The sequence below is a fragment of the Lathyrus oleraceus genome, chromosome 3 (assembly GCF_024323335.1).
Source record: "Lathyrus oleraceus cultivar Zhongwan6 chromosome 3, CAAS_Psat_ZW6_1.0, whole genome shotgun sequence".
Lineage (NCBI taxonomy): Eukaryota > Viridiplantae > Streptophyta > Magnoliopsida > Fabales > Fabaceae > Lathyrus > Lathyrus oleraceus.
The window spans coordinates 81,926,336-81,998,424 of NC_066581.1; the positions used below are offsets into that span (position 1 = coordinate 81,926,336).

General features: G+C 39.1%; 1 long non-coding RNA gene and 1 other non-coding gene across 3 annotated transcripts; one reads left to right on the top strand and one right to left on the bottom strand.

Annotated features, from left to right (window-relative positions):
* Positions 1–37,939: 37,939 nt before the first annotated feature.
* Positions 37,940–38,046, bottom strand: LOC127133540 (small nucleolar RNA R71). Its single transcript, XR_007807501.1, has one exon. It is a non-coding gene; the product is annotated as a small nucleolar RNA R71 (small nucleolar RNA).
* Positions 38,047–56,607: 18,561 nt separating this feature from the next.
* On the top strand, positions 56,608–58,204 carry LOC127125466 (uncharacterized). Of its 2 annotated transcripts, none has more exons than XR_007804656.1 (3): positions 56,608–57,035; positions 57,523–57,710; positions 57,789–58,204. It is a non-coding gene; the product is annotated as an uncharacterized LOC127125466 (long non-coding RNA). The 2 variants fall into 2 exon arrangements; XR_007804657.1 differs by having other exon boundaries at positions 56,608–56,986.
* The last annotated feature ends 13,885 nt before the right edge of the window (positions 58,205–72,089 follow it).

A 72,089-nucleotide genomic window follows, 5' to 3' on the forward strand; every position in this document is an offset into this window, starting at 1 on the left:
CATTTGACTGCTACCTGCAAACCCATCTTCAAATTACTGAGGAAAAATCAAGAGATGATATGGAATGATGAATGTCAAGAAGCTTTTGACAAAATCAAGAAGTATCTCCAAGAACCACCAATTCTGATGCCACCAGTTGAAGGAAGACCTTTAATCATGTATTTGACCGTGTTAGAAAATTCAATGGGGTGTGTGTTGGGGCAACATGACGAGTCTGGTCGAAAAGAGCATGCCATATACTACCTTAGTAAAAAGTTTACCGACTGTGAAACAAGATACTCATTGCTCGAGAAAACTTGTTGTGCTTTGGCTTGGGCTGCTCGCCAACTAAGACAGTATATGTTGAATCATACCACTTTATTGATTTCTAAGATGGATCCTATCAAATATATATTTGAGAAACCTGCCCTCTCCGGAAGAATAGCAAGATGGCAGATGATTTTAACAGAGTACGATATCCAATATACTACTCAGAAAGCAATCAAAGGAAGCGTGTTAGCTGATCATTTGGCTCATCAAGCAGTTGATGATTACCAATCTATGAATTTTGAGTTCCCAGATAAGGATGTCATGCTTGTTACTGATTATGAAGAACCTGGACCAGATGAAGGACCCGAACTGGGATCCCGATGGACTATGGTTTTTGACGGATCTTCTAATGCATTGGGCAATGGTGTTGGTATTGTAATTATTTCTCCCAGGGGTTGCCATACGCCTTTCACTGCTAGACTATGTTTTAATTGTACCAACAATATGGCTGAGTATGAAGCATGTATTTTGGGACTCAAGGCTGCTATAGACCTGAGAATCAAGTTTTTGAATGTGTACGGAGACTCAGCCTTAGTAATCAGTCAGATCAAAGGAGAATGGGACACTAAACATCCGAATCTCATCCCTTATCGAGAGCGGGTGTTGACATTAATCCCATACTTTGAAGAGATTACATTCGAACATATTCCACGAGAAGAGAATCAGTTGGCAGACGCATTGGCCACCATGTCATCTATGTTCAGAGTCAGATGGGATGATGAAGCTCCCATGATCACCGTTGAACGATTAGATGAACCAGCATATTGTTATGAACTTAATACTGATGAAGTAGAAGAGAAACCTTGGTTCCACGAAGTAAAAAGATATTTAGAAACTCAGGAGTACCCTGAAGGGGCATCCATCAATGACAGAAAATTTCTGAGGAAGTTCTCCGCTAAATTCTTTTTTAGTAATGGAGTATTATACAAACGTAATCATGATTCGACTTTGCTTCGCTGTGTGGATAAAAAGGAAGCAGAAAAGATTATGGAAGACATGCATGACGGTATTTTTGGGACTCATTCTAGTGGACATACGATGGCCAAGAAGATTCTGAGATCAGGGTATTATTGGTCTACCATGGAAGCTGATTGCCACCATCACTCCAGAACTTGTCGCAAGTGCCAGATCTATGCGGACAAAGTACATGTACCTCCTGCTCCATTGAACGTATTGACAGCACCTTGGCCCTTTGCAATGTGGGGCATTGATATGATTGGAGAGATTAAATCTACTGCTTCTAATGGACATCGTTTCATTCTTGTTGCTATTGATTACTTTACAAAGTGGGTAGAGGCAGCCTCATTTGCTTCTGTCACCAAGAATATGGTGGCACGGTTCATCAAGAATAGTCTTATTTGTCGGTATGGCATCCCTGAAAGAGTTATCACTGATAATGGTACTAATTTGAACAACAAGATGATGACTGAACTCTGCGCGCAGTTCAAAATAAAACACCATAACTCTTCTCCGTACCGGCCAAAGATGAATGGCGCCGTAGAAGCTGCTAATAAGAATATTAAGAAGATCATACAAAAAATGACAGTAACATACAAAGACTGGCATGAGATGTTACCCTTTGCTCTTCATGGTTATCGCACTTCAGTGCGCACTTCGACAGGGGCAACTCCTTTCTCTTTGGTCTACGGAATGGAAGCTATTTTACCAGTGGAGGTTCAGATTCCCTCTCTAAGAATTATGATAGATGCAGGCTTAGATGAAGATGAATGGATTCAGACTCGACTCGATCAGATAAATTTGATTGATGAGAAGAGACTTGCGGCTGTTTGTCATGGGCAGGTATATCATAAGCGCATGATCCAGGCGTTTAATAAAAAAGTCAAGAGACAGGTATATCAAATTGGCGACTTGGTAATAAAGCGTATTATTCTACCACAAGGTGATTCTAGAGGAAAATGGAGTCCCACATACGAAGGGTCATTTGTAGTTAAGAAGGTATTCTCTAGTGGAGCCATGATGCTTGCTACAATGGATGGCGAAGACTTCCCACATCCCGTGAACGCAGACGTAGTTAAAAAATACTACGCATAAAAAAGACCCGCTAGGTCGACGTATCTAGGCAAAAGTAAGGGCATCCCGGCGAACCAAAAGGGTTCGGGCAAAAATTAGGGATTAACATATAAAAATGTACACCCGGCAAGTCGGAAACCTGAAAAGGCGGCTTGGGCAAAAAAGGGTATCCTGGTGGACTGAAAACCTGAAAAGGCGGTCCAGGCAAAAATTAGGGATTAAAGCGTATGACTATGTCCCGTTCTCAGTCAGCTTCATCCAAGTCAAAGGGACTGAACAAGCCAATCACTTCTATCCGACAGCAGGAGATGAGAGGCTTGAAGACATAATGACAGTAGTAGAATTAAAATCAATAGGGCTTTTTCTTCATAGCTGTTTCTTTGTTTTTTTTGACAATTTCCTCTTACTAGGATTTCTGTCTCCTTGTACTCAAATTGCCTATTTATAGGCCCCCTTTCAAAATCAATACAATTTTATTACCAAAAAGATACTTTCTCCATTTTGTTTGCATAAACGCCCATTGATTTAACTCGAATTGATATATGCATTTGAATATGATTGATGTTTACCGAAAATACATGCATAAAATAGAAATAGCAGTTACTAAAAAACTTTAGGGTCGAGGGTAAAGTCTAACCATGCTTTCCAATGAGTCCGGTTGCTAATCCTATTCCCCAGCAAAACCAGTTATTTCCCAGAAGAAATTGGCATTACTAGACAGACTGGTCATCTCTTTTATCCCTAGCCAGGTCCTAGTGAATATTTCTACCATCAGACAAGAAATCAAAAATCCCCAGCTAAGAAAGGGTCATCAATACCAATATCTCCAACCAGAATATGGGGATTCATTTTCCCCTAGCAAAAAATTTCAGACGCATAATTCATTCATGCATCATTTCGCATCATATACATGCATGCAATGTTCGCATTTATTTTCAAAAGCATAAAACATCTCATGCATCATGACATGGCATGGGGCTAGCTTTTTCAGGTTAATTATCCTCCCGATATAGTCAAAATAAAGGTTCATTCAGACGGACGCCCTCATCGGTTACATTTTAGATTCAGATACATCTTTCAGATATAATCCATATGAATGTTCATTCTAATAAGCATTCTGACATCCTCCTAATGATGGCATCTTTAAGCCCATCCCAGACATTTATTGCAAATACAACATATACAAATAAGTATCACATATAGCCTAACGTACGGTTCATTCTGATTCGGCCTAACGTATGGTTCCTTCAACCGTTCCAATACGGTCTAGCGTACGACCCATTTGGATGTTCATCCCCTCAGATACTACCTAACGTACGGTACATTCTGAAGTGTAGTCTAGCGTATGACTACCCCTTTTATCATCAGATACAGCCTAACGGATGGCTCATTCTGCTCAGATACGATCTAGCGTACGATCCATTCTGATCTTTATTCCTCAGATACTACCTAGCGTACGGTATATTCTGAAATGTAGTATGGCGTACGACTACCTTTTATCATCAGATACAGCCAAACGGACGACTCATTCTGCTACTCAGATACGATCTAGCGTACGATCCATTCTGATCTTTACCTCTCCAGATGCAGCCTAACGGACGGTTCGTCCTGCAATTCAGATACGATCTAGTGTATGATCCATTCTGATCCTTTATCCCCAGCAGCGTATGGCCCATTCTGATCCTTATCTCATCAGGTTCAGCTCACCATAACAACACCTAATGGATGACTCATTATACGGCCTAGCGTGCGACCCAATATGACACCCATGTCTTCAGATATGGTCTAATGTACGACGCACTCTGAAGCCCCCATCATCATACTTTCTGGATGGCATCTCTAAGCCCATCTCCATTAAGACTAACTTTTAATTAACAAGCGCAAATTTTTGGGCATTCTAAGTGTTCAATAATCTTCTACCTCCAGATCACGAACGGCATACATGCCATTCTAACTCTCTCGGTTTATGAATATTGAACAGGGGCAGCTGTCATACCCCAAAATTTGCCCGTTAAGTTTTCAGGACATTTTTCAAGACATTCTAACCCATTTTTAAGACATTAATGTTAAAGGAACAAAGGTCCAGCGCACAGGTTACCAGATCCAGAGGATGACCTAAACTGGCATGCTCGCTAGGCGAGCAAACCCTTCGCTAAGCGAGGCCCACGCATCATTCCTTCGCTAGCCGCTCGCCTAGCGAATCCTTCGCTAGCTCACTCGCCTAGCGAGCTCACGAAATACCAGAAAATTTTGGGCTTAATTCTGAGCCCACCAAGACACAATTATTATAAATACCAGAACTTCACACAGAGAAAGAGGATAGAGAGACAGGCGGTGGACTGAGAGGGAACAAGCAAACCCTAACAGAGGCAATCGGAAAAACCCTGGAGGCTAACCAAGAGAATTCAGAACAACCCTAAAGGAAACCCTAAAGGAAACTCATCTGCACAAAGGTTACCTCCGCCCAACTCAATCCGACACCAACTCTAAGAGTGATCTGCATGTGGATTTAAGTATGCATGGATGTCTTGAATGTTTAACCATGTAATTTCTGTAATGGATGCCATAGGGTTTGGAGCTTGCTGAAATCGTATTGTTATTAAACTCAAAACCCGCAGCCGTTCGCTAGCACATCGCTAAGCGAACATGTAGTGAGTGTTCGCCAAGCCTTCGCTAGGCGAGGCAGTAGCGAACATGACAGTCGCTGATTTTTTTTCCGTTCTGTTCTGTGCTTATCTGACATGTTCTATCATAGCTATGTATTATTTGCCTGACATTATTACTGCTGCGATTCCTTTGTTCGGTGTAACTATTGATCGCACCCCATTTGGTATTCTGACCTGTTTGCTGAATTTTGTGAGGGCTCACATACTCCCGAAGAAGGTAGCTTGCTAGGTATTCCACTTTATTTGTGGGATACCCTTGTGGAGATTCATCCTAATTACCTAACTGATTACAAATGTTGCCTTTGAATATATGATCTTGGCCCTCTCTTTGTTGCCTTACGGTATTACGGTCATGTCCCGTGAATGTGGGGATACACTTAGCAAAGACCCTTCGATTAAATCATCATGTCTCTATAAGATAAATCATAGTCCCTCGGATGTTGCCTGCGAATATATGATTTTGTCCCTCGATGGCCTGTCGTTGTAGCCTACGGTTAAATGATGATCGTCCCTTCGAATGCTAAGGTATCCTTACAAATGTTGCCTTCAATGACCAATCGATGACCCTACGATGTCCCTTACATCCAAAGGACAAGACTACTTACTTCTCAATAGTAAGGACAGTTTTACCTTCATAAGGATAGGAAATACCCATAAAGACCTTGGGTAGGTATAACTCTTAAATGCTGACTCACAACTTAAAATACTTTTCACACCTCACACTTTGCAAAACATCTATTAGAAAATCACCACTTGGTATACATTCGTACTAGAATCATTGCCAAGTTATATTTTTCTAAACAACTTTCAAAATTAAACGAGATAAATACTTTGTATACATTCGTACAAGAATCATTACAAAGTTAAACTCTCTTTTTAAAACATTTTCTAAACAGTTCTCAAACACTTTTTAGGACAAGAAAAACATAAGTGATTAAGCAATTAAGAGCCCATGGATAACCATGGATACAAAGGGTGCTAACACCTTCCCTTTGTATAATGTACCTCCCGAACCCAAAATCTAATCAAGGTCTTTCCTGTTCTTTTCCGCCTTTCCTTATTGGATAAAAGAAAAGTCGGTGGCGACTCTTGCTATCCGCGACATTGCTTTTCAAAGCAAAACACAAAAGTCAGTTCACCGTATAACAGTATTCTCATAGCGGGTCAATCCAGTATAAATATTACTCTTAATATTCATACCTATGTTTAAGACTTGATAACTCCTTATCCACGATCCATGAGATGTGATCATCAGTCTATATACATAATAGTCTTAATGCTTTAATGTTATTCCACTTTACAACAAAGCTCAACTACGGATAGTTTAAGAATGTTGTCCTTATGTTTAATGGGATCTCATGATTAAGTCACACTTGATACATTAAACGGACTAGCTATTCTAGGGACTTTATTAAACAAACATAATAAATAAAAAGCCTTTTATTATTAATAAATAATTCGATACAAGTACCAAAAGTATTGGCCTCTAGGGCTTACACCAACACTTTATAACTTCACATAGATGATTGAAAATGTAAACTGATAGATTTATCTTGTCCTTATTTTCAGGAAGAAAGGAAGTGTTTATGATCCCAATAAATCTGATAAGTGCTTCCTTCCCTTGGAATCAGGAAATTAATTAGAATTTTAAATAAAATTTTGAATTCAACCTTCATGTTCCCTACCTTTCGAAATCCATAGGAATAGAAATTACTACACTCTTAAAATAAATATTGTTTGATTATATTGGCTTCGGGACTGTTGTCTTTGGTTCCCGCAACAAGTCTACCAGAGTTTGGAGCTCTCAAAAGTTTGGAAATAGTATTTTGAGTGATGACCACATCAACACCCATCACATCAGACATGATCTAAACTTCTTCAAATTTCCTTAATCCAACTTCTTCTATACTATTCCCTTTCAAAGAACTGTTCTTCACCACCAGCAGACTAAGTTCCTCAAAAGCAGCAGCTTCATCAAACACTTCTTCCCTGACCCATAAATCCTTCACCAGATGAGGATAGGTTGGTACATTCAGTATTTTAAAGATAGGAGCCCACTCTTGAATTTTGAAGAAACTCCATAGATCATGCCTATTCTGACTGAATGAATCAAAATCAATAATTTGTTATACTAAGAGCTTCAGATCATCTTGATTCAAGTTCATGGCTTTAGGCTTGATGGTCATACTTCTATCAGAGGCGACATTCATGTATGCATGTTGAGCATTAGATGAAGACGCCATTGCTGAAGGGAGTTTTTAGGGTTTCCAGGGTTTTTCTGAGAAGGTTATAAAAAAAATTAAAGTGTGGGTAGTGAAAAGTGAAGTATGTGTTTCTGATATAAAGGTGTTTTTGAGTGAAACCTAATTTTAATCAACAAACATCATAAATGCAAAAGATACAGACAACAAATAAGTAAATGAAGATTACCAAGAACAAATGAGTTTTTACTCAATGGTTCCATTCTGTGTGCCAGAGGATGTTTCAATTTCATGACACGTAAGAGGAAAAATGCCAGAGGCAATTACTAGAGGATGTCCACTCGAGTTCATATCATAGGAATTTAAATTTATTCATAGTATCAGAAGATGGGATTCTTCAGAAGCTATATATAAACTAGAAGTTGACTCAAAGCATTCTGATTAAGGTAGCTTATGATCATCATCAGACTCTGATATAAAGTAAGATTTTATGCCCAACTGATAAAAGTAAAATTATCACCTAAAGTGTAAATCTTTTTTCATAAATATGAAGATCATCAGACAAACTTTTAGAAACTATCTAGTAAAAATAGAGACAAACTTACTCACAATAGAGACAAACTTACTCACAATTAGCAGTATCATCTTTTAGGATTGTCCGGGAGGAACTTCCTTGTTCCAACAATGCTCTTTTGACACTACCAGAAGTCATTTTGGACTTCTACAGATAACTGCATAAACTTCATAGAAAGAGCCACAAGTATGAAACCTCATTTCACCATAGAAGGACATCGGTCTTCCCAATACCAGTGAACTTGTCTTTATGGTTTCTTCAGGATTCCACATCTCCTTCCTCTTTTAGAATTAGGATTAGGAATATATGCCTTCTTCTTTTTAAAGGTTGTGAGGAACCATTGTCTTGGAGAGGTTGTTGCCTTATCCTTTCCTTTAAGCTTATTTGCATCAAAAACCTTTTCACTATTTGGTACCCATACTCTTATAGGTCCATTGAGGTTAGTTTTGTAAGGTTTCTTATTGCTTCGTGCCTTAGTCTTATATTAAGATTTAGACTCATTCCTGAACCTTGTCTAAGATAAGTTTTAACCTTAACTTTCGAATCTCTTAAAACCTTATATGCAACAGTCTTCGGTTCTAAGTTCGTCAAGACCTTAAACTTGGGAGTCTTAAATTCCAATTTACTTAGATCCTTTGACTCTTTAGTTTGAGATCTTGGTTCCTTTAGAGCTAAAGAATCGCCTGTCATAGATTCTGATCAATTCAAAATTTTACCTTTTTCAACAGCAGGTATAAAGTGAGCATATAGTACCTTTTGAGAAATGCTTAAAGAAGAAGGATTTGATGGTTTTACTAACACGTTATTCCTTGGATTATAAGGTTTTTGATAATACCCAAGGCATTCTCCTTTGTTTTTACTTACTCCATAGATCATGGAAGCAAGTTTGTGAAGCTAGCGGAAATATACCTGAATTCATCGCACGTTCGAACATACAACAAAGTCGTCATCGAACTTTATTTATTCCCTAAGAAAAGGGAAAACATCGATAAAACCCGAGGAAAAGAGAAACTAGTTATGAGAGGTGAAAAGAAATACAGAGCTTCGTAGTTCATAGAACTAATAACGGGAGGTTAAAAGAAGAGTGATAACAAATATGGTATGAACCAAGGGATTATATCGTTTGACTCCAAAAATGGATGAAATCTGAACTCAAGAGTAAAACTGACATTAACCGATATGTGGAGGGCCATAGGCATCATACCATTATACGGTACGGCTGAAAAAAAAGAGAATTAAGTGTAACCAAAGTCAAAGAAATGAATGGTTTGGTAAAAGTGATTGAAGGATATAATTTGGATTCAAAGGTAAGGGTGTATTGGAATCCATAAAGGGGATGAAATTTGTACCATAGAGGGAAACAAACATATTGGCCAAAAAAGAAGGAATAAAATGTTTGTTGACATGAAAAATAACTCTTGGTACAAATGTGGACTTCCGATTAAATCATCCTAAAGGGTGTGTATGGACTTCCAAAGAAAACTGTATTTGATTCAAAAGAAAGAAAGAGTGTCACTGAGGTGAATGGTCATGATTGAAGGTAGATGATGGATCATGAAAGATGTGTGTAGTTCCCTAAGGAAGAGGAAGGAATAATTATGATCGTGCTTGCTAAGGTTTCGAAGCCTAGTGCCTACGTATTCTCACAGTGCAATGAGAAAGTCAGAGTTTCGTAGTTTGTGGAACTACGAAAACCAAGGAAAAATAGATTGGAAGTGATGAACTTTGAACCAAAGAGTAAATAGGCAAACCAACAAGTGAGGGGCCTAAGGCATGATATCAATGTATTGGAATGACCATAAACAAAGATAATTAAATAAATAGCAATAAGCCAAACATATATGTTGGTTCTAAGTGTTGGCAGCAATTTTGGTAAAACAAAGAGTGTTCACAAGATGTTGCATGTGATGTCTTAACTTAAGATATCTATGTACCTGTTGGAGTTTAAAAATATACTTATGCAGGATTGTTTCAGGATGTCATACACGATGTCATGGCATCTGATATTATGTACCTGCTGGATATTTAAAATGGAATGATACAGGATTGTTCTAGGATGTCAGACTCGATGTCATGACATCCTGTACACAGAACATTCAGGGTGAATATTATGTGTTTTGTGATTGCGCATTTAATGGCAATCTATGTATGATTGAAGATCTGATTTGCAAACGCATTCAATCATTAATTACAACCTGATTTACTTATTTTCCAAGGAGATCTAACCAGCTGTCATGAGAAGATTTAATTGGAAAATAGTTTTAGGGTTTTCAAGATGTCCAAGCCCAGCTGAATGCTTCTATAAATAGGACATGGAAAAACCTGATTTGATACACAAACAATACTGGGCGAAATACTGAGAGAGAATAAGGGTTTGTGTCTTGTTTGGTCGTGTGACTTGTAAGCCATTCAATTCATCCATAGATGATTGAATTGGTCTGATTTGTGAGTTGTAATTTGTCACTCTAAGCTTTTAAGCATGAGTGTGTGTCTACTTGATTGAAGCTGTTAAGTAAGATCAAGTGTGTGTCTACTTGATTGAAGATCAAGAGTGTGTCTACTTGATTGAAGATCAAATGTGTGTCTTTGAAGAGTGTCTTCTTTTCATAAGTAATTGTTGTTTAAAATCATAGGTGTGATTGAGGGGGAGTGAGTGGGTTCTCATATCTAAGAGTGCTTAGGTAGAAATCACACGGGTAGAGATTAGGTGAGAAAGACTGTAACTTGTTGAAGTGTGTTGAGAGTCCTTGAACTGATTTTATTTAGTGGATTTCCTTCCGGCTTGGTAGCCCCCAGACGTAGGTGAGTTGCACCGAACTGGGTTAATAATTGCTTGTGTCTCTTGCATTACTATTCTTTATCTTTATCATGTTTGTGTTACTCAGATATTAGTGTCGTGACATTACCTTCGACATCTCATATCTGATACCAGAATTTCAATTGGTATCAGAGCAGGCATCCTGCTCTGGTTCTGGGTGAGATCTAGAGACAATACTTTCTGGTACCATGGAGAGAGATGGAGGATCCGTGCACAGGCCACCAATTTTGGATGGATCTAATTATGACTATTGGAAACCTCAAATGGTAGCCTTCCTAAAATCTCTTGATAATAAGGCTTGAAAGGTTGTGTTAATAGGCTGGGAACATCCAGTAGTTACTAAAGAAGGAGAAGCCACTACTGATAAGAAGCCTGAAGAACAATGGTCCAAGGAGGAGGATGATCTAGCCCTTGGAAATTCTAAAGCTTTGAATGCCATATTCAATGGAGTAGACAAGAATATCTTCAGATTGGTTAACAACTGTGAGGTAGCTAAAGATGCTTGGGACATTCTCAAAACCACTCATGAAGGCACCTTTAGAGTGAAGATGTCTAGACTACAACTGCTCACTACCAAGTTTGAAAATTTAAGGATGAAAGAAGATGAAAATATTCATGAATTTCACATGAATATCCTTGAAATTGCCAATGCCTCTGGAGCTCTGGGAGAGAAGATGTCATATGAAAAGCTAGTAAGGAAAATACTCAGGTCACTCCCTAAGAGATTTGCTATGAAGGTGACAGCCATAGAAGAGTATCAAGACATCTCCAACATGAGAGTTGATGAGCTAATTGGTTCCCTCCAAACATTTGAGATGGGAATGAATGATGGTTCTGAAAAGAAAACCAAAAGCATAGCCTTCATGTCAAACACAGAGGAGGAAAATAGTCAGGATGTTGATGAAGATCTGGCAAATGATGTAGCAATGCTGGGAAGACAATTCAACAGACTTCTAAAAAGATGAATGTTAGATCTAAGGCTAATATCAAGAACATCTCATCTGACATCAGTAAATCCAACAATGCTGGAAGAAGAACAAGGTCAGATGACAAGCCCAAAGAAGGAAAAGAAGTACAGTTCTATGAATGTGATAGGTATGGACATATTAGAACTGAACGTGGAACCTACCTCAAGAAATAGAAGATGAGTCTTGCTGCCACTTGGTCTGATGAGAGTGAAATAGAAGAGTCTGCAAATCTGGTGACTGCCTTAATTGGAAGATGGGGTTCTGAGGAAGACTCAAGTGATGATGAAGTAACCTTTGAAGATTTGGCCACTACCTACAGAAAGTTGTGTCACAAAAGTGCAGAGGTGTGTAAACAGGTTGAAAGCCAGAATAAGGTAATAACTCAACTTGAGAATGAGAAGGTAAAACACTTGGAAACCATCTTCAAATTAACAACAGAAGCAGTGGTTCTGAATGCCAAGCTAGATGAAAGTCAATAAGTTGAAAGCCAGAAGAAAGTGATAGTACATCTTGTCGCATCCGCGAAAAACAACCGGCGGGCTGAAACAAAAACAACACAGAGCCGCCACCGTGCGTTATTTATCCCAAAAGAGGGAAAGGAAACGCTCAGAGTAAACCTGGAAAAAGCATGGTCTCGCGACCAAAGAGAAAGGGTACGGGAGTCGGTTACGCAAGGGGAAGGTATTAGCACCCCTCACGTCCGTCGTACTCGACGGGATCCACGCTCTAAAGAAAGAAAAGGTTGCTAAACAAACATCACACACACACACCGAAGACAACACAGGTGGGGTTAAAGAGGAGAGGGCTCGCTAGGACATCGTGTCCTATGCCTACGTATCTCGTCTGGAACGAGAATCAGAGCTGCCGTAGTTCGGCTCACGCACGCCAAACAAGCAAACACAAACACAGGCAAACTGGGAGCCTGAATGCCAATCATTGGACTTACATCAGCATCCGAACCAAAACGCACACAAGAAGGCAAACGTGGAGCCCGAAAGCCAATCACTGGACTTACATCGGCATCCGAACCAAACACACGCACACTGGAACCTGAGTGCCACTCGATGGACTTACATCAGCTTCCAAGCACACAACAACCAACAAGTTAATAGGGAGTCGGGAACTCGAGCCTATAACTGTCAAGCACACACACAAAAAGAAAGAAAAGTGCCCGGAGAGACCTCGCACGGTCTCCTGCCTACGTACCTTATCTGGTATGAGGATCAGGGCGACGTAGTTCCCCTGAAAGGGAAAGAAATTCTAGCCAGAAACAAAGGGGAGACACACTACTAGGGAGTTGTACTCGAGCCTAGTGTTATCATGCATCATTGCCCTATGTTATGGTTTCTATCTACTTGCCCAACAGCAAGCTAATCCTAACCAGGAAAAACAAGCATGCAAGCACAAACAAAGTAAAGCAAACATTTCACGTAGCACACACTATATCCAGTCAAGTGAGGCTCAAACAAGGGTGGACTGCCGAGGCAAGTCATCTGTACAAGGGTAGAGTTAGCTCTTAACCTTGCCATTGAGAGGCTAAGGTGAAGCTGATGAAAGGCGAGTGAAGATTAGACTTCACAGCTCTTATCCCTGGCCAGGGAGAGCTTCAGACAAAGGAACGTGGGTCCAGAAAGGAGGAACCCTTCTACGCTCAAGACTCTGACTCGATTGTGCAACAGCACAAGATCTTGGGTTAATGTCCCAATGCATCAACACAGTGGTGTGAGCAGAGGGACGACTCAACAGAATAGTGGGGGATAGATTGCATATCCCTTTGATCCGCCAATTTCCTCATAGAGGTCTTTACCTGCTTGGGGACAAAAATAAACAATCACAATCATCGCCTCTTAAGGAGAACTTCAGACAGTTGCCTGGCCAAGTAACAGGCCAGGTCTTCCAGACTACATGGAGACAAGAGAGTCTACCTCAACTGGTTTATACAACCAAGCAGCAGCACAACAAGTTCTTAAAGAACTAAAGCGACTATGGTACCTGAAATCACTCAAGTATCATCAGTACTCAGACAAACCAACAGTAAACAGCAAATGTTAATCTGTACAGTCAAACACAAGTTAATGCACACAAGTGCAAGCCATGAGCTCAAACTCAAGCATCAAACCCTACAACACAAAGTCAATGTTAGTTTACAACAAGCAACCAAACTCAATTTACAACTTGCATTGTTCTCCTTAAGGCATTTGCAGCTCAAACCTGAAAATCCAAACCAAATGTGAGAAACAAGACCACTAGGCCAAGCCTAGGGTCCAAAGGAGGTGAAAAATTCAAAACAGCAAGTGAAAATTATCCAAAATCACAATCAAACAATTTAGAAACAAATGCAATTGGTCCCATGCTCATATCAATCACCATTATCATTTTATGCACAAAATAGCATCCAACATGCAATTTGCAACATCAAAAGACCAAACAGAAAGATCTCAATCAAATCCATATCAAAACAATTCAATTAATTCCACAAAAATTCCAGTCTAAACAGAACATATCCAATGAATAGCATATCAATTTTCAGCTCATTTGGATCAATGGAAGTAGGGCAATGAAAATCATAAAGTTCAGACAAGTTCAAGCAAACCAACACATGGTATCCAAACAAACATCAACTTCCAAAAATCATAAATCAGTGACAATACATGATAAATGAATGGGATCAAAAGCATGATGTGACTCAATGTGTTTACAATCACTACACCAAATTTCACACTCATACAATTAGTAACCAGAATTTCACAAAGCAAATGGTAACATGTGTCACATGGAATCAACAAAATGACCAAACAGAGGGAAAAATTCCAATCAAATAGGAAATGCCATCGATAAATCCAGAAAAATTTACATGTCATCTCAACATACATATGCTCAATTATGCAAAAAATTGGCTCAATTCAACATCCATAGGCAAGGCAAATAAAATCATGAAATTCATCAAGCTTGGTGTGACACAAATTGTCACACCTCAATTCAAAAATTCATATCTCAGCAACCAAGTATCCAAAAAGTGCAAACTCTACATCAAAATCACCATCAAATTGTCCAGAATATGCAGAAAAAGTTTCATCCATTTCTTTGAAAGCATCAGCATTTTATGAATGATATGGCAAAGCATATACAAATGTGACACTACCAAGAAAACCCTAGGCATTTTAATTTTTTACACGTGCACAAAAATCACAAAAATCATGATTAAATTCTACACATTATAAGGAGCATGGTGAAAAAAACCTCACTCAATTAGGATAAAAAATGAATCAGATATGATTTTTACAAGATCATGTAATCAAATGAAAATGGATTGCAAAAAGAAAAATGAAATAATATTAAGAATTAATGAACCAGTGGCATTGTTGTAATATTAAAGCACAAGCGCAAAACGACGTAGTATCAGTTAGATGTCATGGCGCGCTATGAATGGCTCATACTGGCGGTAAACACGAATTTGAACAAGGCAAGGGAAATTGAAGATCAAACACACATTCAAACGTGTTCTTCACTATGAACAACCAGAAAATTCCAGAAAATTGGCAAGAACTTTTTCTCACCAAACGCAACAATCCATATACCGTTAGAACCGTATCAACATGTACATCATGAATATATAATTTACTTGACCTAATTCTCAACACACAAAGCAAATCGAACGAGAAAAGTTTGCATATCAAAAGTTCAAAGCCAGATTTCTCTCACGATTCTCAACCAAATCAAAAACTATGAGCATCATGTTAATCTATGTTGAAAGCTCTACAAAACGCATATCATGATTCACACAATAGAGGAATTCGAAAAAATCACCTTATGATGAAGCAGTGATGAATCTTTGAGTTTCCTCGTGCAAAAGCCAAAAACAGATGATGATTATGGATAAGGAAGTTGAATGAAGCAAGTAGCTTAGCTTAAAACAGTTCCATGTGCAAGAACCATCAATTTGCCATTGTTGTGCTTGCTTGTGACAGTCCCAATTCTGGAAGCTTTGGCCACGAATTCCTCAAAACAGTTCCTCAATGAGTCTTGTGGAGCATGGATCCAAGAAGAATCAACACAATTGATGAAGAATTGATGAAGAAATGTGAAAAAAAGTGATGAAGTTTTGAGAGAATTTGAGAGGTTTTGATGAAAAAGTTTGTTGCAATCTTGGAGAATGTGATTATGGTTAGCATTTTCTGTTACACTTAAGGCTTTATACCAATGTTAATCCATCCCTTAATCCAAATTAGCAAAATTGGCTTGATTAGTGAAAATGCACTAATGAGCTTTTGAGTGAAAGTCCAAAAATGACCTTTCCAAATTATGCACTATGACAGCAAATGACAGCTCAAACAAGTTCTATTTGGCATATGGAGTGTGTTAGAATTGGTCTTGCTCAAAAACCATGTATTTTGAGATTTCACCTATTTTCCCACCAATTTCCAATTTGAACACTTGAAAAATGACTTTTTGCCTTGACCATTTTTGATGAATTGTGATCATACATCATGAAAGTACATGTGAAATGGGGTTTGCTCAAAGAAAGATCACCCAAATTGGACATTCCATGTGAAAGTTATGCCACTTTGATTATAGGCATTTTTGGAAAATGAATGGACCATAACTTGTCAACCCTACATGGGAATTCCAAGTTCTTGGACTTTTTGGAAAGGTGAGAGCAAGATCTACAACTTTCATGTTGAACAAAATTTCATTTGAAGCCGTTTTGGACATGTAATTTTGTGGTGAAAAACTTTCCATTTTTGGAAACTTCCATTACAAGTCACTTTCTATTTTTGGCAACTTTTTGTCTGACTTTATTTTCTTCATTCTGGATGTTTGAAATGTCAAATGAAACTTGTTTAGACATGAATGAAGTGTATCCAACTCTCTCCCACCTCCAAATCCATCATTTCTGGCACAATTGACCACAGTTGACTTTTCTGATTGATAGATGAATTTGGCCATGCATTTATCAAGCTGAGCCTCAAACTCCTGATGAAATGGCTCAAGAATGAAACCCTAGCTTCCATAAGCTCAAAATAATCATGAAATGATCCCCATATCCCTTATAGACCCCATTTCCTTGCCAAGCCCTGATTGGCCCAATGCAACTGATTAGGGTTGACCAGTGGTCAAAACCCTAATCTCAAGGTGTATGATCAATCTCTTGAATCTTCTTGGATGATATCAAGACCATGATGATGATGATGTATCATTTCCACCAAGATAAAGACCAATCTCTTTGAGAATCATAAAACCCTAATTTGTAGCCCAATCCTCAGATGGCTAATGATCAGTCCAATGAAACCCTAGGCTTGCATCTCCACCTCTTATCTTCTGACCAAGACCTAGGAGAATGATTTGCACAATGTAACCACATGATATGCAATTATGCAATGCCTAATGACCTGAAATGCAATGCAATATGTTAAGCTAGTCCCAAGAGAGGAGGGCAAATTTTGAGGTGTTACAGCTGCCCCTATTCAATCCACTGTGAATTTGTCAATATGAATAGCCTCGGCTTTCAGATGATCAGGATGAAGAGTGATTGAATACCAAGAACAGACGAACAATTTGCACTCTGATGGGAAAATAATTAACAACGCCTGTCAGAATCGGCAAAGAAGCAATCTTCTGAAACAAAAAATCCGTCTGGAACGGAAAACAGTCGGCCTGATCACCGAAACAGAATGTCGACCTGGATACCAAAATAAATGGTAACACAGGGATAACCATGGCCTGATCACCACACATCCGCTGGGGATTATTATCTCTTTTTAATGCTTTTCTTGAACCCCGAAATTTTCTGATTGTTCTTCCTTTTTCATTTTCTTGGACCCCGAAATTTTCTTTCGCGCCAATGATCCCCGATCACTGCATTTGAACCCCGACACCTTGTTTGCCAAAATAATGAACCCCAATCTCCAGAAAACACCTCGTGTCTCCTTTTCTCCATTTGAACCCCAGTCGCCTGACGATAACTTGTGATCGCCATTACGAACCCCGTTCTCCAGAAAACACCTCGTGTCTCCTTTTCTCCATTTAAACCCCAATCTCCAGAAAATGCCTCAACACTTCCCTTTCTCCCATCTCTCGTGATAATTCCGCTGGCAACATCGGAAATAACACCAAACCACTCTGAGGGCGACATATCAGAGGGTACACCTTCACAAAAGGAAGGTAACATGTGCATCTCTTCTTCAGAAGACACCCCTAACGACCTCTGTTGGACTCAGCCAAAGTCTTAGGTGACACATGAACAGAAGATAATCCTAAGGACCTCATCCCGGATATAATCCTCAACTTCAATCTCCATTTGGACCCCGATCTCCAGAAAATATCACAACATTTCCCTTTCTCCGATTGAACCCCGATAATCGCGCTGATCGCGTAACATCCTTTGATTTTATTTCCATCTCCGTCCGACGAAAAAAACTCCTCCAGTATCACACTACTGGGGAACATTGTTGATCTAACATTATGATGCTAAACTCATCCAAGTAACACCTCCACCATCCGGTGACACCAAATCTCAAGCGGTAACCACGGCTCGAATTGCGCTGATCGCATAATATTTCCATCTCTGTCCGACAGAAACAAATTCCTCCAGTATCGCACTACTGGGAAATACCTTTGATTAAATCATGAGGCTAAACTCCTCGGAATAACACCTACCAACTGCTGTCTCGCACGACAGAAACCTCCTCCAGTATCGCACTACTAGGGAATATTGATGATCTAACATCATGATGCTAAACTCCTCGGAATAACATCTTCACCTTCGGGCAAAACCACTTCTCAAATGATGACCACGGCTTGAGACTAGCTTATGCTTGCAATATGATGCATGATTTATTTTTCTGCGTAATGCTCCACAATTGTGGAAATGCTACGCGATTTATTATGCAACATGCTATGCTTATTCTACATGATGAATGCATAAAAAGCGTCCCCCTCAAGGGATTCTGCTGGGGAGTACGAGACACTCCGTTGAGGAACTCGTCAATTCTCCAATCTCCACCCCGCTGGGGAATAGCACTGCTGCTGCTGGGAAAAGGTATCCCTTGCTGGGAAAGAACCTCCTTTGCACCCAATCCGCTCGGGAAACTGCAGGGGATAAGAACCACCAACACTCTGTGGGGATACAACAGTCTTCGACTTGCTGAGGATATCAATCCCGACTCTGCTTGGAGAACCCTCACAAATACCTGGCGACTTCACTAGGGGAAATGCTCACAGATAGCTCTGCTGGGGAAACAGCAACCTCCAGGCCCGGCGACTGGGGAAGCATCGATCTGACACCTGCTGGGGATAATGATCCCGACCCTGCTAGGGTAACCACAGACCTTGGATCTGCTGGGGATTTGGTCCTCCTGACTCTGCTTGGGGATATACATCCCGACTCGTCTGGACCTTTTCTGCTCCATCATCTTGTACTCCCAACTGCTCCGCGCTCGACGGAAAGCGAACTTCTGGGGACTATACAGACTTTTCAATTTTCCGACTTTGAAGAGTCTTCTTGATTAATTCCAGGGATCGTCGTACGTCCTTCTGTCGTCCTTTCGTCATTTCTCCATTCATTCGTCCCTGATTGGACCCTGCGGGGAATTTCTACAGACTTTCCAATCTTCCGATTTTGAAGAGTCTTCTTGATTAATTCCAAGGATCGTCGTACGTCTCAACGTCTCTTCGCCGTTCTTCTATCTCGCTTATCCCTGATTGGACTCCATGGGGATTTGTTTTGTCAACAGCTTCCACATCACAACCTGCAAGTGAGTGAAAATATCTAACAGTACCTGCAAAACAGATCGTTAGATAAAACCGTGCCCCAGGCGTGTCAAGATTTCAACACTTGGGTCACTCAACCTTCCGAATAAGATTTCAAGATTTCAATCTTATAAACATGCATTGGAAGGGACCTGTATGTCTTAAAATGCAAGATTCTTTATCAAAATAATTGGATGTTTTTGCACTCAAAGCGGTAATGAAAAACGAAAACAAAATTATTTGACTGAATATGCATTTTATTAATTGGAAAAGTGTGTGGCTCATGAATGAGCAATACAAAGGAAGCAATTCCTGAAAAGAGGTAATTGCGTACAAAAGGAAAAATCTATCCTAATGGCAATGTGAAACCCGTGATCTCATCGAGTTCCAACTCGGTTACACCCCATATGTCCTCAGACTCTCCGTGCTTTCTGCCTTCTGAACAAGACGTTTCTGATTGATCCCTACCGGGTATTATCCATGATGCCTTAACCAAAGCGCAAACGATCATGCCAGACGCAGTTGTTCGTTTCAATCCCTCTTTTGCCTGGACCGCCCTTTTGGGTTTTCAGTCCACCGGGATACCCTTTTTTGCCCAAGTCGCCTTTTCAGGTTTTCGACTTGCCGGGTGTACATTTTTCCTTTTTATCCCTAATTTTTGCCCGAACCTTTCTTTCTGTTTTTTGGTTCGCCGGGATGCCCATTTTTGCCTGGACTATTTTATTCTTTTCGTCCAGCGGGTCTATTCACAGGGGATGGAAAATCCTCGCCATCCATGGTCGTTAACAACAAGGCTCCTCCAGAAAAAACCTTCTTGACCACGAATGGACCTTCATAATTGGGTGTCCATTTGCCCCTACGATCGTTTTGAGGAGGAAGGATCCTTTTCAGCACCATATCACCCACGTGATACACCCGAGGTCGTACCTTTCTGTCAAAAGCACGCTTCATCCGTTGCTGGTATAACTGTCCATGACAGATGGCTGCCAGCCTCTTTTCCTCAATTAGGCTCAACTCTTCATACCGGGTCCTTACCCATTCAGCCTCTTGCAATTTTACGTCCATCAGGACTCTCAAAGAGGGAATTTGAACCTCAACCGGTAGCACGACTTCCATTCCATATACCAATGAGAAAGGAGTTGCCCCAGTAGATGTACGCACTGATGTTCGATACCCATGCAATGCAAACGGCAACATCTCATGCCAGTCCTTATAGGTTACCACCATTTTCTGCACAATCTTCTTTATATTCTTATTGGCTGCCTCAACCGCCCCATTCATCTTCGGACGATAGGGAGAAGAATTATGATGCTCAATCTTGAATTCCCGGCACAGTTCTGCCATCATCTTGTTGTTCAAATTAGAACCATTATCAGTAATGATTCTCTCGGGAATCCCATATCTGCAAATGATGTCTCTCTTGAGAAACCTGGCAACGACCTGCTTCGTCACGTTCGTATAAGAGGCTGCTTCAACCCACTTGGTGAAGTAATCAATAGCCACTAATATGAACCGATGCCCATTCGAAGCCGTAGGCTCAATCTTTCCAATCATATCAATGCCCCACATAGCAAACGGCCATGGAGACGACATTAAGCTCAGCGGATTTGGAGGTACGTGCACCTTATCAGCATAAATTTGGCATTTATGACACTTCCGCACGAAATTGAAACATTGGGCCTCCATTGTCATCCAATAATAGCCTGCCCTCAGCAGCTTCTTTACCATTGCATTCCCACTGGCATGGGTACCAAACGATCCTTCGTGAACCTCTTTCATCAATTGGCTTGCTTCTTTATCATCAACACATCGGAGCAAGAACCAATCAAAATTCCTCTTGTACAGAACCCCATCCTTATTCAAGTAGAACACCATGGCCAACCTCCGCAGAGTCTTTCGGTCCTTCTTAGATGCTCCCTCAGGATACTCTTGAGTCTCTAAATAGCGCTTGATATCGTAATACCACGGCTTCTCATCATCAGGCGCTGTATCAACAGCAAACACATAAGCCGGTCTATCCAGACGACCTACTTCCACACTGGGGAACTGATTCCACCTCTGCACCTTAATCAAGGCGGCCAGCGTAGCCAAAGCATCTGCCAAAGGATTCTCTTCCCTGGGCACATGATGCATCTTCACCTTGGTGAAAAACGTCAACAATCTCCTCGTATAATCCCGGTATGGAACTAAATGAGATTGATGCGTATACCATTTTCCGTTAACCTAATTTATCACCAGAGCTGAATCTCCATATATGACAAGGTTCTTGATTCTCAAATCAATCGCCTCTTCAATCCCCAATATACAAGCTTCGTATTCAGCCACGTTGTTGGTGCACTCAAATGTTAGCCGGGCAACAAAAGGAATGTGGGATCCTTTCGGCGTAACCAAAACAGCACCAACACCGCTTCCATTCACATTAACGGCCCCATCAAACATCAGAATCCATTCGGATTCAGGGGCAGGCCCCTCCTCCGGGATTGGTTCCTCGCAATCTTTCGATTTGAGAAACATGATGTCCTCATCAGGGAATTCAAACTTCATCGGTTGATAATCATCAATAGGTTGCTGGGCAAGGTAATCAGACAATACACTCCCCTTGATCGCCCTCTGAGAGGTATACTGTATATCATATTCAGTCAAAATCATTTGCCACCTCGCAACCCGTCCGGTCAATGCTGGCTTTTCAAAAATGTACTTGATTGGATCCATCTTGGAAATCAACAAAGTGGTATGAACCAGCATATACTGCCTCAGTCGGCGAGCAGCCCAGACCAAAGCACAACAAGTTTTCTCGAGCAGTGAATATCTTGTTTCACAGTCGGTAAACTTTTTGCTAAGGTAATATATGGCATGCTCTTTTCGACCAGACTCGTCATGCTGCCCCAATACACACCCCATAGACCCCTCGAGGACTGTCAGGTACAGAATTAATGGTCTTCCCTCCACAGGAGGCATCAGAATCGGAGGCTCCTGCAAATACTCTTTTATTTTTTCAAACGCCCCTTTGCAATCACTATTCCACCTAACCATTTGATCTTTTCTCAACAATTTGAATATTGGTTCACACGTGGCTGTTAGATGAGATATGAACCGTGAAATGTAGTTCAATCTACCTAAGAAACCACGAACCTCCTTCTCCGTTCTCGGTTCAGGCATTTCTCTTATTGCTTTTACTTTTGCAGGATCAACCTCGATTCCTTTCTCGCTTACAATGAACCCCAGCAATTTACCGGACCGCACTCCGAACGTGCACTTATTCGGATTCAACCTCAGTCTGAACTGTCTCAGCCGGTCGAACAACTTGGCCAGATCTACCAAATCCCCCTCTTCTGTCTGGGACTTTGCTATCATGTCATCAACATAGCATTCAATTTCATGATGAATCATATCATGAAACAAAGTCACCATGGCCCTCTGATAAGTAGCACCGGCGTTCTTGAAACCGAATGGCATCACCTTGTAACAAAAGGTGCCCCACGGTGTAATGAACGTTGTTTTCTCCATATCATCTGGCGACATTTTGATTTGATTATAGCCAGAAAAGCCATCCATGAAGGAAAACACCGAGAATTGAGCTGTATTATCTACCAACACGTCAATGTGAGGTAATGGAAAATCATCCTTCGGACTAGCTCTGTTCAAATCTCGGTAGTCCACACACATTCTCACCTTCCCATCTTTCTTCGGGACTGGCACAATGTTTGCAACCCATGGCAGATAATTAGTGACAGCAAGGAAACCAGCATCCCACTGCTTCTGCACCTCTTCTTTGATTTTCATCGCCATGTCAGGTCGAGTTCTGCGCAACTTCTGCTTCACTGGAGGATAATCTGTTCTCAACGGTAGCTTGTGCACAACGATATCGGTATCCAACCCTGGCATATCTTGATAAGACCAGGCAAAGATGTCGACATACTCTTTCAACAATACTACCAATCTGCTCTTAACACTTTCTTCCAAAGCAGCCCCGATTTTCACCTCTTTCTTGACCTCGTCGGTACCCAGATTCACCACCTCAATCTGCTCTTCATGCGACTGAATCACCTTCTCCTCTTGTTTCAACAACCTGGCTAATTCCCCTGGCAGTTCACAATCTTCTTCGTCTTCTTCTTCGGCTTGATAGATCGGATTGTCGAAGTCATACGAGGGTGTAACAGGATTGTTGTCAATGAGATCCGGAGAATGATCGCATCTGCATGAATGTGGATTCATGCATTGCTTTAGAACCGGTGTGAGACAAATCGAAAAAGAAAAATGAAAACATTGCCATTTTTATTTTGTTTTTATTTTTAAACTGCAAAAATAAATGAAAAACAGGGAACACTGCTTTTAACTGCAAAACATCCTTTTATTGATGATGCAAATTTTACAAATTTAAACATGAGGTGGCCCTTACAATGAACCATTACGTGTCGGGCAACACGTAAGGCTTTCATGCATATAAAATCAAAACAGAAAAATATTACTCTTCCAGCAGAGTGACCCGGATGATCTTTTCAGCCTTCCAGTTCTGGATTCCTATCCCTGGCGCGCACGGCTTTATCCACCGGTCTATGTCACAGTCACTATCAGCGTCGTCACTCATCACGCAGATGTGATCCGGATCCAGCATTCCGGCACTAGTGAAGGTGACTGACGGACGACGTCCTTTGCCTTGTCCTGATGAGCCTCTGCCAGGCTGATACCCCACTCCGAAGCGGTCTTTCTTCGCAGAATGTCCATCATTCTGCCCCAACCAGGAGCCTCTCCATTCTTCACCACCTTAGCGGCCTGTTTGTACGAAGCAATGGACGGTTTCTCTTCCTCCTTTGCAAACAAAGCATTCTCCACCTTAATGGTTTCGAAAGCTTGACTCGGCGTCTCCCATATTTCGCCGTCCATCTCAACGTATTTGAATGAGGACAGGTGGCTGACAAAGATGTCCTCTTCTCCGCACACAGTGACGACTTGGCCCTCCCAGATATATTTCAGCTTTTGGTGTAAAGTCGAGGTTACTGTCCCAGCAGCATGAATCCACGGCCTACCCAACAAGCAACTATATGCCGGCTGGATATCCATGACATAGAAAGTCGACTTAAACACCTCCGGGCCAATCTTCACTGGCAGCTCAACTTCTCCAAATACGGCCCGCTTTGACCCATCAAATGCCCGCACTATCAAATCAGTCGGGGTCAGAATCAGCCCGTCACAATTCAACTTAGCCAGAGCCTTCTTCGGCAACACATTTAATGAGGAGCCGGTATCAACCAGCACATGCGAAAGCACGGCTCCTTTACATTCTATTGCTATGTGTAACGCCCGGTTATGATTCCTCCCATCTACAGTCAGGTTCATGTCTGTAAAACCCAGCCCATGGCTGGCATGCACATTAGACACGACCGTCTCCAACTGGTTAATTGTAATCTCTTGAGGAACATAGGCTTTCTTCAGGATCTTCATCAAAGCCTCTCTATGCCCCTCAGAGCTTAACAGCAATGATAGAATCGAGACTTTAGAGGGAGTTTGCTGCAGATGGTCCACCAACTTGTACTCAGACTTCTTGATGATTCTTAAAAATTCCTCTGCATCATCATCAAGTTTTTCTCCCGACCCCACAGGCGCCGGTGTCACCACTGGAGTACTATCATTAACCACCGCTTTCCCTTTTGCCCTGGCTAAAGCCTCGGCCTTTTCTTTTTTCTCTTTTTCTCCTTCTCCTCCCCTCAGGGCATCCGGAGCAAATAATCTTCCACTGCGAGTGAAACCGCTGGTACCGGCATTATCCACCTTTGAAACGGTGGTTTCACCTGCAGCCTGGTCTTCCACCTTCTCTCCGTTACAATACACTTCTCCACCATAATGCCATGGCACGGCATCATCTTTGTCATACGGAATTGGTCCAGGTACCGTGATGGTAACTGGAGCCGCCTCAGCAAGAGTTGACAAATCCACCGGATCAAAGTAAATTGTTATGGTGGAGACCTCATCTTTCCCCTTACCAGCCTTCTCAATCAAGATATTCCCCTCGTCCATCAGACCCTGGACAGTCTTCCTCAATAATGAACACCCATTGACAAAAGCAGTGCACTCAGCACAATCCATGTCACAGCCCGGGTAGACCCCATTCAGCATCAACTGCCTCTTAACCTCAGCCAGAGGAGTCTTCAACTGATCAACAGTAGCCAGCCCAACCCTATTCTCTTCAGAAATAGCATTCACCCCCCTTTGACCATGCACAGGCATGGGATTAGCATTGACGTTGGGAGATGGTGCAAAGTTGATTGCTTTCGAATCCACCAGGTCTTGAACCACGTGCTTAAAAGCTTTGCAGTTCTCTACATTATGTCCGGGAGCACCTAAATGGAATTCGCACTTTGCATTTTCATCATAATTGGCTGGCCTTTGATCAGGTCTCAAAGGTGCCAAAGTCCTCAGTTGTACCAGCCCCAAATCTTGCAATTTCTTCAACAAGAAAGAGTAAGTCACAGGCGGCCTATCAAACTGCCTGTCATTCATTCTTCCCCTTACTTGGTAACCAGCCCTCTGAGGCCTCTGCTGAAACGGTTGTCTTTGTTGTTGAGGTTGCTGCTGTTGCTGTTGCGGTGCAGGCTGATGCTCAGCAGGAATAGTTATCGCAGCAGTGTGCTGGAAGTAACGAACTCTACTGGGTCCCCTTTGTGCATATACTGCACTGGTATCTCCATCCTTCTTCCTCTGACCATTACTGAAGGGCTTCTTAGACCCTGAAGAAGAAGCATTACCCCCCTGAATCTTCCCGAGCTTCAACCAGCTCTCTATCCTCTCACCGGCCACAACTATGTCCGAAAAGTTGGTCACCGGACAACCAACCATCCTCTCAGCATAAGCCCCTTGCAGAGTCCCCATGAAGAGATCAGACATCTCTCTGTCAACCAGTGGAGGTTGCACTCTGGCAGCCAACTCCCTCCATCTCTGAGCGTATTCTTTAAACCCTTCATTGTTTTTCTGAGACATACCCTGCAGCTGGGTACGACTCAGAGCCATATCAGCATTGAACTGATACTGTCTAAAGAATGCGTCCCCAAGATCTTGCCAGTTCTTGACATCTGAGGACTTGAGCTTGGCGTACCACTCCAGTGAGCCTCCGGACAGGCTGTCCTGGAAGAAATACATCCACAGCTTTTGGTCCATGGTGTAAGCTGAGATCTTACGAACAAACGCCTGAAGATGAGTTTCGAGGCAGGAACTCCCATTGTATCTGTCAAAAGCGGGCGCTTTAAATTTCTGCGGGATCACAATCCCCTCTACCAACCCCATGTTTGACATATTAACCACCCCAGGAGTGGCATAGCTCTCCAAAGCTCTGATCTTCTCAGCCAGCAGCTGAATCTCTTTATTCTGCGGTGGGGCACCATACTGACCAAACGGTTCATTGTGCATGGAAAACTGATCAGCCTCTTTGTCGTCCTCTCTGTCGTCATCAACACCGAAGAAAGGAGGGAAAAGACTATCCTTCAGATTCTGACCCGGCTGACCACCCGCAGCACCGAAACCAGCGGCATTGTTCACTATTCCCACAGTTGTCCTCTTGCCACCATCCCGAGAACCACCCAACCCCTGGTTGGAGACACCATCCAGGTTAACACCGCTGTTTGCTGCTGAAGCCCGCTCGAGCTTCTCAACTTTATCAGCTAGAGCCTTCTGACCAACTGCAAAACCTTGCATAATGTTGATCAGCTCAGTCATCTTGTCCTTCAGCTCAAGGATATCTGTATTTGGGAGATCCATCAGTCTGGGGGTATTGCGTCTTGTGAAATATCTGTGCGGACGTGTTGAGTGCAAAGGTACAGCTCTGTGAGCACGAGCAATGATTCCTGAAACAATCAAGCACATTAGCAACAGATACCTGCAAAATAAAGCACAAGTTATTATGATCATGCATGAATGCAGTGTTTATCCATATGAGGAACACTTTGTCTCTTGATCCTGGCTTCATCGAGACAAAACGATAATCCGGCAGCAATATTCTGGCATTCAGCATTTGATTTCATCATACAGATCAGAGATATATGATTTAGCCAAATTCCCCCAACCATGTGTGTGCTGTGTGAGTGCATATGGGAAAGCAAATAAAGCTTGAAGATCAATCACTGAATGAAAATAACCATCACATAACAAAATGCACAATAAGTGCCATAGTCATACATCAAATCGGATACAAATCTCCAGAATCGGGAAAGAAATACAAGCAAAATGAATTCCGTCAACAAGCCTGACGGTAATCCAACACAAATAAGAAAAGCTAGCCTGATGAGGGTCCCATAGATGGCCATATCTCAGCTTCCATCTTCGCGAACTCTACGGCGAACCTGAGCTCGGTGTTCTCCTGCAGTAATCTCCCCACTTCCTTCTGGTGAATCTTCATCTGCCTGAAGTAATGATCTCTCTCAGTAATGTAATAATCTCTCTCAGCTATACAATGATCTCTCTCGGCGATGATCTTCACATTCTCCGTTTCCTTAACCTTCAGCTTGGCCTCCCACTCGGTAATGAGAACTCGGACTCTGTCGTCTCTCTGATCCTTCACGAGAATCTGCCTCCTCTTCTGATCTTCGATGACTTTTGAAGCTCTAGCCAATCTCTCTTTGGTAATGTCGTGCTCCTTTGTTGAAGATGCCAAAGCCTGACTGACCTTCCCATAGTAGGAAGTATCCATCTCAAAGCGCTTCGCTTCTAGGGCATGTCGCTTGTCCTGATCCTCCATCTTCACTCTGATCTCCTGGTTAGCCATCTGAATCCGAGCAACACTCATCTCCAATTCCGCTTTCTCTGTAAGCAACTGATCTCTGGCTCTCTTCATCTCAAGGAACTCTTCCATACTAACAGTGGAAGTCGGACCCTCAATCATAGGACACCAAGGATCACCTCCCGGAAATGGTAGATGTGTAATCTCAATTCTCTTCCGCAACCAATCATCAAATAGAGGAAAATACCGACTGTTGACCTTGCCATAAGGGACTTTACCCTTTCTCTGGATATCACGCCACTCATCCAATACTTGCCTTAGCTTGGCCTGATTGCCATCAATCGGGAAGTAAAAAGACTCATGGATCTCCCGCCCGAGAGGAGGACCCTCTACAGCAAACCCCATCTGTCTCCTGAGAAGCACCGGGTTGCAATTGATGCAACCCTGAACTCCCACAAGAGGCACATTGGGAAGACTCCCACAACTGTATATAAAATCCCGTCCAGCCATACCATTATGAGTCCAAGCGATGTCAACAGCCCGCAAACCCATCAACCTGAATGACCACCTGACAGTAGGATCAAGATGAGCAAAAGCACCTCGGGAAGGCAAATACCCCATAAACCACTTGAATAGCAACTGAGCACAACATCTGATCAAACCACCACGTCTCTTCTCGTTCCTGTTATGAACCGAGTAGTAAACATCTCCGATCAGAGTAGGAATAGGGTTTCTCTGCATGAACAATCTGATAGCATTATGGTCCACAAAGCTCTTCTGATTAGGAAACAAAATAATCCCATAAATGCTCACAGCAACCAAAGCACAAACCGTCTTCCAATTACCCACTGCAGCATGTTCCTTGGCATTAGCTTCCAAGAAACTCAAATGAAATCCAGGTAATTTCCCCTTTTCCTTCAAACCCTCCTTGATCATTTCCGGACTCAAATAAAGAGCACGGGAAATCCCAAGGACATCGGGCTCCACCCTAGTAACATGGAAAGGAATCTGATCACGGATCTGCATACCCAGAATGTTGGCATAATCCTCCATCAAAGGCCCCAACAAATAATCTGGCAACACAAAACATCTCAGCCCAGGGTCATAGAACTGGAGAAGTGTATGAATGGCGCTCCTGTCACTATCAGTGAGTCTGAAAACCATCTTCAGAATACTACCGTATGCCTCCCTGAACATCCCCACATGATCGGGCGTAATTAATGCTATCATCTCCTTCAGCACACCAATCTCTGGGTCGAAGAAACTGTAGGCAACATCATGCTTCAAACCGGTCCTCATATCTGAACAGAAAGTCTCTCAACCAGGATCTCAATATAAATGTCCCTGCATATGGATAAACATGTGTTAGATGCAGGTAAATGCAAATGTTAATGATGTTGATGAATGAATGCAATGCATTGCCATCCTCCAAGCCATCTGATCAACTGTTGCTCTGAGTCACAGCCCTGACTTCTGAACTGATCACAACCATCTGAAGGAAAATGTAACCACAAATCCAACTCAAGGGTTCCGAAATAAACGGAACTGACTGATACACCATCATCATCACCAAACAATCTCTGAGCAGATACCCAATAATCTTTGAATCGGCCCGGGGAATCCTGAAATAAACGGATCCCCACTGATAAATAACACGGACAGCACTCCGGCGTCTCGGCAATAAATGACCATAAATCCGACTTATAAATAGGACCCTGATCAACGGAACCAAAAGTCACCATCAAAGTCACCAACAGAACAATGCATCTGTAAGAATCACCCTCCCCTCACAGGTAAATTCTAATCAGGTCATCCTAAGGCGGATAATAGTCTCGACAATCGGGCAAAGATACTCAATGGGTTTGCCCTTTTGGGTGTGCCATTGTAGCTCTCTTAAGATCGTCTAAACCAAAGATCCGGTAAATGATCGGTCACCAGAGTCAACAGCTCAAATGAAGTAACTCAACCAAAGTGGAGTACCCCACAGAGGAAAGCACTATCAAATGATCCTCGTCCGGCTTGTGGTACATCACGTTGCCAGGCACATGTTGACCTAACATGAAGGAGGCAACATGAGACCACACTAATCCTAGGTGTATACTCGGGCCTGGGTTTTAGCCCCACTCAGAACACCCACCCCAAACAGAGGAACCACCTGTACAGAGGACAGCAACATGATAGTATGATGCATGCAAATATTTATGCAAATATATACACAATCAGAATAATAAATGCAATAAATAAAGCGGCACAAACAACCTAAACTATCCTAGAGCGCTAGGAGAGACTCGCTTAAGGAAGATGGACCAGCACAGGTCAACATCTATGCTAGTCCCCAGCAGAGTCGCCAGTTGTCGCATCCGCGAAAAACAACCGGCGCGCTGAAACAAAAACAACACAGAGCCGCCACCGTGCGTTATTTATCCCAAAAGAGGGAAAGGAAACGCTCAGAGTAAACCTGGAAAAAGCATGGTCTCGCGACCAAAGAGAAAGGGTACGGGAGTCGGTTACGCAAGGGGAAGGTATTAGCACCCCTCACGTCCGTCGTACTCGACGGGATCCACGCTCTAAAGAAAGAAAAGGTTGCTAAACAAACATCACACACACACACCGAAGACAACACAGGTGGGGTTAAAGAGGAGAGAGCTCGCTAGGACATCGCGTCCTATGCCTACGTATCTCGTCTGGAACGAGAATCAGAGCTGCCGTAGTTCGGCTCACGCACGCCAAACAAGCAAACACAAACACAGGCAAACTGGGAGCCTGAATGCCAATCACTGGACTTACATCAGCATCCGAACCAAAACGCACACAAGAAGGCAAACGTGGAGCCCGAAAGCCAATCACTGGACTTACATCGGCATCCGAACCAAACACACGCACACTGGAACCTGAGTGCCACTCGATGGACTTACATCAGCTTCCAAGCACACAACAACCAACAAGTTAATAGGGAGTCGAGAACTCGAGCCTATAACTGTCAAGCACACACACAAAAAGAAAGAAAAGTGCCCAGAGAGACCTCGCACGGTCTCCTGCCTACGTACCTCATCTGGTATGAGGATCAGGGCGACGTAGTTCCCCTGAAAGGGAAAGAAATTCTAGCCAGAAACAAAGGGGAGACACACTACTAGGGAGTTGTACTCGAGCCTAGTGTTATCATGCATCATTGCCCTATGTTATGGTTTCTATCTACTTGCCCAACAGCAAGCTAATCCTAACCAGGAAAAACAAGCATGCAAGCACAAACAAAGTAAAGCAAACATTTCACGTAGCACACACTATATCCAGTCAAGTGAGGCTCAAACAAGGGTGGACTGCCGAGGCAAGTCATCTGTACAAGGGTAGAGTTAGCTCTTAACCTTACCATTGAGAGGCTAAGGTGAAGCTGATGAAAGGCGAGTGAAGATTAGACTTCACAGCTCTTATCCCTGGCCAGGGAGAGCTTCAGACAAAGGAACGTGGGTCCAGAAAGGAGGAACCCTTCTACGCTAAAGACTCTGACTCGATTGTGCAACAGCACAAGATCTTGGGTTAATGTCCCAATGCATCAACACAGTGGTGTGAGCAGAGGGACAACTCAACAGAATAGCGGGGGATAGATTGCATATCCCTTTGATCCGCCAATTTCCTCATAGAGGTCTTTACCTGCTTGGGGACAAAAATAAACAATCACAATCATCGCCTCTTAAGGAGAACTTCAGACAGTTGCCTGGCCAAGTAACAGGCCTGATCTTCCAGACTACATGGAGACAAGAGAGTCTACCTCAACTGGTTTATACAACCAAGCAGCAGCACAACAAGTTCTTAAAGAACTAAAGCGACTATGGTACCTGAAATCACTCAAGTATCATCAGTACTCAGACAAACCAACAGTAAACAGCAAATGTTAATCTGTACAGTCAAACACAAGTTAATGCACACAAGTGCAAGCCATGAGCTCAAACTCAAGCATCAAACCCTACAACACAAAGTCAATGTTAGTTTACAACAAGCAACCAAACTCAATTTACAACTTGCATTGTTCTCCTTAAGGCATTTGCAGCTCAAACCTGAAAATCCAAACCAAATGTGAGAAACAAGACCACTAGGCCAAGCCTAGGGTCCAAAGGAGGTGAAAAATTCAAAACAGCAAGTGAAAATTATCCAAAATCACAATCAAACAATTTAGAAACAAATGCAATTGGTCCCATGCTCATATCAATCACCATTATCATTTTATGCACAAAATAGCATCCAACATGCAATTTGCAACATCAAAAGACCAAACAGAAAGATCTCAATCAAATCCATATCAAAACAATTCAATTAATTCCACAAAAATTCCAGTCTAAACAGAACATATCCAATGAATAGCATATCAATTTTCAGCTCATTTGGATCAATGGAAGTAGGGCAATGAAAATCATAAAGTTCAGACAAGTTCAAGCAAACCAACACATGGTATCCAAACAAACATCAACTTCCAAAAATCATAAATCAGTGACAATACATGATAAATGAATGGGATCAAAAGCATGATGTGACTCAATGTGTTTACAATCACTACACCAAATTTCACACTCATACAATTAGTAACCAGAATTTCACAAAGCAAATGGTAACATGTGTCACATGGAATCAACAAAATGACCAAACAGAGGGAAAAATTCCAATCAAATAGGAAATGCCATCGATAAATCCAGAAAAATTTACATGTCATCTCAACATACATATGCTCAATTATGCAAAAAATTGGCTCAATTCAACATCCATAGGCAAGGCAAATAAAATCATGAAATTCATCAAGCTTGGTGTGACACAAATTGTCACACCTCAATTCAAAAATTCATATCTCAGCAACCAAGTATCCAAAAAGTGCAAACTCTACATCAAAATCACCATCAAAGTGTCCAGAATATGCACAAAAAATTTCATCCATTTCTTTGAAAGCATCAGCATTTTATGAATGATATGGCAAAGCATGTACAAATGTGACACTACCAAGAAAACCCTAGGCATTTTAATTTTTTACACGTGCACAAAAGTCACAAAAATCATGATTAAATTCTACACATTATAAGGAGCATGGTGAAAAAAACCTCACTCAATTAGGATAAAAAATGAATCAGATATGATTTTTACAAGATCATGTAATCAAATGAAAATGGATTGCAAAAAGAAAATGAAATAATATTAAGAATTAATGAACCAGTGGCATTGTTGTAATATTAAAGCACAAGCGCAAAACGACGTAGTATCAGTTAGATGTCATGGCGCGCTATGAATGGCTCATACTGGCGGTAAACACGAATTTGAACAAGGCAAGGGAAATTGAAGATCAAACACACATTCAAACGTGTTCTTCACTATGAACAACCAGAAAATTCCAGAAAATTGGCAAGAACTTTTTCTCACCAAACGCAACAATCCATATACCGTTAGAACCGTATCAACATGTACATCATGAATATATAATTTACTTGACCTAATTCTCAACACACAAAGCAAATCGAACGAGAAAAGTTTGCATATCAAAAGTTCAAAGCCAGATTTCTCTCACGATTCTCAACCAAATCAAAAACTATGAGCATCATGTTAATCTATGTTGAAAGCTCTACAAAACGCATATCATGATTCACACAATAGAGGAATTCGAAAAAATCACCTTATGATGAAGCAGTGATGAATCTTTGAGTTTCCTCGTGCAAAAGCCAAAAACAGATGATGATTATGGATAAGGAAGTTGAATGAAGCAAGTAGCTTAGCTTAAAACAGTTCCATGTGCAAGAACCATCAATTTGCCATTGTTGTGCTTGCTTGTGACACTCCCAATTCTGGAAGCTTTGGCCACGAATTCCTCAAAACAGTTCCTCAATGAGTCTTGTGGAGCATGGATCCAAGAAGAATCAACACAATTGATGAAGAATTGATGAAGAAAGGTGAAAAAAAGTGATGAAGTTTTGAGAGAATTTGAGAGGTTTTGATGAAAAAGTTTGTTGCAATCTTGGAGAATGTGATTATGATTAGCATTTTCTGTTACACTTAAGGCTTTATACCAATGTTAATCCATCCCTTAATCCAAATTAGCAAAATTGGCTTGATTAGTGAAAATGCACTAATGAGCTTTTGAGTGAAAGTCCAAAAATGACCTTTCCAAATTATGCACTATGACAGCAAATGACAGCTCAAACAAGTTCTATTTGGCATATGGAGTGTGTTAGAATTGGTCTTGCATTCAAAAACCATGTATTTTGAGATTTCACCTATTTTCCCACCAATTTCCAATTTGAACACTTGAAAAATGACTTTTTGCCTTGACCATTTTTGATGAATTGTGATCATACATCATGAAAGTACATGTGAAATGGGGTTTGCTCAAAGAAAGATCACCCAAATTGGACATTCCATGTGAAAGTTATGCCACTTTGATTATAGGCATTTTTGGAAAATGAATGGACCATAACTTGTCAACCCTACATGGGAATTCCAAGTTCTTGGACTTTTTGGAAAGGTGAGAGCAAGATCTACAACTTTCATGTTGAACAAAATTTCATTTGAAGCCTTTTTGGACATGTAATTTTGTGGTGAAAAACTTTCCATTTTTGGAAACTTCCATTACAAGTCACTTTCTATTTTTGGCAACTTTTTGTCTGACTTTATTTTCTTCATTCTGGATGTTTGAAATGTCAAATGAAACTTGTTTAGACATGAATGAAGTGTATCCAACTCTCTCCCACCTCCAAATCCATCATTTATGGCACAATTGACCACAGTTGACTTTTCTGATTGATAGATGAATTTGGCCATGCATTTATCAAGCTGAGCCTCAAACTCCTGATGAAATGGCTCAAGAATGAAACCCTAGCTTCCATAAGCTCAAAATAATCATGAAATGATCCCCATATCCCTTATAGACCCCATCTCCTTGCCAAGCCCTGATTGGCCCAATGCAACTGATTAGGGTTGACCAGTGGTCAAAACCCTAATCTCAAGGTGTATGATCAATCTCTTGAATCTTCTTGGATGATATCAAGACCATGATGATGATGATGTATCATTTCCACCAAGATAAAGACCAATCTCTTTGAGAATCATAAAACCCTAATTTGTAGCCCAATCCTCAGATGGCTAATGATCAGTCCAATGAAACCCTAGGCTTGCATCTCCACCTCTTATCTTCTGACCAAGACCTAGGAGAATGATTTGCACAATGTAACCACATGATATGCAATTATGCAATGCCTAATGACCTGAAATGCAATGCAATATGTTAAGCTAGTCCCAAGAGAGGAGGGCAAATTTTGAGGTGTTACACATCTGGAGAATGAGAAGGCAGAACATGTGGAAACCATCTCCAAGTTAAAAACTGAAGCTATGTTCTTGAATTCTAAACTAGAAGATATGACCAAGTTTGTAAGGATGTTAAACAATGGATCTGACTCCTTAGACAAGATTCTCCAAACTGGACAAATAATAGGAGAAAAATCTGGCATTGGGTATAATGAAACTAAGCCTGAGTGCAGTTACACTGGTTGCAAACCTAAATCCAAACCGGAGATTGATAACATGAAATAATATCACATTTTTGGACTCGATTTAATTAAATTATATTATTATTTGTTTCGATTTATTTCATTTTATTCGATATTACTTGGTATTTTTCCTTTTATTTGTCTCAGGTAACTTATTTTAAGCATAAGTGAAAAAGGAAGAAAAGAAGGTGCAAAAAGAAATGAAGAGAAGCAATTTCACCAAAGCCCAGCCCAAAAATACAAGCCATGAGCGCTGAGCCTGTGACGAGCGCCACACAAGGTGTGACGAGCGTCACGCCCTGCTACCTTGTGTTACGAGCGTAACACATGGTGTGACGGACGTCACACCATTCTCCTATATTTTTGGCTTCAGAAACGCAACAGAGGCACGTTGATGCCTATTCTCCCGCTTGACTCCGGAAACGTGAAGACCAATTACGCAAGGCACTTTTGGAAACGGTTAAAAAAGTGGATTAGTATAAATAGGACCAATTATGGAACCCTAAAGGGTTCAGAATTTTTTCCAGTTTTTGGCATAGCTTTATTTTTACTACTTTCTATTTTTTTCCAGCATTCTACCTCCATTTGCAATTTCTATTTCTCTTCTTTTTCCAGTCAATCTTTTAAGCACTAAATTAATTTTTCACACAATATTTTCTACACCGGAGACTATTGTGTACCTTTTTACCAGATCTAACCTTACGTTAGATCCTAGATTTTTATTCCTTCACTTTTTATTTTCCTGTCCGATTGAAGAATTCAAGAATAAATCCAACCGGTCTGTGGTGGAGTGTTCAAGATTGCTATTAATTATTCAGGTTCTTTAATTATTGTTTGAATTTATATATGCCCTGCATTATTGTTTATTTATATTGTTTGCCTGAGATGGATTTATTTAAGCATGATGATTGTTTAGATCTGTTTAGCATGTCCGGCTAATTTATTTAGGTATCGGTATGTAAAGTAAGCGGAATGAAGGAATCAAAACTAAGTTGGTTTAATTACGTTTAAAAATAAAATCACTCTTTTTATGGTCTCAATTTACAGGTTTAATACCAAGGTTTTTGTACGAGAGTAAAAGACTAAAGAAGTTAAAATCAATAGAACGAAAGTTTGAGTTTTTAACTGGACAATGTAAATTGGACATTAATTCTAGGTCAGGGCGAAAACAATTTTTAGAGTTAATTAAATTCTAATCTTTTTCAAAAAGTATTTTTAAAAGTTAAATGTGAGGACGAGAGTTAAGCATTTGAATTTAATTATATAATCTAAGTCAACAGAGCGAGAGTTTGAGACAAGGGTGTTTAAACGGTTATTATTTTTATAAAAAGAGTTTCTATAGATTCTATTGTTTTCAAAAAGTGATTTTGGACTTAACTAATAAGTGACAGCTACGTTAATTTAAAGTCATGGTCTATTCAACAGAGCGAGAGTTTGAGAAAAGGCTTTTAATCAATAGTGTCTACTGAAAAGATTTATTTTAAAACCAAGAAACCAACGAAGACTTGATTCCCTAATTACGACGAACTACATACCGATATCCGCTTAATTGATATTTAACCTAGATCTTATTTTAGTTTTAACTTTTCCCCCAAACAATCAAAGTATCATCCGCCTTAGCTTTACGAAGTAACCTTAGAAAACGGTATATCGATTCATAAGTCCCTGTGGGATCGATATCTTTTAAAACTACGCGATAGAACTGTGCACTTGCAGTTAGTACCCCAATCGACTCATAAAGTCGCGATCAAGTTTTTGGCGCTGTTGTCGGGGACTTTTATTTAGTCGATATCGTAACTCTTCTGCTACACTGTAGAGACTAAGGCAATTTTTATTTTTTCTTTCTTTCGTTGATTTGTATGCCACACACTCGCTCACAAGGCGAGTCGTTTTACTTACGAATCAACGACATCGAACTATATCTCCGAGTCTTACGACGAATTCGGGAATATCGTGCTGCAAACAATCTCCCTCCTATCGAAGTGCCCAATCTCAAAAATCTTCTTCCTTCACCGATACCCGAGATGGCAGAACCAGCTCGTGCTCTTCGAGATTACGCCGCTCCATCGCAAGATGAGCCGCATTCGAGTATTGCTCCACCCACAATCGAAGCAAACAACTTCGAACTTAAACCTTCACTGCTACAGGCAGTGCAACAGAATCAATTCTCTGGAAATCCTACCGAGGATCCAAACCTTCATTTATCCGTATTTGTTCAATACGCTGATACTGTTAAAGCTAATGGTGTCACTTCAGAGGCAATTCGACTTCGTCTGTTTCCTTTCTTATTAAGAGATAAAGCTAGAAGATGGCTTCAGTCTCTCCCTTCAAACTCAGTTACCACATGGAACGAGTTGAAGAAAGTCTTCCTTGCCCGATATTTTCCTCCGAGCAAAACAGCTATGTTGAGAGCCCTGATAAATGGATTTAAACAGAAAGATAACGAGTCTCTTTTCGAAGCATGGGAAAGATACAAAGACATGATGAGACTTTGTCCACACCATGGTTTAGAGGACTGGTTAGTAATTCATACCTTCTATAATGGTCTCTTGTACAACACAAGATTAACAATAGACGCCGCTGCAGGTGGTGTGCTTATGGATAAACCTTATGCCGATGCTTATCAACTTATCGAAAGTATGGCCCAAAACCATTATCAGTGGGGAAGCGACCGAGCAATGGTAGAGAAACCTCAAACGAAAAGTGGCATGTACGAGATAAGTAGCCTTGATCATGTTAATGCAAAAGTGGATGCTCTGGCCCAGAAAATTGAAAGTTTAAATGTATCACCTCCAACCACCGTGGTTGCCGCAACTCATAATTGCGAAGTCTGTGGAATCCAAGGTCACACTCCTGCAGATTGTCAACTCCTAATAGGAATCCAAGCAGAGCAAGTGAATTATGCTCAAGGAAATCCCTACTCGCACACCTATAACTCTAACTGGAAGAACCATCCTAATTTTTCATATAAGAGTAATAATGCTTTATACGCACCAGGACAAGCTCCAAATCAAGCCCCAACTATACCTCCTGAATATCAAAAGCTGACCCCATCTACACCTAACAAGAATGTTCCTAGGAAATCCAACTTAGAAATCATGATGGAGAACTTTATAGCTTCTCAACAGCAAACCAATAAAGATTTCTTAAACCAGAATATACACTAGCGAACAAATCAAACAACTAGCAAGTAAAGTAGATGCCCTGGCTACCCATAACAAAATGCTGGAAACACAAATATCACAAGTAGCTCAACAACAAGCGCCTACAGCTGCCCCAACTGGTACATTTCCTGGACAGCCCCAACCTAACCCGAAAAGCCACGCTCATGCAATCATACTAAGAAGTGGAACGGAAGTAGAAGGACTGTCTGATCCAAGGATGGAAAACCAAAACTCTAAAAAGTCAACTGAGGAAGAAAGTAAACCTAAGGAAAAGGAAGAAAGTAATAGGGAAACCGTAGAAAAGAAAGAACCCTATGTACCTCCACCACCTTATAAACCACATATCCCTTACCCTCAAAGGCTTATTAAAACCAAAGATGCGGGCCAATTTAAAAAATTTGTTGACCTACTAAAACAATTAAACGTCACAATTTCGTTTACAGAAGCTATTACGCAGATGCCCTCATATGCTAAGTTCCTAAAAGAAATTCTTTCTAATAAGAGGAAACTTGAAAAGAGCGAAACCGTTACACTCACTGCTGAATGTAGCGCCATAATCCAAAATATGCCTCCAAAACTTAAGGACCCTGGTAGTTTCTCTATACCCTGTCACATAGGAAACTTTGTCATAGATAAGGCTCTATGCGATTTAGGAGCCGGTATCAGTGTTATGCCTTTATCCATATGCAAGAAACTAGAAATGGGAGAATTAAGACCAACTAAAATGTCTGTGCAATTAGCAGATTGTTCCGTTAGATATCCTGTAGGAATTCTTGAAAACTTTCCCATGCGCATAGGTCAATTCTACATTCCAACTGATTTCATAATTATGGACATTAGAGAAGATGAAGTTACACCCATTATATTGGGAAGACCATTCTTAGCAACCGTCGGTGCGATCATAGACGTAAAACGAGGACGACTCACTTTCGAAGTAGGAGAAGAGAAAATTGAGTTCATTCTTTCCAAGTTTTTGAAAGCACCTGCAATAGAAGACACATGTTACTTCATGGATATCATCGATGAATGCATAAAACAAACAGAGTTAGAAAATGACAAATTGTTTGACTATCGTGTAGAAGACAAACTTAACCAATGTTTAGCAATAACGCCGGACCCTACGCAATGCCTTAAGAAACCAACCCTCGACCTGAAAACACTTCCCAAAAATCTAAGATATGAATTCCTAGACTTAGAACTTGAACGACCAGTGATAGTTAATGCAGACCTAGGAAAACTCGAAACCGAAAAACTCCTACATATCTTAAGAAAATATCCAACCGCACTAGGATACAACACCACCGATCTTAAAGGAATAAATCCTTCTATTTGTATGCACCGCATCATGCTAGAAGAAGACTGTAAAACCTCTAGGGAACATCAGAGGAGACTAAACCCGATCCTGAGTGAGGTAGTGAAGAAGGAAGTAACAAAGTTATTAGAGGCAGGTATCATATATCCTATATCTGATAGCAAATGGGTTAGTCCGGTACACGTAGTACCCAAAGAAAGGAGGTATAACAATTATTGAAAATGAAAAATAAGAAACTATAACCAAGCAAATCGAATCGGTATGGAGAATATGCATTGACTATAGGAAACTAAACAAAGCAACCCGAAAAGATCATTTCCCTTTACCATTCATTGACCAGATGTTAGAACGATTAGCAAAACATTCTCATTTCTGCTATCTAGATGGTTATTCAGGCTTCTTTCAAATACCAATTCATCCTGATGACCAAGAAAAGACAACATTCACATGTCCTTTTGGCACCTTCGCTTATCGACGAATGCCGTTTGGCCTGTGCAATGCTCCCGCAACCTTCCAAAGGTGCATGATGGCGATATTCGCCGATTTTCTCGAAAATATCATGGAAGTATTTATGGATGACTTTTCCGTATGCGGACAAAGCTTCGAAGAATGTCTTGAAAACCTAGAAAGAGTTCTAGAGCGATGTGTAAAAGTAAACCTAGTACTTAATTGGGAAAAATGTCACTTTATGGTACAAGAAGGAATTGTTTTAGGACACATCATCTCAAATAGAGGAATTGAAGTAGACAAAGCCAAAATAGAGGTAATCGAAAACCTTCAGCCTCCGAAAACTGTGAGAGAAGTACGAAGCTTCTTAGGACACGCCGGTTTTTACCGACGATTCATTAAAGACTTCTCTAAAATAACTAAACCTTTGACCGGACTATTGATGAAGGATGCTGAATTCATCTTCGACAAGAAATGTTTAGAAGCATTCCAAACGCTTAAACAAGCATTGATCTCCGCACCCATAATACAGACCCCGGATTGGAATGAACCATTCAAAATAATGTGTGACGCAAGTGATTACGCCGTGGGCGCTGTTTTAGGACAACGAAAGGATAAAAAGCTTCACGTCATATATTATGCAAGTAGAACTCTAGATGAAGCACAAATGAATTACGCCACAACCGAGAAAGAACTCTTAGCGGTAGTGTTTGCACTAGATAAGTTTCGTTCTTACTTGGTCGGAGCTAAAATAATCGTTTACACCGACCACGCTGCTATCAAGTACCTCTTAACAAAAAAGGATGCTAAACCTAGACTCCTAAAGTGGATCCTGTTGCTACAAGAGTTCGATTTGGAAATCAAAGACAAGAAAGGAACTGAAAATGTAGTAGCAGATCACCTCTCTAGACTCGAAAACCTTGAATCGGAAAGAACATCGATCAACGATGATTTCTCGTACGATAAACTTATAGCTACTTTGGAAGAAAATAAAGCTGATAAACAGGTAGAAACCACCTTAGCTATATGTGTTACACCATGGTACGCTGATCTCGTCAATTATTTAGCTGCCGGAATAGTTCCACCTACTTTATCCTACCAACAAAAGAAACGATTCTTCCATGACATAAAACATTATTACTGGGATGACCCTTTACTTTTCAAAAGAGGCCCCGATGGTATTTTCCGTCGGTGTATACCTGAAGAAGAGGTAGAAAATATAATCCAACACTGTCACTCCGCTCCTTATGGTGGACATGCAAGTACATCCAAGACCTGCTCCAAAATCCTACAAGCCGGTTTTTATTGGCCAAATATATGGAAGGATGTGCATGCGGCCATCAAGAAATGCGATAGATGTCAACGCACATGAAACATATCTAGACGTGACGAGATGCCATAAAAGGGCATTTTGGAAGTAAAGATTTTCGACGTGTGGGGGATAGATTTCATGGGACCTTTTCCACCTTCTTTCGGTAACAAGTACATACTCGTAGCGGTCGACTACGTATCAAAATGGATTGAAGCTATAGCTTCTCCAACAAAAGACACACGAGTAGTAACTAGACTCTTCAAGAATATAATTTTCCCGAGATTTGGTGTCCCAAGAATAGTAGTCAGTGATGGTGGATCGCATTTCATATCTAAGGTACTCGAAAAACTACTGTTTAAGTATGGCGTAAGGCATAGAGTAGCGACACCTTACCATCCTCAAACCAGTGGACAAGTGGAGGTGTCTAATAGAGAAATCAAACAAATATTAGAAAAAACAGTCGCCACCTCAAGGAAAGACTGGTCATTGAAATTACCAGAAGCTTTATGGGCATATCGAACCGCTTACAAAACTCCCATAGGGACAACCCCATTTAAGCTTATTTATGGAAAATTTTGCCACCTCCCGGTAGAATTAGAACATAAGGCCTACTGGGCTATTAAAAATCTAAATTTAAACTATAAGGCCGCTGGTGAAAAGCGAATTCTTGACATAAACGAATTAGAGGAACTTCGACAAGACGCCTACGAAAATGCCAGAATCTACAAAGAAAGAACGAAAAAATGGCATGATAAACGTATATCCAAAAAAATCTTCAAACAAGGCGATATAGTCCTTTCGTTCAACTCTAGACTTAAGTTATTCCCAGGAAAACTACGATCTAGATGGTCAGGTCCTTTCCAAGTCACCAATGTTTTTCCCAGTGGAGCGGTGGAAATTAAAGGAAAATCCATTGAACCGTTTATCGTAAACGGGCAGCGTCTAAAACATTATCATCATGCAGAGAACATTGAAGATTCACAAGTCCTGCATTTAGACGTAATGCCTTCAGAAGTTATAGATTATATTTGATAGTTTTTATGTCGAGCTTGTGACATTAAACAAAGCGCTTAGTGGGAGACAACCCACAAATATTTATATTTTTATTTCTTCTTTAATTATTCTTCTAAATTTTATTTAGTATTCATTCTTAATTTATTTTAACTTATAAAAATTTTATTCTTTTCTTCTTTCGGCATTTGGCCAAATCCTGACTAAAACTCTTGTTTTTCTTTTCTCTAGCTAACACTAACCTGATGGGACAAATTGATCGTATGGGTATCAAATTCAGAGGGAAAGTTCAGAAACAAAAGTTTGAGGAACTAGCAGAGAGAGAGATGCTACCTAGTTTGTATGCTGATGATTGGGCAATGACTACCCTTGGACTAAGAGAGAGTGTCTTGTATTTGCTGAGTCAAATAGGGTGGGAAACCACTCCTATCCGTAGACAATTTGTCACTTACCGGAGACTGACTCTAGAATTCCTTAGTTCTCTGATCTATCTACCCAGCCATGGAAAAGGAATAAGCAGAGGTTTCATCCAGTTCATAATGTTCAACATGGAGTATCAATTTAACATTCAAGACTTTACCAACCTTTTAGGTTTCCCTACCTCCTTTGATACATTCACAGTGAGCCAAGAAGAACATTTTGAATATAGAGAACTTGAACACTTTTGGGGAAGCTTAACTGGAAATGACGATCCCGAGGAACATGAGTTTCTTTCTGGAAACATACATAACCCGGCCTTTCGTTATTTCCATAAGATCCTGGCCCACACCTTATTTGGGAAGAAGTCAAACAGTACCTCAGTTTCACGTGATGAACTCTTCATCATATTTTGTGCCTCCCAGAACCGTCCAGTAAACGGTGCCACTTTTATGTTGGCAAATTTTGACCGCCTTATCCAAGATGAACGAGCACCAATTCAAATAGGCGGCTTGATAACCATGATTGGTAATGCTATCGGATTACGTCAACCTATGCTTGACTTAAGCCCTTTTTGTGGCATTGCGACTATGAGTATACCCTTCCTCTTCAACACTATGTTTATAGCAAACCTAGGGTCTGAAGAGTTTGAGCTTATAATTAACAACCAAGTTCTTTGCCTATTCACCTTGCCTAGTCCAAGGACTAGTGCTCATAACTGCAATAACTGGCTCTACAATCTGAACGGAACACCCTCTCCTGCTAGATCTACTGAATCCATCCAGGACTATGAGATTTGTGACGACCAGATTCCTTATGCTGAATCTGACCCTCAGACACCATCTGGTTATTATGATATTGATCCTCCTCCTCAACCTGTCCCGACCGAAGAATCGGTGATACCTGATCTTAGACATCATATGCCCGGAACTAATTATAACACCACCATTCAGGCTTTGATGTCAGAACAGGACGCCCTCAGAGAAGAGTTAGCTAACATGGGACAAGAATTTCTGGGATACATGAACAGTATGACAAATCAGTTCCACGAGTTGCTAAACCGTGTTAACTCCTTTGCGCCTCCGGCCAGAGATCATGTAAATGGATAGAAGTTGTTTTTCTTAGTTACTTAGTTTTAGTTTAGGTTATTCATTAATTTTGTTTCAAAATTATTTTAGTATTTGTTTTTCTTTCGCATGTTTGCTTTTGTCTTCCAATGTTACATTATGATTATTTTATGAAGCTATTGATTTATTTTACTTTATTATGACTTATGCAATATCTATCAATAATGCTCTCTACTGTTGCTACCTACATAACTTATTAAAGATATATATATATATATATATATATATATATATATATATATATATATATATATATATATATATATATATATATATATATATATATATATATTATGAAAGTAGAATAGCATGCAAGGCAATTTAAAAGTATCACAATAGCAAAATAAAATAAACATATGCATAACAAAATAACAACAATAAAATATAATGATAAAAACAAAGTACGTTGCAAGAATGACTGTGTGACGAGCGTCACACAATCCATTACGGTCGTCACACCAAGTGCTTGTGACGCCCGTAACACCCATGTCACGAGCGTGACACCTTCAGACTAGGTGAACGTTAGTAACCGTTGGAGACACGACCGTTACACCACCCACTTTTTACCTTCCCCATTTATTCACCCATTTATTCACATTTACCCACATTTATTTACTTTTCAACCACCCCCTTTCCAACTTCCACATTTCTTTTCCTATAAATACCCACCATACCTTTCTTCATACACCACAAACCATTCTATAAAATCAATTGCATTTCCCTTCTCCCCTTATTACCTCTTTCAAACCACTTATCGATATGGCGGGAAACCAAGATTTCGGAAATATCATCTTCCGATCCGAAGATGATAATTATCAAAAGGAGCAGTTCGAGCGTTTCCAACAGCGAGGTGTCATCTCTACCAGGTATCCTGATTTAACTTGTTTACAAGAATTAGGATTACTTCAAGGTATAGAATGGATGCTCCACCTTGCTGATTTAACCTTTCTATGCACTCATAATCAACCTACCTATCCATCACTCACCTTAGAATTTCTAAGTTCTTATTCGTACAACACTCCTACCGGTGAAGACGAGTACTTAACCGGTACCGCAACCTTCCGCATGTTCAACACCAAGTACTCCATATCCTAAAACCAATTGAGCACCATGCTACAATTCCCTGTAGAAGGTCAAGTCCACCCTAGGATACCTCCGAACTCCCAGTGGCATATAAACGCCTTCGACCTCTTTAGAAAAATTTCCGGTGTGGAAACCAACAACTGGGATGTATTACTTGCTTCGCATATACATAACCCAACCATCTGGTACTTCATCCGCATCCTGCAAAACACTATTTTTGGTCGACCGAACAACAGCAAAGTCAACGCCAAGGAATTATTTTTCCTCCACTGCGTCTTTGCAGCAGATACACAGGTAAACGCTGCCTCCTTCCTATTTCATCATATCCGCACCCTATATGCTAGAGGCCGCCAACCTTTTGTAATTGGTGGATTAATCACCATCATAGCACTTGGCCTAAACCTTGGGGATCGACTTTAAAATTTACAAGCTCTCCCACCCCTATTTATGGATATAAGCTATTGTCGGTCCAGCCGCCTAATTAAAAACAGGGTAGGCGGAGGGTATTACCTTATGGTGAACAACCAGGAAGTCCCAAGCGTTGTTTTACCCAACATTGCCCTAACAGATGTCACCAATCCCAACCGCCACATCTATGATCTGAATGCTCCCGAAGCTACCGAGCCTACGCAAGCAAAACCGCCTCCAGACGAGTTTGCAGAAATGGAGCAAGGTGATCAGGTTCCTGCACAACAATCAGTCCCGCTCAACCCTTCCGATAATGCAGCTGGTCCATCCTCACGACGTCGTCGACGAAGAAGGCCAGCAACCAACGACGACATCATGGATGCTATCGATGGTATGCAAGCACAGAATCTCGAAGTGATGCAAATGATGCGCCAGATGCAACAACAACAGGAAGCGAGGAATGCAATAACCGATCAGCGGTTCACTGAGTTGCTCAGCAGGTTTGATGATTTGGAAGTACGTCAACGATCACCAGGTCCAAGAACAAGAGGCGACATGCAGCATTGATTTTAGTTTTTTTCTCTCTTTTCTATTTCTTTTATTTTATTTGAAACATTGGGGACAATGTTCCATTTAAGTATGGGGGAAAACATTGTTCTTTAAATCTTCCCTTTTCAAGTATGTTATCTTTCCCTTTTCATTGTTATTTCCCTTTCTTATATATATAAAAAATATATATTTATATATATTTATTCTAAATTAAGTCCCTAGTGTGAGAAATTTCTATTATCTATTCCCTCAAATTTTCATGAGCCATAACAAAAATTCAACACACTCAGTAAATATAAAGGTTGCCTATTTCATCAAACTTGAGAAAAATTAAGACAAAAATTATTACCGCCCCAATGCTCTAAACAAACCTCAACATGTTAGATCAGAAAGGTACCTGTTATACAAGTCCCTGGACTTTTAACTTTATAGTAACCCCGAGTAGTTTATACAAGAAGTCAGCACCATCTTAATAGCAAACTACGTGGAGGGCCGATGAATATAAGTGAATGATTCCCAAAATAAAATAAAATATATATATGTGTATATATATATATATATATATATATATATATATATATATATATATATATATATATATATATATCAGGAAATGCACTAACTAAGTTAGGTGATCCTTACCAGATCATTTAATCTAAAGGTTGCAGATCATACAAAAACATAATACGAAAGATCCATTATGAGTTGGTTCTGCAGGTATCTGGTGCTGAACTTGGTAGGGCGGACTACGGTCCGATCCCCCGCAATTTGCAATGGACCAAGAAACGAAGTTATCCGACTAATGTACCAGAGCTTCAAGCTAAAAAGGGGATCAGAATCACTAACCGGTCACTCCACTATGTGCGTGAAACGATAAAGGGCTTAATGTGATTTCGTTAGAATGAAAACGGGTGAAATAAGAGAAAAAGAACTAGGCTGGTTATAATAGCATGACTCGAACTGGTTCGCATAAGGTGAGGTTATCTGAGGTTGTAACGGTAGTTGTTGATGTCAAGACTAAACCCAGGTTACTTCTAAACAAGGTTTACTTGCAACCTGATACAAATTGATGTGTGTTTTGAAATTTCATCTGGCTAAATTTTTAACAAGTTCTAGATTGTATCTTGCTTGAGGACAAGCAAAGATCTAAGTATGGGGGAGTTTGATAACATGAAATAATATCACATTTTTGGACTCGATTTAATTAAATTATATTATTATTTGTTTCGATTTATTTCATTTTATTCGATATTACTTGGTATTTTTCCTTTTATTTGTCTCAGGTAACTTATTTGAAGCATAAGTGAAAAAGGAAGAAAAGGAGGTGCAAAAAGAAATGAAGAGAAGCCATTTCACCAAAGCCCAGCCCAAAAATACAAGCCATGAGCGATGAGCCTGTGACGAGCGTCACACAAGGTGTGACGAGCGTCACGCCCTGCTACCTTGTGTTACGAGCGTAACACATGGTGTGACGGACGTCACACCATTCTCCTATATTTTTGGCTCAGAAACGCAACAGAGGCACGTTGATGCCTATTCTCCCGCTTGACTCCGGAAACGTGAAGACCAATTACGCAAGGCACTTTTGGAAACGGTTAAAAAAGTGGATTAGTATAAATAGGACCAATTATGGAACCCTAGAGGGTTCAGAATTTTTTCCAGTTTTTGGCATAGCTTTATTTTTACTACTTTCTATTTTTTTCCAGCATTCTACCTCCATTTGCAATTTCTATTTCTCTTCTTTTTCCAGTCAATCTTTTAAGCACTAAATTAATTTTTCACACAATAGTTTCTACACCGGAGACTATTGTGTACCTTTTTACCATATCTAACCTTACGTTAGATCCTAGATTTTTATTCCTTCACTTTTTATTTTCCTGTCCGATTGAAGAATTCAAGAACAAATCCAACCGGTCTGTGGTGGAGTGTTCAAGATTGCTATTAATTATTCAGGTTCTTTAATTATTGTTTGAATTTATATGTGCCCTGCATTATTGTTTATTTATATTATTTGCCTGAGATGGATTTATTTAAGCATGATGATTGTTTAGATCTGTTTAGCATGTCCGGCTAATTTATTTAGGTATCGGTATGTAAAGTAAGCGGAATGAAGGAATCAAAACTAAGTTGGTTTAATTACGTTTAAAAATAAAATCACTCTTTTTATGGTCTCAATTTACAGGTTTAATACCAAGGTTTTTGTACGAGAGTAAAAGACTAAAGAAGTTAAAATCAATAGAACGAAAGTTTGAGTTTTTAACTGGACAGTGTAAATTGGACATTAATTCTAGATCAGGGCAAAAGCAATTTTTAGAGTTAATTAAATTCTAATCTTTTTCAAAAAGTATTTTTAAAAGTTAAATGTGAGGACGAGAGTTAAGCATTTGAATTTAATTATATAATCTAAGTCAACAGAGCGAGAGTTTGAGACAAGGGTGTTTAAACGGTTATTATTTTTATAAAAAGAGTTTCTATAGATTCTATTGTTTTCAAAAAGTGATTTTGGACTTAACTAATAAGTGACAGCTACGTTAATTTAAAGTCATGGTCTATTCAACAGAGCGAGAGTTTGAGAAAAGGCTTTTATTCAATAGTGTCTACTGAAAAGATTTATTTTAAAACCAAGAAACCAACGAAGACTTGATTCCCTAATTACGACGAACTACATACCGATATCCGCTTAATTGATATTTAACCTAGATCTTATTTTAGTTTTAACTTTTCCCCCAAACAATCAAAGTATCATCCACCTTAGCTTTACGAAGTAACCTTAGAAAACGGTATATCGATTCATAAGTCCCTGTGGGATCGATATCTTTTAAAACTACGCGATAGAACTGTGCACTTGCAGTTAGTACCCTAATCGACTCATAAAGTCGCGATCAGAGATGTCACATCATATGTCACAACATCAGAAGGGAAGACAACAAAATGGGAAACACCAAAGGTGGAGATGCCACTACTGTGGAAATATTGGCCACCTGATGCCCTTCTGCTATATGTTGTATGGTTATCCTAGCCCTGTTCATCATCAGACTTACTATCAACCAAGACCCAAACATCACAGGCATGTCAACAAGAAGCAATGGGTTCCTAAGACTAATGTTACAAGTCTAACAGCTCACACTTCCTTCAGAGTTTCAGACAAAGAAGATTGGTATTTTGATAGTGGCTGCTCCAGACACATGACTAGAAGCAAAGACCTGCTAACTGGCCTTCATCCTCATGCCATAAGCTATGTAACCTTTGGTGATGGAGAAAAGGGTGAAATCAAGGGGATATGTAAGCTTGATTGCCTTAGAGTTCCTGAACTTGATAAGGTTCTACTTGTTAAGGGTTTGACTGCAAATCTAATAAGCATCAGTCAACTATGTGACCAAGGTCTAAATGTTAACTTCACTAAAACTGAATGTCTGATTACTAACAAAGAAAGTGAAGTGATCATGAAAGGAGTCAGGACCAAAGACAATTGTTACATATGGAGCTCTCAAATTTGTTATTCCTCAAAGTGTACCTCAGTCAAAGAAAAAAGGATGAAGATGATTATATCTGCTAAAGGAACTCCCAAGATTGATGAAAGACAAGTCTGTGGGAAATGTCAGACAAGGATGTCACACCAAAAACTCAGACTTGACATCACCTTCAAAGGAGAAAAGCTCATTGTGGCTCAAATAGATAGGAGGTTGGATCAGATGGTTGAACATGTTGCTAGTCATATGCAGTCTGAAGTTGGAAAGAACTTTGTTGGACTTGAGCTACAAGTCAAGCAGATAGATGGGTCTATGTGTCTATCTCAAAGCAAATGTGCCAAAAACAATGATAAGCAGATTGGGATGGAGGGTGAAAGGACACCTGCTCCTTTAAAATATGAAAATGGTGTTTGTGTTGTATATAAAGCTGAATATATATCAGCTGGAAGTAGCTGTTCTCAACAGGGTTGGTTGAAACTAATGTTGACTGAGTGCAATGTCACACCCGATGTCATGACATTGTACCATGACAACCTGAGTGCTACAATTATGTCCAAAAATCCTATTCAGCACAGTTGGACCAAGCACATTGATTTTTGTCATCACTCCATTAGAGAATTTGTGGAAGATAAAATCACAGCTCTAAAGCATGAAATGCAATTAGCTGACAAATTTGCAAAGATTTTGGATGATTATCAGTTTGAATATTTAAGAGAGAAATTGGGGATTTTGATTCTTGTGAAGTTATAGCAATTAAAGAGGAGTGGAAAAGGTAATAAAAATATTGTCTGCCCACTTAAAAGAAAGAGCCACATTAATGATAAATCATTACCTAGTATTGGAACTAGTATCTATGCCATTTCCACACACTACCTTAACACAACCTTTTCCATCTTCATCCAACTTCTCAAAAAACCTCTGCTAGGGCAAAGATATTTTTTTCAAAAGTCCAACAAAATGTCACAACATCCCTCATCCTCAGGATCAAAACCCACTCATCAAGCAAGGACTCCCTCCATGGAGTTTCTAGATGAAGATGTGTTGGACATTACTCCTATTTTTGTGATTCCAGGCGACGCCCCTGGCCCCTCTTCCATGGCTGGAAGAAATCAAGGTAACATTCCTGAAAAATCTTCTCATAAGGATGACATGCACTTTACTGATCGTACCATTAGGAACCTAGTAACTAGGATTCTAAACGAAGGGCATGCAGTCAAGGGTGTTTCTACCCCTCTGTCTAAAAGGGACCCCTCACCTGAGGTGGAACCCCAAACTGAAAAAGATGATTATTCATCTAGATCAGAGAAAGAAGGGGTTACTGAGGGATTATGCTCTCTAGGTAAAACCTTGCCTAGTAAGAAACCAACGAATGTTTCTCATGAGACTGCTGAGAATGTTATTAATCTGGAAGAAGAGAGTTCATAAGAAGAAGAGGACACTTTGGTTCATCATGTGAAACCAAGTGTTGCTAGGGAATTGAAGACCAGAAAAGGGAAGATTGTGGCTGAGATATTGACAACCAAAACTAGGAAGAAGACTGTTGGTGTAGGACCCTCCAAATCAGGGAGTAAAGTTGAGATTAAGAAGAGGAAAGTCAGAGAAAGTTCTGACTCTGAAGAGGATGTCGAAGACGATGTCCCAGACATCTCTCCTGCTAAAAGGCAGGCTGTTAAAAAGTCCCCAGCCAAAGTGGCAGCTGTGCACTTAGACAACATCTCTTTCCATCTGGAAGATGGTACTGCCAAGTGGAAGTTTGTCATCCAAAGGAGGGTTGCTGTTGAAAGGGACCTGGGAAAAGAGGTTGTAGAAGTGAAGGAAGTCATGGAATTGATTAAGGTTGTTGGACTGATGAAAACTGGTTTTGCTTTGCCCCAATGCTTTGAAGGGTTAGTGAAGGAGTTTGTTGTGAATATCCCGTAGGATATTAATGAAAAGAGTAGCAAGGAATTCTGCAAGGTCTTTGTAAGAGGCAGATGTGTGAGGTTCTCCCCAACCATAATCAACAAGTTCCTAGGGAGAGGAACTGAGGGAGGTGTGGATTTAGAGGCTACAGACAATGAAGTCTGTAGGACTGTTACTGCTGGCCAAGTCAAGGAATGGCCTAGTAAGAAGCATTTATCAGCTGGCAAGTTAACTGTTAAATATGCCATCTTGCACAAGATTGGTTCAGCCAACTGGGTGCCAACTAATCATATCTCTACCATCTCTAATGATCTTGGAAGAATCATTTATGCTATTGGAACCAGGCTAAACTTTTACTTTGGAAGGTTTATGTTTGAACAGATTGTTAGACATGCCTCCACTAATGCAGTAAAGCTGCCTATTGCCTTTCCATCCATCATCTATGGAATTATCTTGAGCCAACAACCAAGCATTCTTAACACAAGTGATATTCCCAGCAGGAGAAAGCCTCTACTATCCATTCACTACAAGTTGTTTGAAGGAAGTTATGTCAATGATGTTGTCATGACATCTGCAAGGAAGGAGCTTGCCTCTCAAGGTAGCTTGATTGATCAACTGAAGGAAACTTTTAAGGAGCTAGATACTGGCATTAGGGTTGCCAAGGCAAGGAAAGAGGCTTTGGAGGTTCTTATTGGCAGCTTAGAGAAGGAAGAGATGGAGAAGGCTGGCGAGACCAAGGATTCAGATGCCAATACCTCAAGTGAGAGGTCTAATGCTCAATCCAGTGGCAATTCTGATCCTGAAGGTGAAGATGATGCTTCTTCCTCAGACTGAGTGGTAATGGTTCCCCCTGTTATGAAGACTGGTCCCCCTGTTCTGAATGTTGTTCTGGATGATGTTATGTTTTGGAAGCTTGGATGTTTTATTGTTTTATTTTGAAATGTGTGTAATTTGTGGCAGTCCTTACTGATGCCTTGATGTAATATTTGGGCTCTTAATGAGTTCCATGGATTTCTAATTATCTCAGCTATTTCAGTTGTGTATAATTATGGTTTGTATCTCCTAACATTTATGTTTTAACATTTTATATGTTATAACATCGGTTGTGACTTTCTCTGCTAGGCTGATTGACATTTATTTTGTCCAATTGGTCACCTTTGGTCAATTTTGACTAAAAAGGGGGAGAAGTGATTATATGGAGCAATTAAATATGTGGAGCTGTGTGGAGATGTATGAGTTGTGTGGAGATGTATGTGCTGGTGTAGCTGAATAGATGAACGACTATTATTGAAGGAGATGTGTGTGATGTAAGAAAGAATGTTGTTCTGTTTACTGATGTTGAAAGAGATGTCTGATGTTTGAACAGAATAAAGTTCTGTTCTGTGATGTTGAAGGAGATGTCAGAAGGAAATTCTGAATGTTAACATGTTGAAGTAGTTGTTAGAGGGTGACTCTGATTGTTACAGGTGCTGTTATTACAGGTGTTGTTATTGTTAAAGGAGATGTCTGTGTTGTACAGACTTAGGGGGAGAAGAAGTACCCATGTGCATTTGTGTGTTTTACTAGTTGCTATTATAGCTAGTAATTATGTTTGCTTCTGCTGCTGCTTAAACACTGTTATGATGTTTAACTGCTGATGTTTTTTCTTGTGAACAAAATGGACAGATATATGTTTTAGCCAAAATTTGCCAAAGGGGGAATTTGTTGGTTCTAAGTGTTGGCAGCAATTTTGGTAAAACAAAGAGTGTTCACAAGATGTTGCATGTGATGTCTTAACTTAAGATATCTATGTACCGGCTAGAGTTTAAAAATATAATTATGCAGGATTGTTTCAGGATGTCATACACGATGTCATGGCATCTGATATTATGTACCTGCTGGATATTTAAAATGGAATGATACAAGATTGTTCCAGGATGTCAGACCCGATGTCATGACATCCTGTACACAGAACATTCAGGGTGAATGTTATGTGTTTTGTGATTGCGCATTTAATGCCAATCTATGTATGATTGAAGATCTGATTTGCAAACGCATTCAATCATTAATTACAACCTGATTTACTTATTTTCCAAGGAGATCTAACCAGTTGTCATGAGAAGATTTAATTGGAAAATAGTTTTAGGGTTTTCAAGATGTCCAAGCCCAGCTGAATGCTTCTATAAATAGGACATGGAAAAACCTGATTTGATACACAAACAATACTGAGCGAAATACTGAGAGAGAATAAGGGTTTGTGTCTTGTTTGGCCGTGTGACTTGTAAGCCATTCAATTCATCCATAGATGATTGAATTGGTCTGATTTATGAGTTGTAATTTGTCACTCTAAGCTTTTAAGCATGAGTGTGTGTCTACTTGATTGAAGCTGTTAAGCAAGATCAAGTGTGTGTCTACTTGATTGAAGATCAAGAGTGTGTCTACTTGATTGAAGATCAAATGTGTGTCTTTGAAGAGTGTCTTCTTTTCATAAGTAATTGTTGTTTAAAATCACAGGTGTGATTGAGGGGGAGTGAGTGGGTTCTCATATCTAAGAGTGCTTATGTAGAAATCACACGGGTAGAGATTAGGTGAGAAAGACTGTAACTTGTTGAAGTGTACTGAGAGTCTTTGAACTGATTCTATTTAGTGGATTTCCTTCCTGGCTTGGTAGCCCCCAGACGTAGGTGAGTTGCATCGAACTGGGTTAACAATTGCTTGTGTCTCTTGCATTACTATTCTTTATCTTTATCCTGTTTGTGTTACTCAGATATTAGTGTCGTGACATTACCTTCGACATCTCATATTTGATACCAGAATTTCAATATCTTGGTTCACAAGGTGGACTTCAATTAAATTGTCCTAAAAGGATGGGTATGGAACCCAAAGGAGAATGATGTTTTGTACAATGAACAATATGTCACTGTAGGGAACAACCAATTTAAAACCAAAGAATGGTATATTGAATTCATGAAGGAATAAACTTTGAAATGAAGAGTAAAGGTAAGCCAACAAGTGAGGGGCCTAAGGCATGGTATCACTATATTTGAATAACCAAAAACAAAGGAATTGAGTGTTTGTCGACGAGACAAACATCTCTTGGTTCACAGGGTGGACTCCAATTAAATCGTCCTAAAAGGATGTGCATGGAATCCAAGGGGATAAGGTATTTTATTTAAAAAAAGGATAGTATTGATTGATGAAGAATAATAAATAAGGTAGCTCCCGGAGAATCTGAATTCTCGTGCCTACGTATTCTCACTGTGCAATAAGAAAGTCAGAGCTTCATAGTTCGGCCGACTACGTATGAAACAAACACAATAAGAGACTTATGAGGCAAGAGAAATGGTAAATGATAATGAAATAAGACTTGGAAGTCATTGGATATGAACCACACTAAAGTCTATGAGTAAAGGTGAATACGATGATCAATTGGGTCATTCGTCCCGTACCCAGAGATATTCAGAATAAGTTAATGGAATTATCCACTCTCATTCCTTATTTACTATTTAAGGCTCATGGCATGTGATTCTTATCATAACTTTCAAGTTGTTGAATAAGAATCATTGTTGCTTCTCATGATGATGAAGACTTTGTCAATCGTTTGATTCAAATTGCACTGAAGTCTATGAACAAAGGCGAAGACCTTGAGCAACTGGGTCATTCAATCCGTACCTAAGGATACTCTAGAAAAGGAATAGGAATGCTTCATTCTCATCATTATTTGTTACTTAAGGATCATGGCATACAACTTGAATCATGATTGATAAGTTGTTGATAGAGGCTTCGAATTGTTGCATTGTTGCTTTATGAAGGGAGACTTGACAATCATTTGATTCGAAACGTGCTAAAGTTTATGAATATAGGTGAATACGATAAGCAATTGGGTCATTCGTCCCATACCCAAAGATATTCAAAATGAGTTAATGGAATTCTCCACTCTCATTCATTCTTTATTTCTTAAGGCTCGTGTCACACAATTTGAATTTTGATTGACAAGCTCTTGAAAAAACACATTTGATGTGCCTTGTACAGTAGTCTACTGCTTGATTTGTCTGGGATGCCCTGACTGGAAATTTGAACTTGAGGCCATGAGATCCACAACATTACAGGAAGGAACTAGTCTTATCAAGTGATCAATGGACTTTTGATCATTTAAGTAGACTTAGGAATTATACACAAATCAAAGGATTTAGTTAATCAAAATTTCTTTTAATCAACTTAATCAAAGGGATGAATTAATGGTTAATTATATATAATGTGTCTAAAGGTCAAATGACTGATTAAATAGTTTACAAATCCTAAGCTAAGGGATCATGCAAATATTAGGATCAAATTAATCATCAAATATCACATGAAAAAACAATTGATTAAAAATGGTCAATTAGTCTAAATCCCAAACCCTAATCTAATGGAGCATGAAATTCAAGCTATAAGACCCTAAGGTTAATAAAGTTAATTTGAACAAAATGATCAATTGGGGAATTAGTTTTATAATCAAAATTTACTTACAACTAATTATCCTAATTATATTCTAACGATAACCAAAACTCCTAATTAATTCTATCTAAAAAACAATTAATTCTAACAAATCTTAATATTCTAATTAAATCTAAACCAACCTACACCTCTGATATTCTAATTACAACCTAATATTATAATACTGAAATTATAAATCTAATTAATCTAAGATTCTAATTATTCCTAAAATCCTAATTAACCAAATAAAACTAATCCCCGGGTAAACTCTCTAGTCAACATGAGAGACGTTAACCAACTAATTAGCCTAATCAACCAAACTCATTAATCTAAAATCTAATTATCAATCAAAAGGATTAACAAAATGGGTTTAAGGTCCAAATTCATTGTCATGATCTTGGAGTCAGTTTGGAGTCAGTTTGGGTCTTAGGCCCAAACCAACTCCAAAATCATGGCAATGTCCACGTGAGGATCTAAGTCTTCTCTCGTCCTCAATCCTGCGTGCAACTGAAACCGCCATAAACATTCATCGATAAAAACTCGAACCACGACAAAATTTTCCTCACTCCGGCATACTCATCATCAACAATGGCGTTCGTGGGACTTCGGTTTGAATAAGAAGAGCAATTCGAATCCATCAAAAATGCATTCATTCTCAAGGCTTTGCGTTTGAAGATCTGAAGTTTCAAATATTCGACGGCACAAAGATTCACATTGGTGAGATTCGAAGATCTGAAAACCATTGAGATTCGAGAGAGCTTGTGATTTGATTCTGGATTGGCGATTGCTGAAGTATGTTCAAAACATTCATGAATGAATGAGGATAATGCTTATTTATAGGGTTAGGTCCTCTCGATTCAGTTAGAAATGCATACAAAAATACTCTAAAATTCACATGTCAGTTACAAATTGCCAATACAATTTTAAACTCAAATTGTAATGAAATGATTCTGAAATGCAGTGGACATGAATTTGGAATTAATTTGTTGTTTCTGTTTTAGGTTAGTTAACCATGATCTGAGAGTTATTTAAAAGTGAAATGGAATTGATTTTGGCTGGTTATTTTTCCTGAATTCTTCTATAGAATGCTTAGAAGGGTGATGTTTATTTTGAAATTCTATTTCCTGTCAAATTATGCATAAATGTTTAGCACTAAAAAAGGCTTGTATTGAAACCCTGTTTTTCCTGTCAAATTTTATGGAGGATGCTGACTTGTGTATCAAAATCTGCTATATTCTCTTCTTGTCAAATGTTTTATGCAGAAAGTTAACTTATCCCTTTTCTTGATTTGGATGATAAATTGGTGATTATAGTGGACTGCTTTGCAGGTGAGATTGCATTTTGCAACAGGTATGAGTGCTCAGCGGCAAGTAGTCATGTGCATTGCTTGTGTGGTTCTACAATGTTGTTGCAAGGTTTATGTTTTGATTAGGTCTACATCATGTATGATATTATGTTCATGACAGAAGTTTATGGTTCCAATGCACTTTGGTTTTATGCAGCATGGTGACTTCATGTATGTGTTGCTTTTTGCCTAGCTTCAATTCTGACTTTGGTTTTATGCAGCATGGTGACTTCATGTATGTGTTGATAGGTTTGTTAGCATGGTTATGCACATGGAGGATGGTGGTTGAACTAAGGTTTGTAACATGACATCAAGATTGGATTTTGGATTATCATGTCCAAAAGGTAAACTTCAAGATCAAGGATCAAAGATTGAAGATTTGGATTAGAATTAGAATTGGGTATTTAGGGATTTAAGATAAAAAAAGGTTGAGTTGATTTTGGTCAAAGTTAACCGAAAAGTCAATTGTTGACCAAAGTCAACATTTGGTCGACATATAATTTTTTTGGCATTTTTCATGTAATGAATAATGTATGATGGATTATAATGATGGAATTGATATACTTTTGAGTGAAATGGGTTGTTTTTTGAATTGTTCTTGATACTTGAACATGATACTTGTAATGGACTGAAATGGATGAATTTGATGAATTAATGATATTGTAATGAACTGAACATGAATTGAAAATGGATTGAAATGAACTATGAACATGTATTGTATATGAATTAAACATGACTAATGAACAAGACGAATGAACCGCTTATCATGAACCAACGAATATGGCTATAAAATAAGATATGTAATAATGATTAGGGGTGTTCAAAACCAAACAAACCCAATAGAAAACCGCAAATCAAACCAAACCAAACCGAAACTGCAAAAAATCGCATTTAGTTCGGATTCGTTTGGGTCATTTTTTAATAAAACCGCACGGTTTGATTTGGTTTGCGGTTTGTATTTTGCAAACCGAACTAAACCAAACCAAACCGCATTATGTTACAACCCAAAGTTCACTTATCCCACATCCAACCCAAACCTCAAACCTAGTATGCCTTAACCTTACAATTACAAACGATTTTCTCTTAATCACACTTAGGGTTTCAATTTCAACCTTCTTAAATCTCTCATAGTAGTATCACATATTATTCTCATCTTATTTTCCATGTAGGTCCCGCCTATTCTACTCTAATAAGTCCTCTATTATGTTCTTTCTTTTTTATCTTTTATGTTACTATTTTCTCTTCCAATTACGTTTTTATTGCACTTTTCTTCTCAATCTCGCATCTCTTATGTTCTTTTTTCATCTTCTCTAATCTCTCATCTCATATGTTTTTTTTTATGTTTTATTATAATGTCTTTGATATTATTTTATGCTACTATTTATATTTGTCTAATCTGGTTTTTTGTATATTGAATGAAACATTTTTGTCTAAATATGATGAATTTTGATGTTATTTAGTAATATATGAATGACTAAACACAAAGTTATGTCGTTATTTATAGGAGTATATATGGCTCAATAAAGATATTATAAAAAACCGAACCAACCTAAACCGCATTGATTTGGTTTGATTTGGTTTCTAAAAGTCAACCGAACCAAACCAAACCGCATGCTTTTTTCTCTTGCGGTTCAGGTGATTTTTATCGCAAAAACCGCTCAAACCGCACCACGAACACCCCTAATAATGACCTATGACCTAAGCAAAGATTCATGGACCAAACTAATGGAATGACAGTGGATTTGAATAACATTGACCAGATGAAACAGGCCTAAGCAAGCCATGGATTGGGACTAGGCATGAGGATGATCCAAATGAAATGCTATGGAATGGAAGCATGTGAAAGTTGTGGGGCCATGTACTTGGGCTCAAATCAATGGACATGAGAACAAGATGAATGTAATTAACACCAAGAAACCAACATGAATGAACCATGGACAAGAGTTTGTTGAATGCAATTTGACCAAGCAAGAGAATCAAGCACCATTAATGATACTCGATCAGAGGAAACTAGGGTCAAGAGCCCACACAATGAATGCTAGACATAATTAGGGTTTATGGAAGCCATGATCAAGTAGGAACCCCAAATTAGGGTTTAGATAGTCAAGATAAGGCCCAAAGAGCATCCACAAGGTCCCATAGAAACACCATCAGGAATTAGGGTTTGAATGCCTTGAGGAATGCCATGATGAGATCTCCTTGAATTCATATCTCAAAGATCAAACAATTAGGGTTTTCACTCCCAAGATGATCATATGAGAAGCCATGTCACATCTCTAAGGTATGATCCACCAGCAAACCCTAGCTTTGCAAGCCACAAGCTTTGAATCCATGATGATCAATTGTCAAGTGTTAGCATGAATGAATGATGCATATGAATGAAAGATGAATGAATACAGATGAATCTCAAATCAAGGGTTGAGTGAAAAGATGAAAAAGGGAGGGCAAATTTTGGGGTATGATAGTTTACTCTATTTAATCATCATGGACCCAAATGCACATATTGCACAATCTTTTTGGGCGTTCGAGGTAGAAGAGGATTAAATACCAAAGTATCCAAAAAAAATACCATTGAGAATGGATGTCATGTAACGGGAGTTTTGTGATTTGCCAAGCAAAGATTGGGCTTTGGGCATGCCAATAAGAAGTGGATATTTGATATGCCAATTAAGAACTGGACTTTTGGCTTTTCTCGTTGCAAGGCTTCGTGTTATGCTATATGAATGATATGCATGAGCGAAACAATGTCACTTATGCATGATAATGATTTGTATAATGGTTACGCTAGATGCTAATGTTACAGGCGGTGGGAGTTTTGAGCTAGGATAAAGGTCATACATACGCGATTCTCTGACACCTACTTCAGTGGTTGTCGCACCTATGGACTTGATTTGACACATGGAGAAAGCTTGTATGTTTGTAGCTTACCTCTGCCACAGTCTGTTGGGTGTCTACATGAATTTCTCCAGTAACAAAGTTATGAAACAGTCTTGTCATATGAAGATCTCAATCTGGCTTGCCCCCAGCATCTTGGAATTGTATCCTCTTGACTAACCATTCTGGGAGTGATTGACTTGTCGTGCTCTTGAGGTGGTCTGCCCCAATATGATGTTTGAAGTAACTTTTCCCTTGTCTGACTGATTCAGAGAGATTTGTAGAATCTCAACGTGGTTGCCCCAAATTGAATGAGCTCTGAAGAGATTTGTGCTTTGGGATATCAAAAGAAAAGTTCAATCTTCTCATTGTAAGATTTCTTGATGTCAAGTTCCTATTCACAAGTAAAAATGCTTATTTTGAAAATGATAATCGTAATGTCATGCTCATGCAAGTTTTGAAACTCAAGTATGTTCACTAAGATTATGACATATAGTGAATGAATCACCAATTAGAGTGTCATATCAATACAAATGACAAGCATATCTTTAGGAGTTAGCTTTGGAGCGATCTTACCATAATATACTTTCAAAATAAACCTTGTTTCAACTAGGTCTTTTGAGGGTTGTAACATGGCCTGATTTACGATTTCAGAAAGAAAGGATATAAGGCTCAAAACCTATTCTAATCCACTCATTCTCTGTGATGTTCTCCAATCCTATATTCAGTTAGCTCGAAACAAACATCCACCTTTCATAAAAGGATTTTGGATAATAGCAATGATGGTTATGGAACCCAGTGAGAATTTAGAGCGATAATCACTTACCTTTTACTTTTGTTTGCAGTCACTGGTTTGCTCTTGCTGAGGAATTTGTTATTGATTCTCTCTTTTTATTTTTTTACTTTCCCTTATTTTTTTCCTGGACTGATCCTTTGGGATTTGCAGTCCACTGAGATTCCCTAATGTTTGCCTAAGTCGCTTGTTTTCAAGCTTTTGACTTAGCAGGCTCTTCTTCTGCTTTTGATTTTTCTTCATTTCTCATCTTTTTTTATTGGAACAAATCTGATGATATTTGCTTGCAAGGGTCGTGACTGTCTCACTCCTTTTGTTGGTAAGGGATAACCATTGTGAATTTGTGATTCAATCCTCTCGAGAGGGATACGATACAATTGATCCTTTGATGGGATTCTCTCCCTTTTTAAATTTGAACGCGAGGTCAAACTAACTGAAGACTACTCTGCCCCTGGTTAAGATTTAGGGTTTTATTGTATAGAAAGAAACTCCTACCTCAAGGCCCAAAAGGGGTTAGCTAGGGACTATCTTCCTTATATATTCGGTGTTTAGGGATTTGAACAATACCTTGCATCATCAACACAATCTTATTCAAAAGCATATGGATAGTGATCTTGCACATTTTATTTGCATCATTCTCTTTTGATTTTGCTTAAAAAACAGTTTGATACTGATAAGTAAAATATGAGTGAACGCAAATGGATTTAATCAAAACATGCATGTTTATTTCATTATTATTATTATTATTATTATCATCTGAAAACCAGACAAGATTTACAAATGAACAACAAATAACAAACAAGAAAATATTGCAAATGAGACATGATTGAACAATATGATATTATTGTCATAACTAGCCTTGATACCCATCCATGGAGGTAACTGAATCTGAGAAATCTCCCCCAATAAATGCATCCACCATTTATCCATAATGATTTGGCAATGGGTTAGTCTTGACATTGGGCCCTTCCTTAAAGAAGGACAAGATCTTCTGATTGATCAACTCTTGTACCCTGGCTTTGAAAACCAAATAATCCTTTGTAGAATGTCCTATGTATCCGGTGTGGAATGCGTAAGACACATTAGGATTATATTTGTGATGGTAAGGAGAAGCAGTAGGCGAAATCTCTTTTATAATAATTGCCTCTTGATGGACAAGATATGGTAGCAACTGAGCATATGATACAGGGATCTGGTCACGCTGAGGACGCTTCTTATCATAATGTATGCCCTGACCCTGACTCTGGTTTCTGTTATCTTACGGAGGTCACTGATTCTGAGGAACTTGAGCCTGTGGAGGTTGTTGATACTGAGGTTGGTATGCAAGTTGCTGATATTGGGCAGCGACAATGTACAGATAAGGGTAGTATGGCACAAGAGCCATATGAGCTTGAACTTGAGGGTAGACACTTGCTATCACAACACTTGCCTCAGCCTCTTTCTTCTTAGCAAAACCATGATATTTCTTGACCATTGTTTGATTATCAATGCTGGAAATCTTCCCTGTTTTCAACCCATTCTCAATATGTTCTCCAATAGTTACTATGTCAGCAAAGTTGGACGACGATCTACCAACCATCTTCTCATAATAAATACCTTGAAGAGTGCTGATGAAAATATTAACCAATTCAGCATATGTCAGTGTAGGTCTAACTCGAGAAGCCATTTCACGCCACCTTTAAGTGTATTCTTTGAATATTTTGTCGCTCTTGCAAGCTTGATTTTGCAATTGTAACCTGGTGGGAGCCATATTCGGTTATACTTGTATTTCTTGAGAAAGGCTTCAGACAAGTCCTTCCATGATCTGATCTTACTGCACTTCAAGCTCATGTATTAATCCAAGGATGCCCCAGATAGACTGTCTTGGAAGCAATGGATAAGAAGCTCATCATTATCAATGTAGGATACCATCTTCCTATAATACATAACAACATGACTTATGGGACAACTTAAACCCTTGTATTTTGGCAAGTTTGACATTTTGAACTTATGAGGAAACACCACGTTAGGAACTAAGCAAAAATCCTTAGCATCCATATCGAAATCAGAGAAACCTTCAATAGCTATTATCCTTTCATCTAATAACCGATAGTCTGCCTATCTGCTCTGATTTGTACCAAAAGAAATCTTATTAGCAGTCTGAAGATTAGTTTGATGATTGGGGAGTTGAACGCCCTGAGAAGTTGCCAAAGCAATGACTGAAGGAGAAGTAAACTGGGGATACCCTTAAGGATACATCAATCCCGAATTAACCATCTGACCATACTGACCCTGGTATGAAGCATAAGGTGCCCCAGGATACATAAATGGAGGTGCAGTAGCCAAAGATGACCAGGGATAAGGTGGAGGTATCTGAACACCTTGATTCAAATTCTGGACAGTAAGTTGAGTAACCTGAGGAGGAACATGAAAATTAAGGCAAGGGCCTTTGTACTCATCTTTGTTATCGTCAGGAGTTTCAACGGTAACTGGAACAGAAGTCTGAAGAGCCCGTTCTAGGTTGATCTCATGGTTGTCAGCACCAACCATCTGAGGAGAGTGAGTGGTCATGCCTCAAGGATGGGCAACATGGTTTCCATTGGCAGGATGCATAGCAAAAGGTCGATATGGCATAAAAGCATTCCCCTTAGCAAATTGGGGAGCAAAGTTCAGAGGCAACCCCCACGGATAGGAAACATCATGCCTACTAGGACCCGAATGAAAAATGAGTTGTCTTACCACAAGTTGGATCAAAGTATTAGCAACATTATCAATAGATATAGTGACAACAACTGTAGCACCAATGACCATAGCAGTAGCAGGATTGACGAGGGTAGAGGTAGTAACCTTCTGAGCTAGAAGGTACTTCAGTATAATGTTCATATTTCCTTGGAAGATATCCATCTTGCCTTGGAACTAAGCCAAGGTTTCCCTATATGTAGAACTCTCATGTTCCATATCTACCATAATTCTCGACCTGTTAGCTCTTGTGAAGTACTGGTATCAAAGAGTCGCCATCTTTTTGGCTGAGAAAAGGACAAGGTGAGCTCTTTCTGGTTGATAGGTATAAGATGCAAATGAATGAATGCACATATTGAGGATGAAATGCAAAATTAATATGCAACATCCATCGATTCAGAGCATTGATGGTCTAATAATTCAGATTCAAAATTCTGGCATATATACAACAATGCAAAAAATGATATGCAATAATGTACGTTAGTAACACGACATAATCCGGATAATCTGCGTATACTGTCTGATGCAGGATCAAAGGTCCGACGTATCCATGAGAATAAGGTATGTAGAGTCTATGGTTTCTTGCAGAAAAACCCATATCCCCCTTACATGTAGGTTATAGTCTTCAAAAGGTAGTTCCTAGAAGGTTCTCAGAGTCATCAACCCAAAATGAAAATACCCTTATGTAGCAAATTCTCGCAGGACAAAAGTACTTCGAAGTAAATCTAATCTGGGCGTGGTTCTCGTGACAACCCAGCGCATGAAACGCATGTGAACACGACTATCCATGAACCTATCTTGTGTATGTACTCAGCTAAGGTATAGAGCTTCTCTCATGTAGCATAACCCCAACCCAACAGAGAGTATAACATATATCTGACATATAAAGAATGTGAATATAATAATAAAGCATAAAGATAAACACCTAAACAAAATGAAGAAAGCAATCAAAACTAGGCTCGATTCCTACCTTCCTAAGCAAGGACTCCCCAGTAGAGTTGTCAGTTAAAGCTAGTGGGACTCAATAAAAGATCCCCAACTGCAAGCTTTCCCCAACAGAGATGTCAGCTGAGGCTAGTGGAAATATACCCGAATGCATCGCATGTTCGAACATACAATAGAGTCACCATTGAACTTTATTTATTCCCGAAGGAAAGGGAAAACATAGATAAAACCCAGGGGAAAGAGAAAATGGGTAAGGAAGTCGGTTATGCAAGGGGAAGGTATTAGCACCCCTAACATCCGTTGTACTCAATGGGAACTATTTTGATCGTTCTTTTCTTAAATGGGTGTTATATCTAAGGATTACTCGCGAAAGAATAAGGGAAAAGAAATGAATCTATAAAGTGTTCGGAGAGTATTATGGCCCTCATACCTACGTATTCTTATAGTGCAATAAGGATCTCAAAGCTCCGGAGTTAATAGAACTAATGGTGGAAGGTGAAAAGAAGAGTGATAACAAATGTGGTATGAACCAAGGAATTATATTGTTTGACTCCAAAAAGGGATGAAATATGAACCCTAGAGTAAAACTGGCATTAACCGATATGTGGGGGACCATAAACATCATACCATTATATGGTACGACCTAAAACAAAGAGAATTAAGTGTTTGGTAATCATCCCAATACCATTGACCTAAAAGACAAAGCCATCTTCAAGGATGTCCCATAAATCGTCATCCAACCCAATGATATGAGTGTACATATTTCTCTTCCACCATTCAAACTCAGTGAAATCACCATTAAATGTTGGTGGTATAATAATATAACCAGATGTACTTCGATTGTGGTTGTTGTTTCTACGAGGAGTATCTTTTTTAAGACTAGTTTCAGGAGAACCACTAGCCATAAGGAAATAAGTGGAATTCTTCTCAGGATCTTTTATGTACCATTATTAAGTGTTAATGTATAGACCATGCTCTGATACCAACTAAAGATGATAAAATACACAAGAAAGGGGGTTGAATTATGTACTTAAAAATGGTTTCGCTTCTAAACTTAGAGGTTCAGAGTCTGAACTATGTTCAGAGTCTGTTGACAGAAAAAATATAATAGTAGCGGTAAATAAAGTTCATAAGTAAATACAGTCAACATACAAAAGTTATCCTAATTTCTCTCCTAAACTGAGAGTAGTCCAGTCCCCTTGCCTCAACAAGAGCTTTTCACTATAACCAATCAGATTACAAATGCTTAAGCCATAGATCAAGACTTCCTACTCAAACAACCTCGAATGAGTCTTCCTTGCTTAAGCTCTTGCTCAAGAATTCCGGCTTGAACCCTCCAGTTCAAGAATTCCTTGCTCAATCTACCTAGAATGAGACTTCCTACTTAAACCCTTAGGTTGAAGATTTCCTTGCTCAAGCATGTAGGCATGAGACTTCTTCTACTTTAAACAAACTATTTAGTAGACAAGATAACTACTATACTCTGATACATAATCAGAAGTATAACAGTTGTGCAACAATCACAAAGGTTTTCAACCTTTCTAAGATTTCTAAGATAACTCTAAGATAATAAATCTTAAGATCTTATGATATAACAGTTACAAAAAACAACTCAGAGTTATGCTAAGATCTTTCTATATGTTGTAATGTTGTAACTTTCCTTTAAGTCATTTACTTCCTTTTATAGAGATAGAAAAAGAGTCATTGGAGGTTTGAACAACAACAAACTTAGTGAATAAGTATTCCAAGAGAGACATTGGAGAGTTGCTTATGGTCCAGAGCTTTATACACTAAATAATAACATTGCTCTTAGTATCTTTCATCGTAATAGGTATCTACCAAAAGGTAGAACAGTCTATAAATGTCACATCCATTTTTCTTGAGCCTTGCAAAGTTAAAGCCCTAGTTGACTTTGTCCATAAATCAGGGGCTTTGATTAGATAAGACTGCTTCAAACCAGTGCATGAATCAACTGATATTCACACCTTCAGAGTCTGAGCTATCATTAGAAGTTGGGTCATGAGGGAAAAGTCTGATGCCTTCAGAAGCAACGAATTAGTTCAAATTCTGATCAATCAAAATCAGACTTTAACTTACTTCTCCACATATGCTAACAATCAAGATTAGTTTTATGCTTGTGATCTTGCACACTTAAACAAAATGTTAGCAAACCTTTTTATTCTTTAACTACTTTGTTATCATCAAAACATTTTAAGGGGATGAACAAATATTGTTCTAACACGTTAGTCATCGCCAAAACCATGATCACCAATATATAGAACCATAAATCATGCATTTGAATCCCAAACAAAGGAGGAACGTGGCAATAAAATGAGAGTAAAAATGTATTCTACATAACATTTAGAGACATGAAGACCAAATTAAATCCAAGATTATTATAAATACATTAGGAAAGAACCAAATAAGGATAAAAAAAAACTCATATCATCAACTGTATAGATTGTTAGCTTTGTGTATCATATGCATAATCTATATTATTATATTCACTGCAATTACATTAGTATCCCACTCTGGGATTCGATAAAAATAACTTAGGACATACTCTCTCTTAATAATTTCATGTAGCGTGATAACCATTTCACAATGGTGAGAATTGGCTCAACCACTGGAGATACATATACCATAGCGCAAATGTGTGCCTCTATGAAAGAGTTGCATTGTCAGAATGAAACCATTCAGAGTACCATACATATCCTTCAACAATAACAAAAACTATAGGGAATAGAACACGGGGATATATGGGCCTTTAAGCAACACTCATTTGTAGTTTTCAATGGAAAACATGACCCACATAAGCACATTATCATCATCAACACCTAGATGGAAATCATAAACACGAATAACTCTCTCAAATATAATTTCCTTGCATCCACACTGAAGGAGATGACCTTATACTAGTACAATAACCTCTATTTGTTTTCTATTACCAGTTACCATGATGTTTCCTCAAAGTTATGCCCATAATTCTACGTAAGCAAGCATCACAAGATGTCAACCGCGAGGTTGTTATTCACATGTCATGGACATTTTGAATCTTTACGAGAGTATATGGCGTGCTTTAACGAGGTGAAAATCAAGATAATCAGTCCTAACTAAGATATGCTTGTATGGGAAATCCAAAATAGGCTCAAATTAGGGAACTTCAATGAGTCCCTTGCCCAAATGCTCGCAAATTCAATGGAATAAATAAGACGGGGAAAGAAATTTGGAAAAGAGAACCATATATGCAAAGGAACAAAACAATATAGGGATACAAATCCTCCAATCAATGCAAACAACCATTTTCCTCACCTGATCAGCGATATGATGACCTTTAAGCCTTGCAGATGACCATCAAAATATTACCTGATATTTAACACCACGTGATAAAAAATATGGGTGGAGGTGTACCATACTAAGGCCACTTGTGATCCCCTAACTTGGGAGTGGGAGGTGATGGGAAAATAGCATAAAATATGGTGTAATTACCACAACATTAAGGATAATCACATAAATGACCGTAATTAGCTGAAAAAGGAAATGAAGTGTCTTATTCAATAGGGGAACCTAAGAGGATATCTCTAGGGGAAAACGTACGACTTTGTATTGAGATCAAAATCTTTAGGGTACGAAAATATCTAAAGTACCCGACCAAACATGGAGAAAGAATCAGATGAAAGGCATTTGGGTGAACCAACTCGCCACACTTTTTACACACTATGGCGAGATGTTTTGTTGGAGAAGGCGACTTTAGTTCCTCCCATAGGAGGTATACTTGATAAACCGTGCATTTGGTGAATTCTCCCCTCATGTATGAATTGGTATGAAGACCAGAGGTTACCTTTTCACACAAGGATGTCTTAGAGATATTGCCTTATGAAGATGAAATCGCGATCATCAACAAGTAATTATTAAGTTGGGATGTCAGGCCTTTTCTTGTAGACCTCTCTAACTTTTCTCTAATGATGACACTCATCCTGAAGTTTTCTCAAGTATCATATTGGATAAGATTCAAGGTTCTAGTTAAGTTATGTAGTCAAAGATGATATAGCAAGGAACTTGAAGCTTTAAAGTTATGAGTGAGAGGAAATTTGAAATCTCTCATTGCCCGTGTCGAGTGATATGTGTTTGTAAATGTATAAGATAAACTATTGGTTTACTAAGGGAAATCATACACACACTTTTGAATGATCGGAAATCCTCTTTGACTTTATTAAAACTACTGGAAAATTGTTTTGTGCCTATCTAATGGATTAAGACTCATTATAATCAATTAAAAGGGATTTTACATGACAAAATTGATTAGCCCGTTAGTTTTTTTTTGTAAAAGGTTGGTCCTTTTGTTTTTTGTTTTGTAATAACTTGGTCATTTAAGTTATCAAACATGTGTACCAATACCCCTTTTAACATATTGAAGGTGCTGATTGTGGATGCAATTATTTTAAGTGGTATGAAAATAATGAAGTGTAACTAGAAATACAACAATCATGCAATCCTAAATGTTCGAAATGCGAGAAAAAGGAAGTAGGAATCACCCTAAAGGACCAAGTTGTTGCAAAAAAACTTAAAGACCAACCTGTTATAAATAAATAACTTAAAAGACCTCTGATGTAATTTTGCCCATAATTTATTATCTGGTATGTATAATAGCATTAAAATACCCATGTAATATTTACATATTTTAGCCATGCTTTGTCCTATAAATAGAGTGTTTCCCTTCATTTAAAATTACACCAGAAAGCTTATTTTGAATACATTTATGTCACTTTCATCTCTCTCTCTCTCTCTCTCTCTCTCTCTCACACACACACACACACACACACACACACACACACACACACACACACACACACACACACACACACACACACACACACATATATATATATATATATATATATATATATATATATATATATATATATATATATATATATATATATATATATATATATATATATATATATATATATATATATATATATATATATATATATATATATATATATATATATATAAGGAGTGCTAACACCATTCTCTTTTCAACAGTTTCTCAAACACTCATTTTTTATTAGTTGAAACATTTGTGGGTCCCTCACTTTAGAAATAGGTCCCACATAAAGTGGTAGGACCCACACATATTTCAATCAATGAAAGAGTGAGTGTTGAAAAGAGAGTGTTATTAACATTTCATATATATTATCTACGAGGTGTTTGGTTATGGTGTGGGGCTTGTTGGAATAAGTTTGGTTATACATCTATTATTCTTGAGTTTTGGTGATAACAAATCTTAAAAAACAATTTTGTATTATAACAGTTTGTTGAGTGTGGAGAATTTGACAAGCCAAAAGTTGAATCAAGCAGACTATGAACAGTTTAGAAGCCGAGTAAAGTCGAATCTAATAAAGTTAGAAGCTAAGTAAAGAAGACTATGAACATGCCAGATCCGGAAAAGAGCAAAGTCTGAACAAGCTAGACGCTGAACAAAGTTGATCAAACTAGACTCTGGATAAAGAGAGACTCTAGACAACATCAGGTTCTGAATCAAAGTGATAATATGAAAAAGTTCTGAAATTAAAGTCAACTCTGGATTCATCAGTCAATAATTTTGAAGTAGACAACCAAATGAACTTTGATTCATTCAAGCCTCATATTCACTAGACTCTGAAGTTTGTTCGCAAGGCTTTGAAATTTAGACAAACTTCAAATCTTTGATATATGAAGCCAATGTTTTAGAGAAAAAGAATGAATGCATACTCTAATGGTACAATACAAGTTAAGCTGTGAAGTCGAAATGATTTATAGATGAACCTACCTATTATTACAATTATTATGGATTTAAATAAGTTTCCAATTCTATCCTCCAAAAGTTTTAATCTTCATATATATAAAGAGGACAAAGGAATTATGAAGACAATGATTTTTTTAAGAGAAATATAAACTCTATGATGAAAGAGTTTCAATAAATAAAACCAACTTCAAAAAAGAGAAAATAGAAAGAAACACTTAACACTTCATTTCGTATATTCTTAAGTGTAAAATCTGAAAATCACTTTGTGTATCTGCTTATTTTAGAAGCAACTTTGTAAACACAATATTGTATTCTTAACCTTTGGTTAAATACCTTGAGAGAGTAGGTTATAATCATGATTCTCAAGAAGCCTTAGATAAATTGTCTTTGAGTTTGTAATCAAATATTTGGTTAGTGGAATAAGTCCTTATTGAGAAGGCAAAATCACTAGGGCGGGTGGACTTGACGTATCTTAGTTAATATCGAACCATGATAAAAACATTTATGTCTTTTATCTTTGTTTAACCTTTGATGGTTATGTTCTTGGGTAGCGAAAAAGTTTTTAATCTATAAACCCAATTCAACCCCCTATTTCTTATGTTTCTTGAACCTTCATGGCATAGTTGTAATACTTCTCTTGTGATAAAATTGTTTTGGTTCTGAGGTAAACTAATTAAGAGCTCTTTTTTGGTTGTTGAGGTAAACCTGGTAATATCTCTATTTGGTTTTTGATATTGTCATAGTTTTAATATCTTGTGTTTAGTTATGAGGTCTCCTTAGTTAAAACTCGTGTTTAATCCTTAAGCCTAGCCTAATGTTAAAAAGCTCTCCTTTGGCTCAAAAGTGTCTTGGTGGTAAAATCTCGTGTTTATTGGGAAGTTTGCATATTTAAAACTCATGTTTGGGTTGATTAATCATCTTGTTAAAATCTCTCACTCTGTTGTAAGGAGGCCCATGGGAAAAACCTGTCAAAAAAGCTCACATCTCAATAGAAACTCTCAAAAATAATTTATTGGGAGATAAGTAGACTAAGTGGTTAGGCCGAACATCTATAAATCTCTGGTGCATCTTTCTTTTCCCTTATATATTTACATTTTAATAATTTATTTACATCTGTTGTATTTCTTTCTTTCCACTTTGATATTCTTTATTTTGTTGCTTATTCCTTGCTTGTTTTATAAACTTGTTTTAAACTCTGATTTTATCAAATATTTTCATTTGGATACCATTTTTCAAACTCACATAATTCACCCTTCCCCCTTTTGTGTTTGGAGTCATTTGTCCAACGCCCAAATGGTATCATTCAAAGCACTTATCTTGTCCTTTGCCTCATATCGCTCACCACTCCATTTCTTACAAGCATCACCATTCTCTTTTTTCCCTACCTCCAACTCTACTAAGGATTGTTGTGCATCATCACACTCTTTCT